Source organism: Myotis nattereri, assembly GCF_964212035.1.
Source record: "Myotis nattereri genome assembly, chromosome: 5".
Lineage (NCBI taxonomy): Eukaryota > Metazoa > Chordata > Mammalia > Chiroptera > Vespertilionidae > Myotis > Myotis nattereri.
In genome coordinates, this window is record NC_138080.1 from 10665026 (window position 1) to 10725973 (window position 60948).

The 60948-nt window shown below is 51.9% G+C and overlaps 5 protein-coding genes across 12 annotated transcripts in view; 3 read left to right on the forward strand and 2 right to left on the reverse strand.

Moving 5' to 3' along the window:
• Positions 1-1281, forward strand: part of LRRC8E (leucine rich repeat containing 8 VRAC subunit E) — a gene marked incomplete at both ends in the record, with an annotated part of 3912 nt that extends 2631 nt beyond the window's left edge. The window contains one exon of the mRNA XM_081091068.1: positions 1-1281. This exon is cut by the window's left edge and continues 963 nt beyond it. Coding sequence (XP_080947194.1) covers positions 1-1281 — 1281 coding nt within the window.
• Positions 1282-3539: 2258 nt separating this feature from the next.
• Positions 3540-17969, forward strand: MAP2K7 (mitogen-activated protein kinase kinase 7). 5 transcript variants are annotated; one of them, XR_013996106.1, is made up of 17 exons: positions 3540-3751; positions 9430-9571; positions 9746-9812; positions 9922-10035; positions 10133-10252; positions 10407-10514; positions 10591-10770; positions 10872-10952; positions 11064-11206; positions 11762-11807; positions 11925-12055; positions 15555-15691; positions 15771-16061; positions 16701-16821; positions 16923-17081; positions 17211-17361; positions 17771-17967. XR_013996106.1 is itself a non-coding variant. In XM_081093296.1 (14 exons), the coding sequence occupies exons 1-13, from the start codon at positions 3628-3630 to the stop codon at positions 17326-17328; spliced, it is 1422 nt and encodes a 473-aa protein (XP_080949422.1). In that variant the 5' UTR covers positions 3562-3627; the 3' UTR covers positions 17329-17361; positions 17771-17969. The 5 variants fall into 5 exon arrangements, 4 of the variants coding, with proteins under 4 accessions (XP_080949423.1, XP_080949425.1, XP_080949422.1 ...); XM_081093296.1 differs by lacking the exons at positions 15555-15691; positions 15771-16061; positions 16701-16821; positions 16923-17081 and adding an exon at positions 5542-5589 and having other exon boundaries at positions 3562-3751; positions 17771-17969; XM_081093297.1 differs by lacking the exons at positions 15555-15691; positions 15771-16061; positions 16701-16821; positions 16923-17081 and having other exon boundaries at positions 17771-17969.
• A 254-nt stretch (positions 17970-18223) lies between these two features.
• Positions 18224-21119, forward strand: SNAPC2 (small nuclear RNA activating complex polypeptide 2). Of its 2 annotated transcripts, XM_081093300.1 has the most exons (5): positions 18224-19031; positions 19500-19619; positions 19755-19823; positions 20119-20377; positions 20469-21119. In XM_081093300.1, exons 1-5 carry the CDS (start codon positions 18654-18656, stop codon positions 20798-20800), a joined length of 1158 nt encoding a protein of 385 aa, XP_080949426.1. In that variant the 5' UTR covers positions 18224-18653; the 3' UTR covers positions 20801-21119. The 2 variants fall into 2 exon arrangements, with proteins under 2 accessions (XP_080949426.1, XP_080949427.1); XM_081093301.1 differs by lacking the exon at positions 19755-19823 and having other exon boundaries at positions 18613-19031.
• A 2261-nt stretch (positions 21120-23380) lies between these two features.
• Positions 23381-24909, reverse strand: CTXN1 (cortexin 1). The gene is made up of 2 exons (XM_081093308.1): positions 24715-24909; positions 23381-24384 (listed from the first exon to the last, which is right to left on the reverse strand). Exon 2 carries the CDS (start codon positions 24362-24364, stop codon positions 24116-24118), a length of 249 nt encoding a protein of 82 aa, XP_080949434.1. The 5' UTR covers positions 24365-24384; positions 24715-24909; the 3' UTR covers positions 23381-24115.
• A 376-nt stretch (positions 24910-25285) lies between these two features.
• Positions 25286-42269, reverse strand: TIMM44 (translocase of inner mitochondrial membrane 44). 3 transcript variants are annotated; one of them, XM_081093304.1, is made up of 13 exons: positions 42202-42264; positions 38321-38422; positions 35855-36025; positions 34823-34903; positions 33946-34074; positions 32284-32423; positions 31909-31994; positions 31137-31229; positions 30905-31029; positions 29441-29491; positions 27108-27197; positions 26203-26313; positions 25286-25870 (listed from the first exon to the last, which is right to left on the reverse strand). In XM_081093304.1, exons 1-13 carry the CDS (start codon positions 42244-42246, stop codon positions 25643-25645), a joined length of 1452 nt encoding a protein of 483 aa, XP_080949430.1. In that variant the 5' UTR covers positions 42247-42264; the 3' UTR covers positions 25286-25642. The 3 variants fall into 3 exon arrangements, with proteins under 3 accessions (XP_080949430.1, XP_080949431.1, XP_080949432.1); XM_081093305.1 differs by having other exon boundaries at positions 25291-25844; positions 42202-42269; XM_081093306.1 differs by lacking the exon at positions 42202-42264 and adding an exon at positions 40928-41603 and having other exon boundaries at positions 25291-25844.
• Positions 42270-60948: the final 18679 nt, after the last annotated feature.

Genomic DNA, 60948 nt, shown 5'->3' on the forward strand with positions numbered 1-60948 from the left:
GACCAGTATGACCCCCTGTACTCCAAGCGCTTCGCTGTCTTCCTCTCCGAGGTCAGCGAGAGCCGCCTGAAGCAGCTCAACCTCAACCATGAGTGGACACCTGAGAAACTTCGGCAGAAGCTGCAGCACAACACCAAGGGCCGGCTGGAGCTGGCGCTCTGCATGCTCCCAGGACTGCCTGATACCGTCTTTGAGCTCCGTGAGGTCGAGGCACTCCGCCTGGAGGCCATCTCTGATATCACTTTCCCCCCAGGCCTGTCACAGCTGGTGCACCTGCAGGAACTCAGCCTGATCCACTCTCCTGCCAGGCTACCCTTTTCCTTGCAGATCTTTCTGCGGGACCGCCTGAAGGTCATCCGTATCAAGTGTGAGGAGCTCCGCGAGGTGCCTCTCTGGGTGTTTGGGCTGCGTGGCCTGGAAGAGCTGCACCTTGAGGGGCTCTTTCCCCCAGAGCTGGCTCAGGCAGCTACCCTTGAGAGCCTCCGAGAGCTGAAGCAGCTCAAGGTGCTATCTCTTTGGAGCAATGCCGGCAAGGTCCCAGCCAGCGTGACTGATGTGGCTGGTCACCTGCAGCGGCTTAGCCTGCACAATGATGGGGCCCGCCTGCTGGCCCTTAATAGCCTCAAGAAGCTGACGGTGCTACGGGAGCTGGAGCTAGTGGCCTGCGGGCTGGAGCGCATCCCCCATGCAGTCTTTAGCCTAGGCGCACTGCAGGAACTTGACCTTAAGGACAACCACCTGCGGTCCATTGAGGAGATCCTCAGCTTCCAGCACTGTCGCAAGCTGATCACGCTCAGGCTATGGCACAACCAGATCGCCTACGTCCCCGAACATGTACGTAAGCTGCGGGTCCTTGAGCAGCTCTACCTCAGCCACAACAAGCTGGAGGCCCTGCCCACCCAACTGGGCATGTGCTCTGGCCTCTGCCTGCTGGATGTTACCCACAATGGGTTACACTCCCTGCCACCTGAGCTGGGTCTCCTGCAGAACCTGCAACACCTGGCTCTCTCCTACAATGCCCTGGAGACCCTGCCTGATGAGCTCTTCTTCTGCTGTAAGCTTCGGACGTTACTCCTGGGCTACAATCAGCTGACTCAGCTGTCTCCCCAGGTGGGGGCCCTCAGGTCCCTCATCCGCCTGGAGCTCAAGGGCAACAGGTTGGAGGCTCTGCCAGAAGAACTGGGCAACTGTAGAGGGCTTAAGAAGGCTGGGCTTCTGGTGGAGAACAGCCTTTATGAGGGCCTGCCAGCAGAGGTTCGAGAGAAGATGGAAGAGGAGTAAAGCCAGGGAGGGGCAGGTTGCAGTAGAGGCTTTCTGGATGCTTCCATCCCAAAATCTCTACCACTGTCTTTGCCACTGAGGTGGCCAGGTGAGCCCAGGCCAGGAGAGGAGAGAAGGAGCAGACATGTCAGCCCATGGGGCCCAGGCAAGATCTTGGGACTGGTTTATCTGGGGAGATGGGAAGTTGTGGATTTGGGGTGGAATGGCATGGAGAGATTAACTCAGTCATAGATTCTCAGAACAAAACCACATCTGTGTCTTGGCTGGCTGGCCTGCCTCAGCCCTGGGCCAGAACTTCTGCCCTCCCCCTGGATATTCTAGCTCAGTCAGTGCCACAAAAGGGGGTAAGGACACAACCCGATAGGATTTCAATCTTCTCCCCCCTACCAAAGCTTACATCTGGGGTTCTCTCCCAAGGTGTCACAGACACAAGGGACCAGCACACACTGCCCTGACTTGATGTTATTTCTCTTATTTGGCAATGCATCAAAATCAACATTCCCAGAAAACATCACAGGTCCCACCCCTGAAAGTCTGACTCAGGAGCTTTGTCTCGAGGCCAGGAACTTGCCTGTCAATAAGTGCTCCAGGTAACCCTGATGCCTGTGGTCCTAGACATTTACGTTGGGAAATGCTGACCTACAGAGGAGGTATCTAGAGCAGGAATTCTGAACCCTTTTTAGGTCCCTAGACCCTTTGAGAATCTGATGAAAGCTGGGCACCTCTTTCCTCAAGAAAATGCCTGTGTACACAGACATACACAATTCTGTAAACAATTTCAGGCAGTCAACTCCCCAAGGACTATTCATGGGTGTCCTAAGGATTGCAGACCCCAGGTTAAGAACACCTGCTGTGGAGGGTACATTTTTAAAAATAAATAATACTAATTATCAGAACTATCATTCTGATTTCCTGTGTCCACCCCTCTTGTCTAAGCCATTTCATGAGAACAATTATAGGCAGGTAGCCACAGTGCCACAATAAAGGGTATGTGTCTCTGTCCTGGAGACCTCAGGTAATCAGGAGAAATTAGGTGGCATCTCCTGATTAGCTTTTTTCTTAGAAAACCCATCTTCTTATATCTTCCCTGTTATTCTCCTGACTCTATACTTTTTTAAAATTTTTATTTATTGATTTAAGAAAGAGAAACATCACTTTTGCTGTTTCACCCTTTTATGCATCCATTGGTTGCTTCTTGTATGTGCCCTGACTAGAGATCGAACCCACAACCTTGGTGTATCAGGAAGATGCTCTAACCAACTGAGCTACTCCGCCAGGGCTGACTCTATACTTTTGTATCTGCTTCACCTGTCAGTCATCACCAGAGGGGTCCCCTTGGCTGGACCAGCAGGGCACTTGGCTCAGCCTGCCTGACCCTGACCTCCTGGGCTCCACCACCTCCTAGGTGTCTGCTAAATGCAATTTTCCTCCTGGCTCCTAGAACAAAGGCAAGCTACTCTCCAGGGACCCATAATTTCAGATGGGGACATTTTCCCAGCACCTTCAGACGAGTTAAAGGAATTTTTAGGCAGCAAGGACACCAGGCAGAGGCATCTAACCCCAGGGCCAGTCTTCTGCATTGTCAAGGAGTAGGGCTCACATTCTGGGGGCCGGACAGATGGGGGGAAGTCTTAAAACGTCCCAGGCTAGTCTGACCTGGCACTCTAGCCTTGACCTTGGCCCCATCGCTGAGGTCAGGGGTCACGCCGCTGGGTTCCCAGGGCCCCCATCTCTTCCTACCCCCGCCTCTTCCTCCTGCCCTGGGCTTGCTGAAATGGAAGGGGCTTCCCACGGCTGCCTAATTATGAGGAGGCAGCAATTATGCATAACGGATCATAATGAAATCTGCCCGAAGTGAGAACAGAGTTCTGAGAGGGCATGGGTGCCCGAAATGGCCCAGCCAGAAACAGCGTAGACTAAGGACAGCCGTGGTGACCACCCACGACAGCGCCAGAGCCAGAGCCTACACAGCAGACCTCGTCTCCCCTGGTGTGCGCTCGCGCGTCTCCCCCGGACCTCCCCCGCCCCCCCATTCGCTCTTGCAGAATGCGGAATGTCGTTTCCATACAGCGCAGCTCACCAGGGCGCTCGGAATCCGCACCAGAGCTTCTTGGCGGGAGGTTTGCACATTGCCAGCCTCAAGCTCTAGGTGGCGTCATCTCTTTGGCTGCGACGCCGCACGCACGCACGCGCGGAGCTCCGCACCAGGGAACCGCGGGCATGCGCTAAGCGGGAGGAGACGGCGGCTCGGCGGGGTCACCCAGACGCAGGCGCAGTGCGGTGTTTGTCTGCCGGGCTGTCGGGCGGCCGGGCGGCCGGCGGTGCGCGGCGGCGGCGGCGGGGAAGATGGCGGCGTCCTCCCTGGAGCAGAAGTTGTCCCGCCTGGAAGCAAAACTGAAGCAGGAGAACCGCGAGGCCCGTCGGAGGATCGACCTCAACCTGGATATCAGCCCCCAGCGGCCCAGGCCCAGTAAGCACGGCGGCGTGGGGGAGGGGGCGGGCGGGGGCGGGGCGCGCTCTGCGGGAGGCCCCGCCCACGTCTCTAGGCCCCGCCTCCTCTTTCCGAAGCGCGCTCGCTTCTCCTCACTGCCTCCGCCAGCTGTCTGCTCGCGTGGAGCGGGTCACGGTGACCCCGCGCCTAGGGGCTGGCGGGCTCCCGGACGGTCCTCCCCGAGCCTGGGGAATGCACCTCTATGGGGCCTGAGAGGCTAGGTACCCGGCTCCAGGTGATGTTACCCCACCGGATGACCTGCCCCCATCACCGTGATCTGCGGAGCCTCTGTCACCTGCTGAGAGCCGTGCTTCCTCTACCCCATGCGACTGTGACGACATCCAGGTCCCCAGCAAACTCGCACTCGTCCCTTCTGACCAGATGGTTCCACTCCCTCCATCTCAGTGACTGTTCAGAGAACCCTACCCCCACGCCACTCCTGGGTCCTTGTCATCAGCTTAAAGGGGTGATCCACTCACATACTCACACCTGGCCTGGGGACACCTGAGGTCACTTGATCACAGATAACCCCCCTTTTTCCTCTGACCTGATGGTTCTCCCACTCCCTCCCTGTGACTGGGGATCCCTTCTCCCCAGTCGGACTTTGTCATTGGGCTCAGCAGCCCCCTTCCACACTATACACATACACCAGGCCCCTGCATACTCCTCTGACCAGTTTCACTACCACCATCTTGGTGACTGTGTCTAGCCCCCAAAATACACACCCAGCCTCCAGTCTGAGGACTTCGTCATTTGGGCTCAATGACTTCTTCCCCACACACCAATACTGACGTGGCCTGGGGACACCTGAGGCCAGTGTGGTCATATCTAGCATCCCAGCACTCATATACCTCTACTCTGATCCCACCATCTCAGTGCCTACCTTCCTGGCATCTTGTCATCTGGAATCAAGAGTTGTCCCTCTAATACCCCCACCTGCCCTGGGATCACCATGGTTACATTTAGTCTTGTTATGTCCCACAGAACCCCTCCTCAAATCCTCTCGCAGCTGGAGGGCATCAGATTTCCCTCTTCACACAGACCTAATGAACAGCACCCCACAACGCTTTCTGTGTCTTTCTTGTCGTCTTTAATGTCCTCTCTGATATGACCCTTGTAGCTTATGTAGCTCCCATGTCATCATCCTGACAGAAAGAGGAAGACACCCTATATCCGGGTACTCCCAGCTACCCGCTACTCACCCAGCCTGACCTTCACAGCCTGAAACCCACCCCAGTCCCTGTGTAGGGCCCACTCCCCATCCCTCCCTTCCTGGGTCAGCTTGGGTTCCTCCATGAGAAAGTCTCCTGGGGGCCCAGAGAAAGCCTTGAAGCGGCCATGCTGGCATTAGACACTCCTGGCGTGGGGCAGGAAGCCCAGCCAGGACTGGAGGGTCCATGCTGGGCTCTGCAGTGCTGCACGGTCCCCTCCCCCACCCCCCCCTCCGACCCCTCAGCATGAACAAGACAGAGTTGGGTATGGGGCCTGAGGTGCCTTATGGGGGTGGCTATCCAGTTGCAGAATGACGCACAGCGAGGCCCAAGGCGGGCAGGCCCTTGAGGAGCCTCACTCTAGGCATCTGTGTCTGTGTCAGCTCCATCCCATCCTTCCAGTCCGCCCATCTGTCAGTTTCCACCCATCTCTGCAGTTTGGTGCCTTGCACCTCCCCCTCCTCCTCATTATGATTTGATTTCTTTTCTTTTGGACAAATCGGTTGTTTCTGTTGTGATTTATCGTCGTGTTTTTTTTTCTTCCTTCTCCCCATCCAGTTATTGTGATCACTCTAAGCCCTGCTCCTGCCCCGTCCCAACGAGCAGGTACCAGCCTTTTTATCATCGCTGCTTGGACATCTGCACCATTGACTTAACTGCTGCCCCAGCTGCAGAATCCCGTCCCTCATCCCCCCATGCCGTGTGTGTGTGCGCGTGTGTGTGTACGTGTGTGTGTGCGTGTGTGTGTGTGTGTACATGTGTGTGTGTGCACGCACATACTAGCACACACCTTCTTGAACTCTCTCATTCTCAGTCCTCCTCCCTCCATGAGATCCACATCAGGCCCATTCCACCCCTTCCTATGTGTTCTCTCACCTGCCTCCCCCACTTCCCTTTCTCTCAGAGGCAGGTTTGAACTCCCTGGGGAGGAACTGGGCTCCCTCACCGACGAAGTATATCACTTGTGAGGGAGTCACACGTGTGTGTGCAAGTGTGTGTGTATCAGTGAAAAGGAGAGGAAGTGAGACCAATGGGTCAGCTGTGCCTATGTATCTACTTCAACAATTCAGGGAACATGTTTTGGCCCCTGTGTGCTATGTCTCTTCTAGGTTCCAGGAGCACAGCAGTTAATAAAATGGACCAAGTCCCTCTCCTTGTGCAGCTGATACTCCACTAGAGATGGGGTGGAGTATGAACAATGAGCAAACTCTTAGGGAGAGCAGGAGAAAGCTATGAACCGTGGAGAAAAGGCAGAGTAGAGTAGGGAGGAGGGTTCTGCAGCAGGGTGGTTGAGGAAAGCCTCTGGAAAAGGTAGGATTTTTTTAACAATTAAAAAACACACACCTGTATTATAAGTTCAAAGCATGCTCGCCCTGGCAGGTGTGGCTCAGCTGGTTGGGCATCGTCCCATGCACCAGGAGGTTGCTGGTTCCATTCCTAGTCAAGGGCACATGCCTGAGTTGTGGACTGCATCCTGGTAGAGAGCATGCAGGAAGCAGCTGATCGATGTGCTCTCACATAAATGTTCCTCTCCCTCTCCCTCCCTTTCTCTCTAAAATTAACAAATTTTTAAATATATTTTATTGATTTTTTACAGAGAGGAAGGAGAGGGATAGAGAGTTAGAAACATCGATGAGAGAGAAACATCGATCAGCTGCCTCCTGCACACCTCCTACTGGGGATGTGCCCGAAACCAAGGTACATGCCCTTGACCAGAATCGAACCCGAGACCCTTCAGTCCGCAGGCTGACACTCCATCCACTGAGCCAAACCAGTTAGGGCAATAACAATTTTTTTTTTTTAAATGATCAGAAAAGTAAGTTCCACCAGCACAGGATTATAGATGACAAGCCCCACCATGTCATGGAGGATTTCTCTGTTCCTGGATACATGATGATAAACAAAACCACTTCTATTTTACTCAATGAAAATACATGGAGAGCCTCAGGTTATACCTTGGTGGCGAGCTGTCCATTATTTTTGGTGTCTTGTGCATGGTTCCAACTGCCCGTCACTTGGGGAGACTGTAAAATGATTTGTTCTGGAAACAAAGTCTTGTGGGAGGTGGGGGGAGCAGCCAAATGGAGGTAGAATGGCTCTGCCAAGGCCTTAGTGTAGGTGCCAGTGGGTCTGGGACTGGATGTGGATAGCACACGCCCGGTGTGGGTGTGGGTGTGGGTGTGGGTGAGAGACCAGGCTGGCGGCCTGTCCTGTTGGCCCTTGTGAGTAAGTGGGACTAGGTTAGGCAGTTGTATGTGTACCACCTCGTGTGTGTGTGTGTGTGTGTGTGTGTTGGAGTCTCTGTTGCATTGTCTGCTTGTCTGCATGTGTGTGTGGGTTTGTGCCATGCCGTGTGTGTGTGTGTGTGTGTGTGTGTGTACACGCGCGTGCGTGAGCACTGGCTGACAGCCTGGTACATCTATGATTCCTGACAGCCGCATGCCCCCATGGTCTCTTATTCTCTCTAATTCATTCATGTCTCTCACTTTCTCTCTCTCTCTCTCTCTCTCTCTCTCTCACTTTCATGATCTCCCTCTGTCCTCCGGACCTGCTTCATGGCTCAGCACCACTCCGAGCTCACTGGCCACTCTGGGACTTTATGTAGCTCCCCTCCCACCACCACTTCAGGTCCTCCTGTGCTTCCGTTTGCAGGGCTGGTGGAAGCCTGTTTCCTGAGGCTCTGGGGCAGCTCAGAGACCCAGTGGCCTGTGTGAGGGAGGGGACTCATGGGGCACCAAAAAAGTGGAGAGGGCAGAGATGTGGTCCTCTCCGCAGAGAGCTGACAGTGCAGGGCAGAAAAAGGATCCAGGTACTTCTCCGGGGTTGAAAACCTGACACTGTCTCGGGAGACTCCATGTGCAGGGGGAGTGCAAAGCGAGGTTGTTGAGCCATAGAGGGAAGGCTTACGACCCTGGTTCAGGCCATGGCAGAGCAGAGGTATAAGGATGCTACAAAGCTGGGGCAGGATGGGGGGCATGGAAGTCGAGGGTTCTGGGCTTGACTCTGTCTCCGGAGTCTCCAGAACTCTATCTCTATTCCTGCCGGGGCCTAGCAGGACCTGTACCCCTTCTAGAACTGCAGGCCAGGGTCACATACTTGTTCCCTCACTCTGGCTCCCTCACAGCAGGGTCCTGGGTCAACAGGGCAAGGAAAGTGCTCAGACACCAGCAACTCAAACATATCCATTGGTCACTGGGCCCGGGTTACTAGATGCTCACAGAACTGTGGGAAGAAAAAGTGGGCTTCAGTAGGAGGTGTGGAGAGACGAGGGACATCAGCTGGAAGCAGATCCCATGGGAAGGTGAACCTGGGAGGATGCTTGTAGCCAGTGCCCTCCCAAGCCAAGGAGCCCCTTCCAGAGTGCCAGGGCCTCTCAGGTATAAGGGTTCAATGGAGGATTGTGTGTCTCTTCTGGGGGCCACAAAACAGCCTCTGCTCCTCCAACCTGTTGCCAACCCAGCCAGGGGAGGCTCCCACCCCCTCAGCGAACCTACTCTCCTGTCCAGGCCCCTCTCTGGCCTGTCTCTGCAGCACCCCAACTCTTGGGTAGCTGGGCTCCAGTCTTGGCTCCCGTCTGTCTCCTGCCCTCCCATCCCCTAACGCTGTCCTGGGCTGTCCGCTGCCTGTCCACTGCCTGCCTGCCTGCAGCATGTTCAAAGCCATCTGCATGCAGGCTGCTGGAAAGAACCAAACCCCTGCCTGGCCTAGCACCCCCTCCAAATCCCACCAGTCCTGTAGGGGCTGTGCCAGCCGGAACCCCTCATCAGCAGGACACAGGCCCAGCTGGGGTCCTGCCCCTGCCACTGTCCCTGTTGGCCCCAGCTGTGCAAGCCAGGCTGGGAGGCTCACAGATGAGCCTGCTGGCCAGAGGGTGGCTTTTCCTTACTCTGGAACAGAACACGGGGTGGGGGAACCCTGGGTCCCTCGCCCACTGTCTCCCCAGCATGGTCTGCCTCACTCTTGTTAGACCAAGTTCATTGCAGCCCACAGGACCAGAGCGCAGGCTGATCCTGGCTGGCAGTCCTTCTGAACATGGTCCTGAGCATGGGTGCTGTGGCCCTGGGCCTGCTTCCTGGGTAGACGTGGGGAGGAAAGGGACATGCCAGGCAGGACGCCTGTCTGAGGGATGCCATCAGCCTCCAGGACTCATTTTTCTGACAGCATTGACTTGGGGATGAACCGTTGGCCTCTGGGGACCACGATTCCCAGCCAGCCCTCTCCATCTCCTTCCAGGGGAGGGAGATGGGAGAGGTACCCTGAAAGTGGTTCCACGGGTGAGGCGCCAGCTCCTCCCACCCAGCAGGTCAGGCAGCTGTGCTAGCCTATGTGAGGATTCCTGGGAGGGGAAATCATTGTCCCTAGCCCCCAGATGCCAGCATTGGAGGTGGGACCAGCTGCATGCCAACCCTCTCCATGCCCCTGCCTCTCACCCCCCCCTCCTCCCAGCCCTCCAGCTCCCACTGGCCAACGATGGCGGTAGCCGTTCACCATCTTCTGAGAGTTCCCCGCAGCAACCCACGCCCCCTGCCCGGCCCCGTCACATGCTGGGGCTCCCATCCACCTTGTTCATACCCCGGAGCATGGAGAGGTGAGCCTTCAGAATGGGGCCCCTGACCTTTGGGAGGTCAGCTTGGAGGGCTGCTGGGCTAGCCCCAGGGAGGAGGTGGTGAAATATGTGGGAAACGCCTGTGTGTTGGGAGCTGGGGTGGTCTCAGGTTGGTCAGGACCCCCCTCCACTCACACCCTCACCCTGTTCCTCCAGTATCGAGATTGACCAGAAGCTGCAGGAAATCATGAAGCAGACAGGCTACCTGACTATTGGGGGCCAGGTACTACCCTTCCCCCAGCCCCTGGGCGGTGGGGGAGGACACAGGGGGGCTGGGTCTACATGATAGGGCAGAGGCCGTGCAGATCCTCAGTCCTGATTCTCTTCACCAGCGCTACCAGGCCGAAATCAATGACCTGGAGAATCTGGGGGAGATGGGCAGTGGCACTTGCGGCCAGGTATGGAAGATGCGCTTCCGGAAGACAGGCCACGTTATCGCTGTCAAGGTGAGCACCTGCCCCGCCCAGGTGTGTCCCATGCCTCTCAGCTCTGGTGCTAAGGATCTCCTCTCCTCTCCTCTCCTCCCCGCACTATCCTGTGCAGCAAATGCGACGCTCGGGGAACAAGGAAGAGAATAAGCGGATCCTCATGGACCTGGATGTGGTACTCAAGAGTCATGACTGCCCCTACATCGTGCAGTGCTTCGGGACCTTCATCACCAATGTGAGCCTGACCGCCTAGCCCCTTCTTTTCTGCCCACTCCCTTGAGTCTCTCTTGCCGCTCTCTGAGTGTGCCTCCCAGCCCCTCTTTTCTTTCCCTGATTGGGGTGGGCAAGAGGGTACGGCCGCCCCCAAGCCATGCCTGCTGCCCTTGCAGACGGATGTCTTCATTGCCATGGAGCTCATGGGCACCTGTGCTGAGAAGCTGAAGAAGCGGATGCAGGGTCCCATCCCTGAGCGGATCCTGGGCAAGATGACGGTAGCGGTGAGTGGCCAGGCTGGGGCAAAAGGCCCAGGCCCATCTCCCCCCTGCCAGTCACAGTGCTCCTCTTTCCTCGCAGATTGTGAAGGCACTCTACTACCTGAAGGAGAAGCATGGTGTGATCCACCGGGACGTCAAACCCTCCAACATCCTGCTGGACGAGCGGGGCCAGATCAAGCTCTGCGACTTCGGCATCAGTGGCCGCCTTGTCGACTCCAAGGCCAAAACACGGAGCGCTGGCTGCGCTGCCTACATGGCAGTAAGTGGGGGCCCGGGTGGCCTGGGCAGTGAGCCTGCTCCAGCCACAAGGGTCCATTCTCCCCTTTCCCTGTCTACTCTTCCCCCACCTCTTCCCTACAGCCTGAGCGCATTGACCCCCCGGACCCCACAAAGCCAGACTATGATATCCGGGCTGACGTGTGGAGCCTGGGTATCTCTCTGGTGAGTTGGGGCCCCTCCTCCTGAGGGCTGGGGTGACCCATTTCTGGGGTATGGGAGGACAGCAGGAGGACAGGGGTCTGTTTTCAACCACTCCAGCCCATGTCTTCTCAGGTGGAACTGGCAACAGGACAGTTTCCCTACAAGAACTGTAAGACGGACTTTGAGGTCCTCACCAAGGTCCTGCAGGAAGAGCCCCCGCTCCTGCCCAGTCACATGGACTTCTCGGGGGACTTTCAGTCATTCGTCAAAGACTGGTGAGGAGCCCCTACCCAGGTATTCCAGGAGGGGGGCAGATCAGGTGTGGCCCCAAGCTCAAGGCAGCCAGGGACGTTTGGGGTGGGAGGATGGAAAGCCTGCCCTCATGGGGGTGGGACAGCTGTGTGTCAGAAGGGGCTCAGGGAGGAGTCAGAGCCTTGGAGCCATGACTTGGGTTTGGACTGGGCCGGAGGTGACAGCTGGCCCCAGGGCATTTGGCTGGGTGGCCTGGGGCTTCACCTCAGGAAGTTTTAAACAAGCAGAGGGGAGAGGGCTATGAGCATCCTGCACCAACAAGCAGAATTATGCAGGCAGGATGTTTATGTTGGATTCTCCCTCAGGAAAACCCCTCCTACTGGCGCCTTACAACATGGTTCAGGCCCCTGTCCTACGTGGGTGCAGGCCTTGCGTCCTCTGAGGTATCCCAGTTGGTGACACAGGGCAGGGAAGATGCAGTAGCTCTTCCCCACAGGTTTTGCAGACCGCTGGCTGAGCAGGTATACCAGCGGAGCCCCTCCAGGCTCTCACTTCCCTTTCCTCCCTTCTTCCTCCAGCCTTACTAAAGATCACAGGAAGAGACCAAAGTATAATAAGCTACTTGTGAGTACCTGAGGCCCTCCCTACCCACACACCCTACCGCCTACTCGTCTGGACACCCAGGGCCTGGGTGAGGCCAGCAGCTGCCCATGTTCTAAGCTCCCCCCTCCGGCCCTGCAGGAACACAGCTTCATTAAGCATTACGAGACGCTGGAGGTGGACGTGGCGTCCTGGTTCAAGGATGTCATGGCGAAGACCGAGTCACCGAGGACTAGTGGAGTCCCAAGCCAACACCACCTGCCCTTCTTCAGGTAGCTGCGTGGCGGTGGCCAGCCCCACTCGGGGGGGGGGCCAGAGAAGTGGCCACAGGTCCCCTCTTCCCTACTCAGCCACCCAGCTGCCCACCACGGGAGACCTGGGAACTGGATGGCCGCCGAGGGCTGAGGACAGAAAGTAGGGGATGCCAACCCAACCCTGACTCCCTACCCAGCTGCCATGGACAGATGGGCCCACCAGGCCCTAGCCCTTCCAGTCCTGGGGTCAGCCGGCTGTACAAGTCCCCCCAGCAGACACTGTGAACAGAAGACAGCAGCAGGCCATGAGCAGACTCGCTATTTATTCAGTTGTAACCCCTGGGCTGGGGTGGCCACCAGGGGCCAGGAGAGAGTCACCCTTCTTGTATCCTCCCCATGCTGTCCCTTCCACCTTTGTAGTACACATGCTCCCTGTCTCTACCTGCCTCTGTCACCTCCCTTGATGCCTCTCTGGTTTTCCCTGTCTCCCTTCCTGTATCTGCCTCTCTCCTGGCCCAAGCCCAGGCTCTGTTACCCACAGCAGGACTCCTCGGTCCACTTAGGTCTGTGGTGAGCAGTGAGTCCTTTGGCTGGCATCCTCGTCCCAGGAAGGCAGGCTGGGCATTATAACTGCAGCTGACCAGGCTGTGGGGGCTCTGGCGCTTGTGTGCGCGGCTCTCTCTCTCTCTCTCTCTCTCTCTCTCTCTCTCTCTCTCTCTCTCTCTCTCTCTCTCTCTCTCTCTTGATCTCAGGGGGTCCTTTTTGGAACTTATTGTATTTTATTGTACTCGGTGGGGTGTTTGGGGGATGGGGGAGGAAGAAGAGCTTGTTCTCATGGGATTGGTCAGTACCTTCAGAAACTTTTACCAAAGTCATGTTTAGCTGCTGTGGTATAGCCCTCAACCTCCTGTGGGCATTGGGGGGTTGGAGCCAGGTAGGGGCCTGGGCCACTGTGCCTTGTCAGCCTGTTCTGGAGAGACTATTCCCAAAGGTGGGGGCTGGGGGTGGGACTCCTCCCTTGGGGCTGGAGACTGGCCACAGCTTGGGGTGAATTGAGGACCCCAGGCTGTGTGGAGGAGCCCACAGGGCTGTGGCCACACAGGGTGGCCTTCAGGGAAGGTGGGTATGGGGCATGGTGGGAGGCAGTAAATGCTGCTATGGCAGGAGAAGGGAGTGAATGACAGTAGTGGGGGTCATAAGGCCCAAGGAGGCAGGGATTGTGTGTATAGGGAATGGATGTGGGGGTTCGAGGATGTGTGATAGGGACAGAAGTGGAGCGGGCCTAGGGCTGGGCTGGGGGTGTGAAGGCAGTCATGCCCTCACAGTGCCCCTGAGCATCCCTCAACTTCCCCAGAGCTGGCCAGTCCCCAGCCCACCTTGAGGATAGGCCATGGGGCCCCTCTCCCCCCCCCACACCCCTCAGCAGCAGTCAGAGCAGGAAGGGGGGTGTTTCTTTTTTTGTTGGTGATGCATGCAAATCAGTGGACAAACACACACACCAACCAACCAACGCCAAAGGTGATGAACTCCCTGGATGTAGCTGGAGCAATGTAGACTCAGCATAGGCATCACTGTAACCTCTCTCTATCCTATTGACTCTTGTTACTCTTAACATAGTCACAAAAGGCCGCATGTTTAAAAAGTACTCTTTGTCTTCTCTCTGCTCCCCCCAGGGGGTTGGGGTGACCACCTTTCTTGCCCAAATCCCCCTTGTGACTGGATGGGGCAAGGTAGAGGTAGGTGGGCAATAGGCCTGGCTCCACCCTCGGGGGGGTCCCAGGCACGGGGGCTTTTGCCCATAACCAGAAGGTCAAGTGGCTCGTTCCAGGGCCAGCAAAGGTCAGAGGCCGGCTGCCCGGTTTATTTTATTTAACTTAATTTTGTTTATGAGTGTGTGTCTGCCTGTCCCTCCCCTTCAGTGTTAAGTGGGAGCCCTGAGGGAGCCTCTCCTCCCCCCACCCGCCTCTCCCTGTTTCCTCCCTCTATCTCCAGTCACCAGCCGTCCTTCTGGACCAGGCAGAGGGTTGAGTGGGCAGGCAGGAGCCTGGGGCGACTTGGCCCAGCCCACCAGCCCATGACCCCTTCTCAGGCCACCAGTATTGCCCCTTCCCTTTTTAAAATGAAACACCCTTGTTTGTAAATCCTTAGATGCTTGAGAATAAAACCCCTCCCTTTTCTTCCACTGAGTCTGTGGTGTGACCTGAGCCTTGGCAGGATATGGCATGAGATGTGGGAAGGGTCTGTAAGCCCTGACCTTGTGGTTGGAGGGCTGGGAAGTGGTGAATTCTGGTGGATAAGGTCTCTGCATCAAAAGGGAAACTGAGGCAGGGCTGTAGCTGGGAAGGTGGTCTTTGTAGTGATTTGCCCAACATCAAGCAGGCAGTATGGAGGGACACCCGACCCCCAATAGCCAGAGCTCCTGCTGGAGAAGAGCTCTTAATCCCTGGCAGGCCTTGGGGAAGGGCTCTGGTGTCAGCCCGTCAGTCTGCCACCCCCGCTCTTTGCTTCCCGGAGTGGCTGCCCAGCCAAGGACAGGGACACCTGATTACCTGCTGGGCCTGGGTGCTGCCTGGACTGGTGCCTCTGCCTCTGGCCCCCACACACTTACCGCAGCCAGTCCAGCATGCTGGGTACCATGGTCCTACTGCTGGCCCTGCTCCCAGGGATCTCCACCTTGCCCAGCGGGCCACCTGGTATGTAGGGATTGGGAAATATATATGCCTTCATGCTCCCATTCCTCCGCCACCCTTTCTGAACCTCCATCTATATTGCCTTGGGAAATGTGTGGGTGGGCAGTGGGGTCTACCCCTGTCCCCCATTTCCAGGTTCTCTGGGGTCCCCAACTTCAAAGTTCCCAGCAGCCACGTGAGGCCAAGTACTGTGGGAGGGGAGGGGTCTGGGCAGATACTTTTAGGGAATGTGTATGTGGGCCATCATGAAGCAGACATGTATGCACTGCATGTGCATGTCCTCACTGATTAGGAGACCCCTGTTGGTGTTCCTGGTGCCTCTACCTTTACTGCGATGCCCTCAACCTGAGAGGAGTCTGGACAAACGGAAAGCCTGGTGGCCTGGCTGGGCTTGGGCTGTGCCAGAAGGGCTCTGGGAGAGCACCCCTCTTTCCTTTCCCCCTTTCCTTTGATGACAGCACCTGTCTCCTCTTAGAAAGGGAAGGGTGGGGGCCCCACACTCCTGGCCCTGCTGCAGCTCCTGGGCTCCTCAGCCCCTTTCCAGTCTGGAATTCCCTCGCTCATGTGGGGAAGGAAAGCAAAGCCAGGAAGGGGAGTCCCTCAACCAGGGGCACACAGCTTTGTGCACAGCCTCGCTGCTGGGCTGTGATGCCCCATGGGTCTCCAGGGAATACATCATAGCTGGTGTCCCACGTGCCTGAACGATTAGCCTAGCGTGAGTGAATTCACGCCACATTTTCCAGAGGAGGCTAGGAGATTGAATCATTTGCTTGAGGGCCTAAGGGGGAGCCCACACTCCCTCTGTGCCACCCTTTCTGCCCCGCCAGCGCCCCCCTTTCCAGTGGCGCCCGGGTCGTGGCTGCGTCGACCCGTTTTCAGTCTAGAGCTGTCAGACGCACAGGACGCGTTCCACCGCCGCGCAGGGCCGCTCGAGGTCCCAGCGGACAGCCGCGTGTTCGTGCAGGTGCGGACAGACATGGGGCAAGCCGGGCCGGCGGGCAGGTGGGCGCAGCTGGATCCTGAAGGCGACACTCCACCCCCAGGCGGCCCTGGCCCGGTCCTCCCCGCGCTGGAGCCTGGCCCTGCACCGCTGCTGGGTGACGCCCTCCTCACGTCCGGCCCCAGGACCCACCCTGGCGCTACTGCGAGGGGGCTGCCCCGCCGATTCCTCGGTCACCTTCCCGCCACCACGCCCTGGGGCCGCCCGCTTCAGCTTCCGTCTGCGCCCGGTCTTCAATGCCTCTGTGCAGTTCTTGCACTGCCAGCTGAGCCGCTGCCGCCTCCGGGGAGCCCACCGGACTCCTGACCCTCTGACGCTGCCGCCCCAGTCGCCGGTGTGCGGGCGCAGAACAGGGAGTCTGGGCTCCTGAGGCCGGTGTGGGGTGGGCAGGATCACCTCCAGCATTGGAAGGAGGAGCCCCTTGGGTTTGGGGAATCTTGGGGTCAGGGCGCTTTGGAGCCTGGGGCACGGGTCCTTTGGAGCTGGGGGTAGGTACTGGGTCTCTCCCAGGCCAGGCACAGGGGCCTTGAGGGGCCCCAGGGGCTCCGCACAAGGGTTCCTCAGTGAACAGGGAGTGTAGGCACTGAATTCCTTCATGCCCATAGCACCAGAACCCCCTTGGGTGGGCCTCTGCGGTCCCTCCAAGGATGGGTGGTTGGATAAAAGGCACTAAGGGGCCAAATCTCTGGGTGCCTAAAGTTAGAATCCACGATTAGGTGCTCAGAGAGCCGGGTCCTGTGACTTCCTTGAGGGGCTGAAATTTGGAGTCTGGGAGCTGTGGGGCTGGCTGCTTGTATATCTAATGGGCTGGGCTTGGGGACCCCCAAGGGGTCGGATTCGCAGGGATCTGGTGGTGGGACTCCTGGTTGCAAAGAGATCTCTCGGGAGCCCTGGGGAGGAGCTCCTGGATCCCGGGCCCTCACATCCCTGTCCCTTCCCTCTCCCCCCCACCCCCACCCCCACCCCGCTGCAGTGTCTGCCTCAGGAAGAGGCGTGCGCCAGCAGTGGCGGCGGCGAGAGTCTGGGTGCCAACGGCCCCCACCTGCACACACTGACGCAGCCCATCGTGGTCACGGTGCCACGGCCGCCCCTCAGTGAGCGCGAAAGTCCTCTGCGGGGGGTCCCTGGGGCAGGAAAATTGGGGTGGGAGGACTTCTGGGGCCTGGGCCTAGTCTCCGCGTTGTGCTCCCCACAGGGCCACCTAAGGGCGTCCCCGGCATAGCCGTACGCCCTGAGCCTCCTGCGCCGGCCCCGGTGGCCCTGGAGCCCGCACCGTTGGTGGCGCTGGTGGTGGCCGCCTTCTTGTTGGGCGCCGCGCTGGTCGCCGGGCTCGGCCTCGTGTGCGCGCATTCAGGTACCAAGCTTGGCCCGCTCAGATCTTCGCTTCGCCCCCAGAATATTCCAGTGCCTTGGGGTCGGGGTCACTGCGTTCCCAGCTTGCGTAGCCTGACCATCCTTAGACCTGCCCCCGTTATGCCCGTAGCAGCCCCCAGGGGGCGCCCTTGCACCGGGCCAGCGTTCAGCAACCCCTACTGCTCCGGAGCCTGCCTCTCACTTCCAGCGCCCCCATCTCCCAGCCCACCCCCGAGAGCCTTGCCTAGCGATCCGCAGCCCAGGAGACCCCAGTGAGGCAGGTAAGTGTGTGTGTGTGTGTGTGTGTGTGTGTGTGTGTGTGTGTGTGTGTGTAACATAGGGCCCATAGGAGAGCTGGAGGAGGGAGGTAATGATAATGACTCTTCATAGAGCTCTCTGTGCCAGGCAGCCTTCTGAATGTTTGCTAATTTAATTCTCATAAAAACCTTTTGGTAGATACTATTAAAATCCCCATTTTAGAGAAGAGAAAAGTGAGGCACTCTCTGAAGTTAAGTAATTTATCAAAGGTCACAAAATTTGGTGGAGCTGGGATTCAAACTCAGGCAGTGGGTCACCCCTGATAGCCTGCGGGCTCTGTGTCTGACGGCACCATCCTCACCCCCTCACACAGACTGAGGGAAGCCATCATCAGCTGAGAGGGAGGTAGCTTTCCTGGTGTCCTCTCCCTAGGGTGGCATGGGTCGCCCCTTCAAGGGATGGCGCACCCCCAGCAGAGTCCAGGGACGCACCCGCCAGACTTATGTCGGAGCAGACTCACCAGTCTGGACCGCAGCCTTCAACCTCGGACCCCACGGGACCACGATCCCTGCACCCCGCCCCCTCACTCCTCCCACCTGGACTCTAAATAAACATCTGGTCTGACATGCAGAGCTCTGAAGTATGCTGTGCGCAGGGTTGGGGGTGTGGAGCAGGAAGCGAAGGCTTGGTATCTGGACTTGGGAGGGCTCTGGGCTGGCAGAGGCCCAGACTGGAGAGGTAGAGCTTGGGGGCGGGCTCATACACCCATATGCTTGAGTGCAGAAAAGGGTCAGGGGAGACCCAAGGGCGTTTTGTCCCAGACAGAAAGGGGCACCCGACCCCCACAGGTTAAGTTTTAAATCCCGCTTTCTTCCTCCACCCCAGCACCGGACCACCTGCCTCTTTAGCTCTTCCCAGATCCAGGCCTTCTCCGCTCTCCACTCGCACCGCCCGGACCCTGCCCTCGCTAGGACCCCGACCTCCGGCCTCTGCTCCTGTCTCCTCTCCCTTCTGGTCTAGAGCTCCCTAAATCCTTCCTGCCCGAGCTTCGAGCTCCCCTGGGCATTGACAAGTGCGAAACGACTAGCTCCATTTTACAGATGAGGAAACGGAGGCTGGGTACAGCTAAATCAGTTGCTCAAGGTCCCCAGGGTTGGGCGACCCCACAGCCCAGGGTCTTGGCTACGACTGGGCGGGCAGCTGCCCTTCCGGCCTCTTCGAGAAGCAAATCACACCGCAGGAGTTTCACAAGACTTGGTCCAGAAATGGCGGGAGGGCACGAGACCTAAGTGGCTCCAGTGTACAAATGGGATAAATGCGGACCGGGGCCGCGTTCGCCACCGCCAGTTCGAATGCTGGCCTCCCTCATTTCGCAGCCACACCCCGCCCTCTACCGCCCAGCGCAGACCACGCCCCCGTCGGCGTCCGCTTCCGCGCGTGCTTTGCGGCCCCAGCGGCCTCCGTAACCCCGCCCCCAGGGGCGGGGCCCGCCACCTCCGCCGTCGCCGGCATGAAGCCTCCACCGAGGCGACGAGCTGCCCCGGCGCGCTATCGGGGCGAGGTGGCCGGCGGCGCCGTCTGGAGCGCCCTCGAGAAGCGGCAGCTGCTCCGACTCCTGCAGGCGCGGCGGGGCCAGCCGGAGCCGGACGTCGCCGAGCTGGCCGGGGAGCTGCCGGGCCGGAGCGAGGCCGAGGTGACGGGATCCCGGAAGGGAGAAGGCTGGACGCGGACCTGAGATGTGTCCGGGGAGAGGGGGCACCGCGAGTAGGACTAGTGGCGTGACGTGGGCAGGGGCCAGCGCGAGCCTGGGGGCGGGGCGGGGACGGGGCGGAGGCAAAATCGAGGGACGGGACGCACTGCGAGTGGACTGAACGGAGACCCAGACTGGGCGCACGTGGCCCACTGTGCAGCGGCGCTAGGCGGGAATGAGGTTGAAATAAGAATCAGGAAATGGGGTGCAGTGGACGAAACGGAGGTGAATAGGGTAGGACTGCAGGGAGGAGCTAGATGGGCCTGGACTTTACATTTTTATGAGGTCACCCCTGGGTCTGGGCTCCAGACCCCAGGCAGAGTCGCTGTAACCCTTAACGTTGGGCTTTGGCCTCTCCACCCAAGCCTTGGGTTTGTAGAAAGCCCATTTGGTCTCCTTTCTCTTCCCCAGATTCGGGATTTCCTCCAGCAGCTCAAGAACCGGGTGGCCCGGGAAGCCATTCAGAAGGTGCATCCAGGTGGCCTAAAGGGTCAAAGGCGTCGGGAAACACAGCCCCCAGCTCCCATCGAGGTGAGGCAGGGCCAGGCTCCCTGGAAGATGGGTGCGAGTTGGGAGGATAACTTGGTCAGAGGATCCTCAGTAAGCGGGGGACTCCTAAGAGTTGATCCCTAGGCTGACCATGTACTTTCTGGTTGCCCTACAAAGGTGTGGATGGATCTGGCTAAGAAGATAACAGGCCCACTGGAGGAAGCTCTGACTGTGGCTTTCTCACAGGTACAACCATCCCCTAGGGAGGCCAAGGGTGTCCCTAGGGAGGAGTCATACACACACACACACACACACACAGCGTAAGTAAGGTATGGATGGATCTGTGTCCTGGGCCCTTCCTCTTGCTAGCTCTGGCCAATCACTGGACACCTTGAGCCTCAGTACCCCTCCTCTGAGGCCATCTTCTGTATGTGACACCTTCCTTGGGTGAGCGGGTGGAGAGCTCAGCAGTTAGCAGGGCGGGGGTGGTGACTGAAGGGAGGACTTATGCTTTCCCCTTCCTGATCTGTCTGCCTGTCAGGCGCTCACCATCATGGCCGTGGAGCCCGTCAGCCTCCTGTACTCCAAGCCGTCCAAGCCTACGCAGGCACATGGAAAACTACTGCCCCTTAACACCCCTAGCAGACAAGAGAACCCGAGCCCTGAGGCTGCTGGCCCCACCCCTGAAGCAGCTGCTGGCCCCTCTGCTGAGGGAGACCTCGAAGTGGATTTTGAAAAGATCTACAAGTACCTGTCATCCATCTCCCACAGCTGCCATGGCCCTGAGCTTTCCCCCGCTGGTGAGAAGAAAGGGGGAGGGAGCTATGGTGGTGGGGTCCAGGCAGCAAGTCCTGACCTCCTCTTACCCTTCCCCTCGTCATCCACCACCAGAGTCAGCTGTGGTCCTTGACCTGCTCATGTCACTTCCTGAGGAGCTGTCTCACCTGCCCTGTGCAGCTCTGGTTGAGCATATGATGGATACATACCTACATCTGATGGCCCCCCAGTCTGACCCCAGCGGTGGGAACCTGGGACCAGGAGCTGAGGTTTGTGGGACTGGCTCTAGGGGGCAAGAGGAGTCCAGTCAGGCCACCCCCCAGGCCCCTGAGAATGCCAGGCCTAGCAAACCGAGATCTGCCTGGCAAGTAGTTGGCGTTTGCCCCCTGAACCCATTTCTGGTGCCCCTGGAGCTTCTGGGCCAGGTAGCTACCCCTGCAAAGTGAGGGTCCCAGCAGACAGAGCACACACCAGACATCTGTGAGCTCCTGGCCTTCAATTCTGCTTGGGCTGGCACTGGGTATTCATGAGGATCTGGTCCTGGTGGAAAGCCCCTCACTCAGTGTGCAGTGCCAAGTGGCCTTTAGGACAGTCCAAACAGCAGGGGTTTCAGAAATTGAAGCCCATTTGTACACGAGTTCAGCCACAGACCTTAAGTGGGGGCAGCCAGATGGCTGGGATAAAACCACCATCAAGTACTGCCTCTCCTCCTCTCCTGCATTCTGTTGCTTATGCCCTATAACTGAATAAAGTTGTCAATCTGTCTCTTTTTTTTTAAGTTGATTTTAGATAGGGAGAGAAACATCGATTTGTTGTTCCACTTATTTATGCATTCATTGGTTGATTCTTGTATGTTCCCTGACTGGGGATCGAACCCGCAATCTTGGCATATTGGGATGACACTCTAACCAACTGAGCTACCCAGCAAGGGTTGTCTCACTCTTTTTTCTGTGACGTAAAGGTAGCAGAGCCCTGGCTGGTGTTCTCAGTGGTTAGAGTGTCGACCCATGCATCTAAGAGTCATGGGTTTGATTTCTGGTCAAGAGTGCATATCTGGGTTGCAGGTTCGATCCCATGCCCTGGTTGGGGCACGTGCAGGAGGCAACCAATTAATGTCTCTTTCCCTTTCTCCCTTCCACTCTCTAAAAGTCAATAGATAAAATATCCTCAGGTGAGTATTAATAGCAACAAAAAAGTGGCAGTGGTGGCTCAGAGTACAGAGGGAGATGTTGGAGGTAGGAGAGAGCTTAGGGTCCTGGGGACCGAGGGGCATGCCAAGGAGAAGGGTGCAATCACCAAATGCTACCACTGCCAGGCTTGCTCCAAAGCTGCTTGGAGTGACCTCAGTTTGACTGAGGGGACCCGTGGTGATTATATAGAAGGTCAAGACAAGCCTTAGCTTGACAGGTGTCAGGGGAAGGTTTTCTGAGCAGGGTGACCTTATATCATACAGATGGAAGGCGGGGAGGGCACCAGCAGAGTGAGGTGAGGGTGTGTTAGGCAAAATGAATCTTTGTACTTAACCCAAACAGTCACCAGGACCACCAGTTCACCCCAGAAGGGGTGGGCCCATATCACCTGAAAGGAATGTTCTTGCATCACAAGTGGGTCTGTTGCCACTTGGCTATCTATATCACACTTCCCTCCCCTGCTGGTGTGAGCCACTTCTGTCCATAAGTTCCCTTATAAACTCTTTAAAAAATATATATTGATTTCAGAGAGGAAGGGAGGAGAAATAGAAACATCATAAGCATAATCAATGGATATAGACACCAGGGGGGTGAGGGCATAAACGGGAGTGGGGTGGGGTGCAATGGGGGGATAAGGACACATATGTAATACCTTAAATCAATAAAAAAAATAACAATAATTGCTGGGCCTCGGCCGGGCCGGTGTGGCTCAGTGGTTGAGCATTGACCCAGGAACCCAGAAGTCACCCGTTCGATTTCCTCATCAGGGCACATGCCCGGGTTGTGGGCTTGGTCCCCAGTAGGGGGTGTGCAGGAGGCAGCTGATCGATGATGTTTCTCTCTCATTGACGTTTCTGTATCTCTATCCCTCTCCCTCTAAATCAATAAAAACATTAAAAAAACACATCAATGATGAGAATCATTGATCAGCTGCCTCCTGCACACCCACTACTGGGGATGAAGCCTGCAACCAGGCATGTGCCTCTGACCGGAGTCCTTCAGTCCACATGCCAACGCTGTGTCCCCTGAGCCAAACCAGCTAGGCCCTTAGTAAATTCGTGATGTTGCCCAAGGCTGAGGGACCCCAGGGTTAGGGTGTGCTCTCCCATGTTGCAGGTTAGAGAGAGGGTCTTCTGAGGTCGCCTTGGGGAAGCAAAGGGAGGAGGAGCAGAGCTGGGTAGAGTAGGGAGCTGGAGTCCCACCTGTTGTCAAAGGCCCCACATTCCTGGAGGTGCTTTTGGGTTTCCTTGCAAGGGGGTCCCCCCTCTACAGCCTCCAAGGGTGTGGGTTCAGGGGAGGGCAGGACAGGAACCAGTGTCCTTCCATGGAATGGCATTCCCCCAGGCTTAACTAGTCCTCTGAGAGCCCAAAATTTTCTGTTCCAAGAGTCTGTGCATTCACTCAGCCTTCCTTTTATAGAAACCCTCACTTCTCCCCACACACATTGCACACGGCTCTCCTGGGACACACAGCACATTTCCTAGGTGGGTTGTGGAATCAGCCCACTCCATGATCAGGACCCCCCCCTCCCCCCCCCCCCACCAGACCCACGGGTTCCCAAGGGCACATGATGATCGGAAGGAGGGACCAATATCAGAGGGGTTTGGAGCTGAAGATGTAATCATCGCAGCAGGAGGCCATGTCAGTTCTTGTAGGGCTGGCTGAGGGCACCCCATCCCTACTGCACTCAGCTAAGTCCATTCCCCAGTCTCCCTAAGTCAAGGGAAAGAGGAGGGTGTCTTGGCTGTGCCTGGAGCCAGGGGTATTGAGGTGGTAACACACCAGTCCCCCAAAGTATGGGTCTAAATGTCTGCAGCACTGGGCAGGAATGCTAACTCAGCTTTCTGCTTGGCTCAAGTAAGCACTCAACAATAGCTTTTATTATCACCATCTACTCAGAGACAGGAAGAGGAAGAAGGCATGAGGAGGGCATTGTGGGGGAGAGGGCAGGGAGATGGTGTGGGGCATGGCAGGAGGGATCAGGGGTAGGTGTCAGTATTGCCAGTGACTGGCATACGGAGGTGGTGACCGAGGGAGGGGTGTGCAGATTACTAACAGGCCTGGGCGGGGGGTAGAAGTGAGTCTGCCGGGCTTTGCCCCCACGGAAGGTGCCAAACATCCTGGACACAGCAGCCATTGTTGCTCTTCAGGCTCGGTGTCAGGGCAGGCAGCACTGGGCATATTCTACCCCAAGGAGGGGTTCAACATGGGGGAGGAGCGGGGGATGGAGTAGTGGGATGGCCAGACGACATGGGAGGGGAGAGAGGGGTCCCCGCATCCAGGAACGCACATACCATTTATGCTGGAGGCTGGAAAACAGCAAAGCCACCTACACGCTAGGCGGGGTGGTGGGTGGGTGTCAGTGAGTTTTGGGGCGAGGACAGGGTGGGATAAAGGCACCAAGTGGGGCTCGGGCTTGTCCGGGAGGGATGATGGGAGAGGCCTGCGAGTATGGAAGGTGTCTGGGCAGGGAGGGGCGGGACTTCTCATGCACTCCTCCTTTGGCTGGGCTCTGGGGTGGGATTCCGAGCGCGGTCAGGCCGACAAAGGGCCACCCAAGGGTGCCGTGGCTCAGACCAGCGCGTAGTCGAATTGGCCACGCTCGAGCGCCTCCTTGTGGTCGGTCCAGGACGAGGCGGGCATGCGGCTGTAGGGGTCGAGTAGGATGCGCACGCAGCGCACCATCAGCAGCACCAGCACCACGAGCAGGCAGAGCACGAAGGCGAACACTGTGCGCTGCTCAGCGTCCAGGCCCACGCCCGCCGGGGGCCCCGTCGACGGCGGCAGCGGCTCGGGGGACAGCGTCCAGGTCGTGCTCATGGCTCACATCCCCGCGAGTCCTGCGGACAAGAAGTCGGCCCTGGGCGCGGGGATGAGGCTGTGCCTTCCCACATCGCCCTCCTCCACCCACCTTGCCCGTCGCCCCTCTCCGGTCTCCAGGCAATGCCCATGCCCCACCAGTAGACATATCACCACGCGGGGACCCAACTCCGCACAGGTTGGGGAGCTGAGAGCGGAGACGGAGCCCCGACCTGGCCAGCCAGCACACAACAGGTGCAATCGCGCAGCCCCGGACGCGGCATGGGATCCTTCCCCGTGCCCTGCTCGCTGTCATTGTTCTCGGCAGCCCGGGGACTCCGTTGCCCCACCACCCCTGCCGTTCCCCTCACCCTGGCCTCGACCGCAATGGGGACCGAGCGCCTGGCAGCCGTGTTCTCCTCCGGGACCCGCGCCGACTCTGCTCTCGGCCTCTCCCAGGCGGTGGTGACGGCAGTGGCGGTCGGGACTCAGCCCACCCCACCCGCTCCAGAAGCGGCAGAGACCGAGGCGGGCGAGGCGCGAGTGAGCCTGGCGCCGCTGCTGTTTCCATAGCGACGGGGGCGGAGGCTGCGCAGGGAGCGGCGCACGGCAGCGACCCCGCCCCGGCCTCAGGATCACTTCTCAGGCCCTGCTCAGCTGCAGGCATCCAGGATCCCCACCCCTACAAGTACCCCAGATGCTCCGCCCAGATCTTAGCCCCTGCACTCCCTCAGCCCTAGGGACCCCAACCCCCAGACAGTTAGTTCATGGAAAAACTCCCTCGCTTTTCTTCTCACTGGTCCCCCCACCCCCACCCCCAGGAGTGCAGGGTCCTAACCAGACAAGGTCCTTCTAGGTCCACAGTTTCTTCAGTGACCTTGACTGCTTCCCGTGACCATCTTGCCCACTCAGCCACACCAGTGACAGACATCTCAGACCACTCAAGTTGCTCTCCTGCACTTTGGTGTTTTATTATCACTTCCAAACGTCAGTCATACAGGTTAATAAGGGCACTGTTAAATTTTTATTTTTTTAAATGAAGCTAAAACGGCCTCGATGATATGGCCAGTGGGCCCCACCACCTGTCCCCAGGAGTCCCTGAGCCAGAGCCTCTTCCTCTTGGCATTGTCTGGCCAGTGCGCCGTGTTGACTCCCTGCCAGCAGCCCGAGCAGCAGAGGGGGTCAGGGGCTGACACTGTGGGGTGCAGCCCTCTACAGCTGCTGGCCATTCCCGGTCCAGCTGGTTCTACAACCACCCTAGCAGAGAGCAGTCCAGAGCTGACAGTCGTCCCCAGAGGTCTACTGCCACAGGTGGACATTCCCACCCTGTGCAGCTGCCCTGCGATGTACAGCCTGGAACCTCCGGTCGTGGCTGCCAAGCTCAGAGGACCTGCTCTGTACTGGAAGCGGAGATGTCCAGGAGCCGCCAGGCCGCATAAGGGTTGAGCTCATCCTGGTCCCGGCACAGTGCCCACACGTACAGCATGCGTAACACCTTGTCCTGCAGGAGTGGGAATGGGTATGGGCCTGGAGGCAGAGAGCAGCACAGCAGAATGAAGCTGCCAGGTCAGGACACGGGGGACCAGGGAGAGGTGTTGGAGTGTGGGTCTGGGGTCCAGAACAGAGTCTGGGACAGAGGCTAAAACTCAGAACTTGGTAAAACTGGACAAGTCAGTCGCCTTCTGACCTCTACCAGACCCAAAACAGGCCCTGGGACTTCTCAAGGTGCCATCCTGCTGTCCCCTCCCAGCCACAGAACTTCCTGGCTCTGAACTGCCACCTGTGTAGGTGGCTGGCCACTGCCATCCAACGGGTCCTGGGCTGGCTGTCTGCCCTGTCTAGCCCCCTCCCTCACTCACCGGGTTGCCCTCGACCACCTCGCCTTTGGCGTTCTTGATCACCATCACCAGCTGGGCGTGGAAGGTGACAATCAGCACGGGGCCCTGCTCCATCATCTTGCCCATGGCCAGCTGTGGGGGGAGCCAATGGGGTGGATGGGTATCACTGAACAGTCCCCCACCAATTCCCTGTTGCTCCCCTTGATATGGAGACCCCCGTGTCCTGGGATGCTGCCAGGAGGAGCAGGGCACCTCAACATCTCAACTCATCACCCTGGCGGTACTCCGAGGAGCCACCCCAATCAGTACTCCAAGCCTGTCACCTCCTGCTGGCCTGTTTCTGTGTAGGCATTTCCCAGGAAACCCTTCCCATGGACAAATCCAAACCCTCTACTGTGAGATGGAGTCTGAACTTCTGAGAACCCATGAGGGCTCCCAACACCCTGGCAGCCTCTTGGTCCCCAGACTGGGGCTGTGCCGGGTGGGGGGTGGGAGGGCAGCACACGCAAAAGGACCTCAGAGTTGGGTACCTCATACACGGGTCGGGGGAGGGAGGTTGGCGCTGGCATGCTTTTAGCCCAGAACAGGGAGGAAATGGGGGTGATTGTGGCAGAGCAGGTCTTTGGCAGCTGAGAAGTCCTGACAAAGCCCCCACCCTTCCTAGAAGGTGCAGGCAGACCATCACCTTGGGAGACTCTGGGACCCTGATATCTGGGCAGCAGCAGCCCTTATGCCTACCACTTTCCTGAGAATATTCCAACCATAGGACCATGTAAAACTTTCACTGCAAGGGACCCTTGAGATCATTTAATCAAAGTGCCCACCTGTGATGGAACTCCTCCAGGGATGGGGAGCTCACTCCTCATGCTGATCAGTATGCCTTCCCAATCCCAGGGGACACCCAGCCCACCTGGAAAGTCACTTACGTCGACATTGTCAATGTCCAAGATACGGGAGTGGAACTGGAGGCCCAGCGCCTTGGCCTGCTGGATTGGGTGAGCCAGCTGGCTGTAGGTCTGCAACAAGAGGCCAACGTGCCCATCTGAGGACCACCCAAGACCAAGCCACACCAAGGCGCCACACCACAAGAGAGGGCTGGTGCACCGCTAATGCCTGCCCACCTTGGGCAGGTGCCAGCATCCCAGAACATGCTTCCTGCAGGCGGCTCACGAACAGAATTTCCTGATTTCAGCTCTTGCACCTTCCAGAAATGGCCACAGTACCTGGGTGTGCTACGCCAGGAGCAGCAGATGCCAGGAGCATGGGTCCAAGTACAGAGGCTGGAGCCACCCATTGCTGGCCCAAGTCACACACTTCCTTCTTATTATAAAGACAGAGCTGTCAGGACCACCAAATGAAAGTGGTATTAATCAGCGCAGTAGGTAACTCCTCTGGAAAGCCACCTGAAATGCACTCCAGGGTTAAGTAGAGGCCTGCTTGGCTGATCTTAAATGCTCCCACATTTATCTCACTCCAAGTCTTGGCCTGGAATCAAACGCTTCTAGGATTTGCCCTAACCCATGGGTGGCTTTGAAACTAACTGCCTTGTTCTCACTGACCAGCCCTTTGTAGGTAGCTGACCATCGCAGGCAGCCTGTTCTCCCTACGGGGACAGTGGCGCCCGAAGTGACACTCTTAATCCCCTCGTGCCTATTCCCACACCCAAAACACAGCCTCTGGGACATGTGCAGCCTCATATCACAACAGGCAACCACAACAGAAGACATTCCAATAGAGAGAAAAATATGGGGTTCTTAAAGATGACATTTAAAAAACACCTCTGTGAGCAGCTATAATCTCAGCTGTGTTCCAAGGGGCACCAGCAGCTCTCGGGCAAAGAGAATCCGCCATGCCATAATGGTTCCCAAGCAAAAACAAAAAACAAACAAATAAACAAACAAAAAAAACACCTTGTACTGACTACTGGATTAGTCACCATGCAGGGGTGTGTTTAAAAAGAAAATCTAACAATTTCTCTGCTTTTTCCAAGTTGTTTTTGAGTTGGCACAGAACAGAATCGAACAAAAAAAGCCTCTGGATTGGTTAATACAAAGAAAATGGAAGCAAACACCCCATGAAGACACAGGTCAGGAAGTGAGCAGGGTAAGGCAAGGTGGCGGGAGAAGATGGAAACCCTGAGGAGATGAGGCGGTTGCCAGGAACAGGGCAGACAGTGTAACACCTGACCCACCTCCTCATAGCCTAGCACTGCCTGTGGCCCTGGGACCCCATCAGGACCCATGGCTCCTCCCCAGGCAAGAAATTTTATCAATGTCTATTTTGATCTGTGTTCTGGGATCTTGAAGCAAGAATAGCTAATGAACTCATCTGGTGCTTTGTGTACCCTGGAACACTGCTTCTGTGTTCAAGCTGTACCCCATGGAACAGGGACAATGGTGTGACTCTGGCTCAGGAAAGGAGGTGACAGAGGCCATTGGGGCCTCCAAATGCTCTTTCTCCAGCACACACTGGCTCCGGGGGAACATCTAATGCAGCTCAGAGTTATTCATTGTCATTTTCCACCTAAACCCTGGGCCCCCAGCCTATACCCCAGGCCATCCTGGCCATGAGACCTTGCTTCCTGTCACTTAGGGCCACCTAAAACAGGGCAGATAGGCCACACTGAAAACTCACCTTACTCAGATGCTTCTCTTATCATCACCTTTCTCTCCTATGAGCCTTCTTAAACCAGAATTAGGATGGAGGAAGCGTTCTGGATGACAAGGCAGGAGGACTGCCCTAGTCCGAGGCCATCCTTTAGGCCAAGTAAGGGAAGAAAGAGCAAGCTGGAAGGACCACTCCTGACTAGTTTACTCTAGAGCAGTGGTTCTCAACCTTCTGGCCCTTTAAATACAGTTCCTCATGTTGTGACCCCACCATAAAATTATTTTCGTTGCTACTTCATAACTGTAATGTTGCTACTGCTATGAATCGTAATGTAAATATCTGATCTGCAGGCTGGTCTTAGGCGGCCCCTGTGAAAGGGTTGTTCTACCGCCAAAGGGGTCGCGACCCACAGGTTGAGAACCGCTGCCCTAGAAGGACCAGCCACCAGGCCCTCGGTGAGTCTTCAGGTTATGTGGTATGATGTGCATAAGGGACAGAAGGGTCTGTGCCTCTGAGCATGTCAGACATAAGAACCTCCCTTTAGCCAGGACACCAGGCCCTGTCATGCCTTTTCCAGACCAGCTGCTTAGCAGATCTCCTCCAAACTGTGATTTCTGTTTAGGCCTAAATAGAGAAAAAGAAAAGTACTCACAGCTTCATAGCACCAGTCTTTGAGAATGTCAAGCTCTCCAGAAATCATGGCCTAAAAAGGAAAAGGCAAAAAAAAAAGTAAGAGAATGAGAGTGGGCTTTTGAGGCAGGAGAATACTGAAGGATGTTCTCCAATGAGATCCTTTCCTCAGCAGACCCCTTGTGGTGGGGTCTGGTTGAGGAAGGATAGGGGAAGTTGAGTCAGGCTGCAGCAAGGAGTGCCATCTCCCGAGGCCCTTGGGAGCAGAGCCTCTGCATGTGGCCCAGGGTGGGTCTCCAAAGACCTGGTAGAAGGAAGAGGAAGGTGGTAGTATGCCAGGCTCTCACCCTGGCAGGGAAATTGAACCAAGGAGGTGAGAAGCTGCTTTCTGCTTCCCCTGGGGATAAAGCTTTGGATGGTGAGGCTCATATAGGGAGGGGGGAGTAGGGGCTGCTTCCACAAAAACCTGGAGGAGCCCAGAAAAGGAAGGGGGGGGGGCAGGTGCCTGTGGGAAACTGTAGGTAGGCCGAGTGCTGAGCCACCCTTACCGTGGAAGAAGCTGCCTGAGCTTGGACTGCTGCTTTCAGGAATCACCCCACTCCCATCTCTGCCAAGCCCAGCCCAGCCCAGCCCAAAGTGGCATGAGGGACCTGGGCAATCAGAGGAGGGAGAGGGGACCACATGGAGGCTGGTGGGAGGAGGTGACAGGCAGAGAGGACAGGCATCCACATGAAGTGAGGGCTTTTCTTTCATCCTACTAGGGACCTCCCAAAGGCCTGGTTTGGCTGGGCTAGAGGTTGGGGGCTGTAAATAGGTAGAGAAAAGGCAGCTGACAGGGACAGGGGCCTCATGGAGGGTGGGACTTTGAGCAAGCCACCCCATCCTCACTTCTGAGGCAAAAGGAGGTGCAAGGGGAGCAGAAAATGGGATTCAGGATTCCTAGGGAGACCTACAGGAAGAGGGAAGAGAGCCCCCTGCTGCCACAGTAGCCCTGGTCTGGCCTCCATGTCTTGAGGATCTGGTTGGAGCTCACATGCATCCCCCCAAGCCCTCCTCATGGCTCACCCCAAGAGCCAGCAGCCAGCTTCTCCCTGACTCCTGAAAGGCCTCTAGCATCTGGAAGACAAACACCTGACCCCTGACAGCCATAAGGGAATAGCTTCAGGCAGAGAACATGAGGGAAATGAAATGGAAAGGGAGACTGAGTCCTGGAGGCAGACACACACCGTGGGTCAGGGCCACCACCACTAGGACCAGAGGGGGCTCTGGGCAACAGATGCCTTCTCAGCGGTATTTGATGGACAAGGCCTGGGAGTGGGGTGCTCAGGCTCTGAAGACTGAAGCCTCATCTCTGCTGAGAAAACACTCTCCTTAGCTAAACATCCCTGGGGGAACTTTCTGATCTGGTCTCAGGTTGGTGGTACACCAAAGGCAGGGCAGTGAGGACAGGACACCTGAGCACCGGCCTTCAGGGTTGGGCACCCACCTCCAGGACGTTGGGGATGATGTCATTCTCGCACTGCTGCAGGAACCGCTCCTTGTCAAAGGCCGGATCCACACGTAAGATCTCCGTGAGCACCTCGGACATCTCTGTCTTCGAAAACAGACCTCCTGGGGGCAGCCAAGCCTGAAGTAAGTAGGGGTGCTGGGAACCCCTCCCTGCTGTCAGCCCTGCGGTGTGAGGATGGGGCAAGATGGTCCTGAAGCCACCCACTCACCCAGCAAGTCTGTGACCTTATCTGTCAGTGCACGGGAGGCCCGGATGAGTGTGTTGTCACTCTCGTCATACCTCATCTTCATCTCGAAGAACCCTGAGGAGATGGGTCAGGGGTCAAGGGTCAGGGCTCCCTTCCAGAAACATGCCTCGGCCTGACTTCTGGGAGCTCCTCGTGGTCTGTGTGACTGCTCCAGGCACAGGCAGGGTAAATGAGAAGACCACTCTGAGCTTGCTTCCTCAGCTATGCAGCCTGGGCAGCCAACCTACCTCAGGGGCTGCAGAGACCACTCAGCTGTGGGCCTGGGGGTGGGGGTGGCGGATGCAAACAAGGAAACACGGCCTCTAGGATGGTGTGGCCCCACTATGTCAGCATCTGGGAAGCTCCATGCGCCAGCAAGAGCAGATAACTCCAGAGCCCCGAGTAGGCTTGGGCTCTATCTGCACCAGGGTCCCTGGCCTTCTGGCCTTCCTAATGATGAAGTGTCTCTCAGTATCCACAGCTACATCATCAGGGAGGACATTGTGCCTAGTCACCTTGCTCTGACAATGGCCAAAAGGGTGACCCAGCCCTAATGGCGATGTCCCTGCCCACTGGCCACCTCGAGGCCAGTGCCCCACTGCTCATTCACTGAGTAACCCTGCAGAAATCAGTGGTCCTCTCTGACTCCAGTCTCCTCCTCTGTAAAATGGGGGTCAGCTGTGCCAAGCCTGAGGAGTGCTGTCCCCTGTGACAGCCTTGCTGTCAGCCATGTGTTGGTGACATGAACACTCACGGTTGAACACCACATTGTTGTCCCTGAAGTCCTTCCACTGCTGATACCACTTGGAGTCCTTGTGCAGCACGACTCCCAGGGCATCCCTGGAGAAGATGGGGTGGTTGGTGAGCAGTTGCTGGGGAGTCACTGGGCCCAGGCCCACTGCTGTGGGGAGGAGGGCCCAAGCTCAGGGGCTTTGGTGACCCCATCCTCATCCCTCAGCTTCCTGTCTTCTCCATTCCCCTTCCCACCTCCTACCCTCCCACAAATTCTCTCAAGGGAGCCAGAGAACCTGGAGTAGAAAACAACTCAATAACTGACTCGTGTGGAACTTTTGTGAGCCTGAAGGGGAGGCAGTGAGGAGAATCCCGGGCCAGGCGGCCTGGTACCTACTCATTGGGCTCAAACACTTTCTCTTCCTTGAACTTCTCTCCAGCAAACTCCTTCCTTTTCCTGAGCCGTTCGGGCCTGCGGTAGGGCCCGGTCTGGCCCAGGACACTTTCATCGATCTCCTTTTTCACTGACTCCACCCCCTGGAGGAGAGTAAAGCTTGGGGTGGGTACTGGGGACCTTCCTGACACCCACAGATCAGTCTCAGTCGGTGCACAGTTGTGTCTAAAGTCAGGGAGTATATGCTGTGAACCCCAACCTCAGGCCCGATGGTACCCTGGGGCCTCCCCTTCCCCAGGTCTTTTGGTCACCTGGCCCACATCATCCACCTGGCCTAACAACAACACGCCTGAGACTCCAAGAGCTGACTTCTGCCCCCTCCCCTTCCAGGAGCAGCAGACACGCCTTCCCCCGCACCCAGATGACCCTCAGATTCTGAGACCCATACCCCACTCTCCCTGGAACCAGGCGGGCATCCTAAGTTCTGCCTCTGCCCCACTCTCCCGATTCAAGCAGACCCAAAGTCTGTGGGTCCACCTCCCCAAATCTCTCGAACCCATTTCCCCTCCCTCCACCCTAAGGGCAGCTCCATCAAGGCCTCCCAAGACGCTCTCAGGACTCCTCTGTACCGGTACCAGAGTCCAGACTGGAAAGCTGTGCCTCTTCCACACCCAATAGTCATACTTCAGTTTACTGCACTTCACACATATTGTTTTTTTATAAATTAAAGGTAAGACCCTCTACCAGTAAAAAGATTACAACTTGCTGAAGGCTCAGATAATGGTATTTCTTTTAGCAATAAAAAATGAAGGTCTATACATTGTGATTTGAGACACAATGCTATAGCTCATGTAACAGATTACAGCACAGTGTAACGTAACTTTTGAATGCGCTGGGAAACCACACCACTTCTGTGGCTGGCTTTATTGGGACATTCACTTTAGTCAATGGTCTAGAACCAACCCTACACTATCTGTGAGGTCTACCTAGATCCTTCTCTGGTTCCTTGTCACTTTCTGGAGAAAATCTCAAGTCCTCTGGGTGGCCTGCAGGCCCGTCCCAATGGTCTCTGCTTTCCCTTGGCCTCCCTCTGAGACCCCTGCATTTGCTCTGACTATGCCAGGTGGCGAGGGATATACCAAGCAGACTGTACTTGCACCCCTCCACAGGACCTGCTCCCTCTGTCTACAACCTTCCCTGTGTGTTTCTCTGTCACATGTCACTCAGGAACTGCCTGTCCCCTTTTCTGTCCCCCCAAACCCTTCGAGAGTCGGAACTCGGACTTTGTCTTCTGTGGCTCCCGTGGCCAGCAGAGGCCCTGGCATGTGGTTCAATAACTGTTACTGGAATGAATTCAGGACCTCAGTCACCCCCAGTGCAACAGAACTCTGGGTTATGGACATTGCTTAGGGTGTTAGCAGCTGAGAGTATGCGAGAGGCTCTCTCACTGCATTAACCTGCAGCTCCATAGGGGCTGTGACTTGCCGAAGGTCACCCAGCCAGGAGGCAGCAGGGCCTAAAACCTCAAGTGGGCTCTCCTCACCAATCCCACTGCACTCCCTTCAGTGCAGCCAGCCTTTTCTGGGGTTGAGCTCTGAGGTGGGAACCCTGGCTCTCAGCTTCAGAGAGGGCCAGAGCCCACGCAGGCCCCAGCATCTAACTCACCTGGGAGAGGGCTTTGAAGGCCCCACCCTTGGACACCGACTCAGCAGACTGCTTGGCAGTCTTGGCTGCTTCCTCCACACCCTCCTTGATTTTCCGGCCAAGGTCACTTTTACTGACTTCGTCAAGACTCTACTGAGACAGAAAAGGGAGAGGGTGTCAGCGCAGTACCCTTGGAGACCCACAGGGGTGCCCCTGGAACCAAGGCCAGTCCTTAACCTCCAAAGGGTGGGTGGGAACAGGCACTCTGAACTCATCTGGCTCCTCAGCACCAAGACTTAGATACACACATCTGAGAACACTGCCTACAATTCCCGGGGTGCTGTTCCCTTGGGTCACCTGGCCTTTTCCCAGAATGGGAAGGAGCCCCAAGTCTTCATAGAATGCCACAAGAGCAGCAGTCCAGGGAGAGGGAGTGAGAAAGAAAGTGAGGGTGTGCCCAGTATTGGGCCTAGAACCTGCCTCCCCTATCCTGCCCACAACAGAACCAGTAAGAAGAAAGACCCCACACCGTGGGGGGGGGGGGGGGGGGGGGAGGCAGGGAATCTCAACCTGGTATCTACTCTCCCCTGGAGGCGAACTATCCCCTCCCCTTCTGTTTTTAGGCAGGCAGAATAAAACCTTTATTTTACCCTCATGTCCTAGCTGGTGGACCATTCACTTCTAACTTAAGTAGTAAACTGCCTGGCAGGTGGGAAAGTGTGACTTCCCTTCCTTCCTGAGGGGTGTTGTGTATTTGAACTCTGGAAGCCACCATGCCAGGCTGGCTCTCCCCTTGTTAGCTGCCCAGCTCCCGAGTCATGTCTGCATGACCCCATGGTGAGGCATAGATGGGCCATGGGGGCTATGGCAGGAAACTGAGGGACCCAGAGGCCATTACCTCCTTCACAGTGCCGGTGATAGCCCCCAACTTCTTCTTGATCACCTCACTTGTCCGCACGGTTTCGGATTCAATGGTTTTCTATAGAAAGGATGTTGGTTCCTTTTGTTACGATATAGCAGTTACCAGAGAGCCAAAAGACCAAAGAAACATTTTCTCAGCAGCCCCCACCTTCCCCAAACTTCACCTCTCCATCCGCCTCTAACCCACCCCACTGCCTGGTCCGTGGGTCTCAGCAGCTGAAGGCCAACTGGGACCCTCATGAGCACAGGAGGCCTTGGTCATGAATCTTTCTCTGGGTGGCAGGGGCTGGTCTTGCCTGTCAGCTTGTCAGCATTCTCCTTCCCCACTTTGCCCCCCCACCCAGTCACCAGTCACTGCAGCATTTCCCACACCCCAGCCACCCCACCCAACCTTAGCCTGCTCTGCCCCCAAAGGACTCCTCAGCCCAACCCCGACTTTAATGAAAAGGGTGTTCTTCCCTTGGGTTGAGTCCCCACACAGGTAGTCACATCTATTTGCGAGATTTGGGGGGACACTCAGAGGAAACAGGGCTTGTACATGACCTGGGAGGGGGCCTGGGGCAGTGCACCCCCACTCAGTGCAGCTACTTGTTAAGAGGTGGAAATGGTAATTAGTAATTATACAAGCACCCTGAGGCACATTCTATCCATTTCACTCAGAGGACGTATGATCAGGAGGCTCTTAGGAGCAGCACACCTCAAACCCAGTGCTTGAGGGGTCACAGGGGTCTTTGGAGCTGGAGATTCTAACCCAGCAGGTAGAGAGGGCCCTGCATTTCTCACCAGCTCCCAGAAGCCAATGCTGTACTATGTCACTACAGAACTGGAAAGCTGGATGATCCATTCTTGTCCCCTAGGCAGCTATCATCACTGAGGTGAACTCAGCTCCACAAAAGCTGCTCTTCCCCCAATCACACCTGCACTGAGCTCCATGCACTGTCTGGGACCAGGAAAATCCTGGCTCTGAAAGTAAGTGCCCACTGAGGGAGACACAAGCAAAGGGACTCACATATTTCCTTCTGGCTTCCTGGAGCGCATCTGACTCTTCCAACTTCCGGGCCTCATCTCGGAATTTTTTTATACTTTCTTTCATTTCTTTGTTTTTGGCTAACTCTTGTTTGATATTATCTAGCAAGCCGGAGAGAAAGCCTTTTCGGTTTCCAGAAGAATAGGATTTGAACTGGAAAGATGTAAAAGGAATAAAGGATTTTTAATTTTCTCCTTTTTGTTTATGCAGGTTTAACAATACAAGACAAATTTAAAAAGTCCAGACATCCAGACAACAAAGTATTATCCTATATAATAAAAGCCTAGTATGCAAATCGAACAGCAGAATGACTGGCAGAACGACCGGTCACTATGACACGCACTGACCACCAAGGGGCAGATGCTCAATGCAGGAGCTGCCCCCAGCCTGCTGGCCCCGACTAGCCATGGTGGTGTGGGCAGGCCAGGCCAGCCAAGGGGGGTGCCAGGGGGGACTCTACCCATGCACGAATTTCATGCACCAGGCCTCTAGTTTAGCAACAAAAGGAAGTGAGCTATGAAGCCATAAAAAGACCTAAAGGAAACAAAAGCATGTTATTAAATTAAAGAAGCCAGTCTGATTCCAACTCTATGAAATTCTGGAAAAGGCAAAACTTTGGGTTTGGGATAAACAGACAGGACACAGGATTATTAGGGCAGTAGAAATTATTATGTATAATACTATAATGATGAATACAAATGATTATATTTGCCAAAACTCATAGAATGTAAAACACAGAGTGATCCTAATGTAATCTATAGACTTCAGTTAATAATAATGTATCCATATCAGCTCACCAGTTGTAACAAATGTCCCACCCTGATACAAGATGTGAATAACAGGGAAACTGTGCAGAGTGGGAGAGGAGGTATATGTGAACTCTCTGTACTTCCTGCTCAATTTTTCTGTGAATCTAAAACTGTTTAAAATAAAACATAATGCCAGGCTCCTTCTCCAACAGAGGAAACACTGGAAAAGAAAAAGGAGCAGCTTGGAATCCTCCTGGGGATTCAAACATGCTCACCCAAGGCCAAGGTCAACACCAAAGGGGCTCATGACCCAAAACTGAATTTGAAGAATTCTGTGGCCCCTAGTCTCAAAGGGGGCTGGCACAGGGCCCTGCTCTCTGGGCTTTTGGGGCCACTCCCAAGTTCCCATTTGGGACTTACATGTCACCCAAAGGCCTGCACACTGGTCCAAATCTCCCTCTCTTGGCCCACAGGATCACAGTCACCGAGAGCTCAAGCTCAAAATTCTCCTCCACCCAACACACCCAGAGGCCAGACTCTAAAAGAGGCCCTGCTCCAGGAACAAGCCACAGTGTTGTACACTGCTTAAGACACAGGGTCAGACAGAACCAGGTTTAGATCCCTGCTTTGGCACTTATGTAACTAAGAGCACGCTCAGAAAAGAGAATGCTTAAAGAATGATTGTGAGAGAGTCAAGTCATAGTGAAGTGGCTGAGCGTGCTCAGCTGCTCCTACCACTTCCACAATGTGTTGGGTATGCTGCCATGGTTGGGGCTCACTTTACCGATTTCAAGAGCAACTGCCTCCCCGGCCCATCAAGCCCCAGGGAAAGTTTTGACAAGCTCAGGGCTACTCCACAGGAAAGGCGGCCTGGCCTTGTCTAGATGTACCCTGGCAGGCTGCTGTCTTGTCTAGATGCACCCTGACCAGCCTTTCTCTCCACAGGACTCCAAGTTCTAAAAACATCAGGGACTATGCCACCTTGCAGCAGCCCTGACCCTCGCTCAGGGGCTACAAACTGCAGTTGGGATTGGACAAGTAAAGGGAAGGGCCACAGGGGTCCCATGCCTGTCACAGCACCAGGAGAGGATCAGGGAGATAAAGCCTGAGCAAGGCAGACGCAGGAAACAAGCTGTCTGTATGGAAACAGCTGAGATGAGCCTGGAAAGCAGAATGGGCTGCCCAATGCAGACTGGGGTAGAATGTCAGGTTTGGGGCTTTGCTCCCTGGCCGTGAGGCACCAAGAGAAGCGTGGTTGAAGGGGAGTGACAGGGAGGGCAAAGCTCTAGAAAATGCCAATGTGAAGAACAACATAAAGGATGGGGGAGATGTAGCCTGGAGAAACTAAGCCCCAGGGTATGATGGTTGACACTCTGGATTTGCTCAAATGCTTATAAGGCTGTCACCTAGAATCGGAATAGCCTTGCGCAGTGAAGGACCCACTGGTAGAAACCACAAAGGACGCCTTTCTAGCCATCAGTTGACACATTGTGCTACTTTGTGAGGCAGGGTTCTAGCCCTGACAATGTTGAGCACTTCTAGGGATATGGAGAAGACTAGGCATTTAGGCTCTGTAACTCCCAAGGCTTTAGATATGGAATGCCTGGCAATATGGGCAACATCCTGGAGCCCTCTTTGTTGTCAACTAGCTCTGATTTTTCAGGCCTCCCCCTCTGTCTGCTTGATCTGAGTTACTCACCAGGGGCAGCTCTCCATTTGGCCTGTGTATCTGATAGGTACCACGGGGTAGTGGCACTAGATTGTGGCTGGACAGAAACTGGACACCACTGCCGAGGCATCTCTAATTGGGGGAGAAAAGAGAAAGATCCATTCAGATAAGAGGGTAACTAGGAAGTAAATAGGCCACACTAAAAAAGCAGGAGTTGCCTGAGACTCATTTGCCAATTTTTTAAAAAATATGTATTTTTATTGATTTCAGAAAGGAAGAGAAACATCAATAATGAAAATCACCAATCAGCCACCTCCTGCACGCCCCCCAGTGGGGGTCGAGCCCGCAATCCAGGCATATGCCCTTGACCGGAATCAAACCAGGGACCCTTCAGTCTGCAGGATAATGCTCTAGCCACTGAGCTAAACCAGCTAGGGCTCGTTCTCCAATTTTTATCCCATGACTGCCTCTTGCTAAACGCTCCACAATCTTCCCAAATTCTGAGAAGCCAGTGGAATCTGTTGGGAAGAGAAAACACTGGATCTCCATCACCAGGGGCCATATCTACCTTCCCACCTCTGAACCTAGGGGAAACCAGATTGGTCCTAGGACAGCCGTGGGCAAACTACGGCCCGTGGGCCGGATCTGGCCCGTTTGAAATTAATAAAACTAAAAAAAAAAAGACCGTACCCTTTTATGTAATGATGTTTACTTTGAATTTATATTAGTTCACACAAACACTCCATCCATGCTTTTGTTCCGGCCCTTCGGTCCAGTTTAAGAACCCACTGTGGCCCTCGAGTCAAAAAGTTTGCCCACCCCTGTCCTAGGAAATGCCAATTTATGGTGGAACAGGGCTAAATCCCCAACTTAATCCCTTAGTCTGACAATAAGCAGGCTGAGTCTCAATGCTGATGGCAAGCAGTCTTTTCTCACAAGCCCACCCACTTCTGCTGGCCTTGTAAGACCAGAGACCTGGGCATTAAGAGGTAAACACTGATAGCCCTGGCTAAGTAGCTCAGGTGGTTAGAAGAACATTGTCCCAATATGCCAGAGTTGTAGGTTTGATCCCTAGTCAGGGCATATACAAGAATCAACCAATGAATGCATAAAATAAGTGGAACAACAAATAGATGTTTCTCTCTCTAAAATAAATTTTAAAAAGAGCTAAACACTGATAACTTACTGTACCAGGCACAACCCTGGAATAAACCTACCATGTCCTGGTCCAGGATCAGGCTATAAGCAGGGCAACTTAGGGAGTCACTTTGGCAAAGATGCTGCTAACCTAAGGGCTTATGCAGGTCCTGTTCAGTGTTGTATCCCAGAACCCAGCATGGAGCCGGGCACATTGATATCAATAGCCCGATGGAACCAAACTTTCTTCTTTGTTGTTTTTTTTAAAAATAAATCTTTATTGTTGAAAGTATTACTTATGTTCCCTTTTCCCCCCATTGCCCCCCTCCAGCCCACCCCTGTCCCCAACCCCAGGCCTTCACCACCCTATTATCTGTGTCCATGGGTTATGCATATATATGCAAACAAGGTCTTTGGTTGATTACCTCCCACCCACCCATCTCCTGCCTTCCCTCCAAGATTCCGCATTCTGTTCCATACTTCCATGTCTCTGAATCCACTCCATTCATCAGTTTATTTTATTAATCAGACTCCACATGAGTGAGATCATGTGATAGTTATCTTTCTCTGACTGACTTATTTCACTTAGTACAATACTCTCCAGGGCCACTGCTCCATACCCTGATTCAAAAGACAAAGCCAATGAAAAAAATCAGTCCAAGACAACTTCTTTCTCCGGCACTCAGATTCCAATGGAATATTTTCCTTCCTCCAAAATCTGGCTCTGGAGTCAGAATGACCTCGGCTTTATGTTATAGCATAGTAAAAGCTAGAAAAATTCCAGGAGAAGCAGAATAGGGAAACTGAGACAGTTAAACAGCAGTTTGTGTCCATCTAGTACAGTGGTTCTCAACCTTCCTAATGCTGCGACCCTTTAATACAGTTCCTCACGTTGTGGTGACCCCCCAACCATAAAATTACTTTCGTTGCTACTTCATAACTGTAATTTTGCTACTGTTATGAATCGTAATGTAAATATCTGATATGCAGGATGTGTTTTCATTGTTACAAATTGAACATAACTAAAGCATAGTGATTAATCACAAAAACAATATGTAATTATATATGTTTTCCGATGGTCTTAGGCGACCCCTGTGAGAGGGTCGTTCGATCCCCAAAGGGGTTGCGACCCACAGGTTGAGAACCACTGATCTAGTAAATCCTATCTCCTAAAACTAGGACACGTAAGAGTAAACAGTTTACACTTCTCTTCCCCAACCAGAGGGTAAATAGCTTAAATCACCTTACTAGAAATCCAATTAAGTGCCATTTGCCAACCACACCCAAGGACAGATAAATTAAGAGAATAAATCTCATTTTGGTATATCAGCAAAAGCTGATGAATATTTTACTGATCTACCTCTAAAACCTCCCCTAAAGGCCCAGCCTTTAAAACCCCTGCAAATGAAAGTCCAGGAAGCACCCCAGTGCCACTCATTCCCTTCCCCTTCCCCTTCCCCTTCAGCACCCCTCACACACCCCGCTCATGTATCCCCTCACCTCTAAGGGCCTTCATGGGCTGCGGTGGCTCCTCCGCGGCGCCCTCTGCCCCTCTTTTCTCTGACTTCCCGGGGAGCCAGAGCAGCCCAGCCTCGGCTCTCCTGTTACTTCTGTACCCTTCCCTGTTGCACACTCGTAAGAATATTTTTGCTGCGGTCAATAAACTTTCGCTTGCTTTTCTATACTTTGTCTCATTTTGTTTTGTTTTTTAATCCTCACCCGAGGATATTTTTCCATTGATTTTTAGAGAGTGGAAGAGAGAGGGAAAGACAGAGAGAAACATCCATGGGAGAGAAACACATCGATCGGTTGCCTCCTGCACTACCAGCAACTGAGGTCTGAGCCCTGGACCGGAACAGACCGCCGGCCCTGGGGGCGGGGGCTCTACCCACTGGGCCAAACCCGCTGGGGCTCTACACTTTGTTTCTTGACGGAAACCTTTCCCTCAAGAAGAACAGAGGGCTCCTCTCCTCATCTGCCCGGTAACATCTTTTTGGTTTAAACCACATAACCCAGGAGTTCGGGGCCATTGTCTCTCTCAGCTGGCTGGCTCCTCACTGCTCTCTTGGAGTGTATCTTCAAGAAATCCCACTGGGCTTTACTTTCATTTTTGTTGACCTTAAAATCTTTTCTGCGTGGACGGAAGGACGAGAACCGCGGTCCCACCGGGAAGCCCAATCGGTAGCACTTGGACGGGGTCAGCCCCCCTAGCTCAGACTGAGGGCAGGTTGCCCCCAGGGTCCTAACCCGTAAAACAGCGAGAAGCAACAGCATCATCAAGTTCTATTTTCTGAGTGGATTTTACACGCGCTGACCCCACCGCAACTCCTGGGACAAAGTTCTTAGCAAGGCCAAGCTCCTCCTCGCACTCGGACGGCCAGGCGGCACTGCAGGAGGTGCCCTCGGTGGAGGCCCTGGCATGTAAACGTGAGGCACACAGCCGCGGGCTTTTGCCTTCTCGCTGCTTCTCTCCTAGGCGCCAACCCCGGGGGGGCTGACCAGGAGGCGAGGACGGTGATCCGCTCCCGCCCCAGCCCCGCGCAGCGCCGTTCCCGCCCGGCACGCTCGGCGCCCGCACTCAGGCCCAGCTCCGGGTCCCCTGCCCCGGCCTCAGCTGACCCACGATCCAACCCCACGCCTCTCGCGGACACCAGGGAAAGGCCGAGGCGGCCAAAGGCCCAAAGAGAAGGGGACCCTAGAGGTCGTGGGCCGGGAGCTTCCTAAGATCAGCCATCCTCCAGCTCCCTCTCCCCAGGCCCCACAGGTCTGCTCACCCGCGGGCAGCGGCACCAGCCTCTCCGCAGCGTCGCCGCCGCCATATTGGAGGACCCCGTGTGACCTTCTCTCCGCGCGGCTTGATAGTGTCATCCGTCGCGTCAGCCTGGAACGCCTAGGGCCTGGGACAAGCGGCCCTGAGAGCGATGTTGAGGCGAGAAAATGACTCTGATTGGATAGAACGCCAGGGAGGCGGGCCTTGGAGGTAGGTCTCCGATAGGGGCGAGGCCTAACGGGGGCGGGGAATTCCTGAAGAGTGAGGCCTCTGTTAGGACAGGATTTCGGAAGAGCGGGGCCTGCCGCTGGGTGTGGTCCGGGGGCGGGAGCTCCTGGGAGGCCAAGACCTAGCGGTGGGTAAGACGACGAAGGGGCGGAGCCTGAGGCTGGGATTCTGTCCGGCGCAGGTTCCCCCTGAACTCGCGGGGTTCCAGCGGCCGGCAGGACACAGGGGCCGAATGACCTACTACAAGCACAGATTCAGTTGGAATCTGACTGATTGGCCAGCGAACCAGCCAGATAGGGATTGACTGGCTCTCACTGATAATGACTGGTTGACTGACAGTGACGCCAGATGGGCAATTGAGTTGCTCCAAGAGCAAGAGCGAATGAGCCCACTTTTGTATAGCACTTTGGGAAGGCTCCTGGTGATTTTGGCCCAGAACAGACGAGACCAGGCTGGTGTGGGTCACCCCTCCATCGATTCAGTGTGAACTGAGACACCTTGCCCTGAAGAAGCTCAAGCCAGCTGCTATTTCCCATTTAGAGAATGCCGCCACCAAGCTATTTGAGGCTGGGGAGGGAGAGGCAGGGAGGGTGTATTGGGGAGTTAATGTATGCTGCGTTTGTCCTATTTGAAGCTTTTTGCATAATTAAATAGTGATAAGGTGTATGGAACTTGAAAGAGCGCACATACACTCCCTGCTTCAGGGTTGGACTGACCTGTATTGGCTGTCCCTCAGGAGCCCCACCCAGCGGTGGGAGCAAGAGATACGTGTGCGCCACTCTGGCTTTGAAATGTTTTCATTCCAAGAGGAGCAGACTAGCTAAGAAGAAGGTTTGCGCTTTTAGCTGGATTTGGGACCATGGAGCCGGACAAGGGCACACAAGGAGAATGTGTCAAACAGGCATATCCAAGGCCTAAAGGTAAAATGAAGGAAGAAGAGTCCTTATAGGAGACAGGGCAGGACTGCTCAACAGGTAGGAAGAGAACCTGGAGGGCCTTGGAGAAGGCAGATGGGGTAAGCAGTAGTGAATGCTGCAGAGAATGCAGGCAAAGCAGACCAGGCCAGAACTCTATCCATCATCCTTTAACTTTTACAATATGGAGGTCCTTGGTGAATTGAGCAAGAGGGTTTTGGTTAAATGGTGGCTGTGGAAACCAGAGTTCAGTGGGTTGAGTTTTTTGTTGTTGTTGTTTTTTACAGGGGTGTGCTGAAGCCAGTGTGTACTGGCTGGTGAGAGCCAACTGTCACATTTTTAGAAATTTTGGCTCAGCTTGTGTGGCTCAGTGGTTGAGTATCAATCCAGGAACCAAGAGGTCACTGGTTTGATTCCTGGTCAGAGCACATGCCCCGCTTGTGGGCTTGATCCCCAGTGGGGGGTGTCCAGGAGACAGCCAATCGATGATGTTTCTCTCATCGATATTTCTATCTCTCTATCCCTCTCCCTTCCTCTAAAAATCAATAAAGGAAAAAAAATTTGGAGCCAATTGCTAAACACAGCCATTATTTTTAAATTGAATATGTAAACTTATGATCAAATGGGTTATATTAAGACAAAGATAAGAAATATTCAAAACTCAACACTTCCTAATTATTTTACTACATGTTACTATCTGTGCTGCTGAGGTTATTTACATATATCACATCTGCGTGCTGGAAACACTATGCGATGTGTGCTGCTGCACTGCTTACCAATTCTGTGTCTAATGACACCACATTAGTAGTTTGAAATTGGCCATGGTGGGAGTATTTACACCATAGGAATTAACAGAGACTACAGATCAGAAACCTTTTGGTTTGTTTGCAGGGCCAGTTATTAAACATTTAATCAGCATATGGAGTGTGCATATACTCCTTTGAGGAATCTTTGCTGTGAGTAGAAGATTAAATGATGACAGCTTGAGAAACATATATGGAGGCATGAGAGTGGTTTGTTTTTCCCACCTTTTTATTTTGAAAAGTTTATAAGCTACAAAAAAGTTGCAAGAATAATATAATACACATTCATATATCTTCACCTAGATTCATTTAACCACGCGTGCTTTAGCATTCTTTATTATACATATATATACAAATAGATATATTTATAGAAATATATACAGACAGTTCCTGACTTATGATGGTTCAACTTACAATTTTTTGACTTTATGATGGCGCAAAAGCGATATGCATACTTTGAAAAAAATTTTTCTTACATACTTTGAATTTTGAATTTGATCTTGTCCCGGGCTAATGATATTCTCCCGTGGTGCTGGGCAGTGGCAGCGAGAGGATCTTGCCCACCAGAGGCTAATGTAAGTGTTCTGAGCATGGTCACAGTGGGCTGGGCTAAGCGGTGATGTTAGGTATGTTAGGTTATATTAAGTTCATTTTTGACTTATGATATTTTTAATTTATGATGGATTTACCAGAACATTAACCCCATCATAAATCGAGGAACATCTATACAAAAAATGTTTGTTTTGCTAAACCATTTGGAAGAGAGTTGTGGACATTATAATTCTTCCCCTCCAATATTTAAGCATGTATCACCTAAGGGAATCCTCTACAAGACCACAATGCCATTATCACCCCAAGACAGTTATTATCATTAATTAAATAATTCACATTCAATCAGATAAAACCGTTATCCATTCCCCAATTTTCTCTTTATAACTTTTTAAAACAAAATATAGACTTCAATCAAGCTTTACTTGTTACATTTGGTTATCATCTCTCTTTCAGTTTACTTTACTCTAGAAAAGTCTCCTTTCTTTTTATTGGGAGAATGGGTAGTCTTGCAAGACTGATGATTTTGAAGTCCTGTTGTCTTGTAAAACTATCCCGCATTCTGAAGTTGACTGATTGGTAGAGCATAATTAGTTTCAAATTTTGCCAAAAATGTTCCATAAGTGATGTTCAATAGGCATAAGTTTCAGATATGCAAGATGAATCAGTTCTAGAGCTCTGTTGTGCAACATAGTGCCCATAGTTAACAACACTGCATTGTGCACTTGGATATGGTTAAGAGGGTAGATCTTCTGTTAGGTCTTCTTTACCCCTCCTTACCGCCCCCCGCAAAAAATCCAAGAAACAAAGGGATAGGAGGAAATTTTGGAGGTGATATGTTTATTACCTTGATTATGGCATATGTCCAAATTCATCAAATTGTATATGTTTAAATATACACATTAAATTGTATACAATAGTATACATTAAATATGCATACAAATGTATTAAATGCAGTTTTTGTATATCAATTATACCTCAATAAACCACACATGGTGGAAGAGGCAAGGGATCTCTTTGGGGCACTTGGAGCACTTTTGTAAGTAGCATCCAGGCTTGGCCTGTGTGGCTCCATGGTTGAGCGTCGACTTATGAACCAGGAGGTCAGAGTTTGATTCCTGGTCAGGGCACATGCTCAGGTTGTGAGCTTGATCCCCAGTAGGGGGTATGCAGGAGGCTGCCCATCAATGATTCTCATCATTGATGTTTTGATCTCTTTCTCCTCCCTTCCTCTCTGAAATATATATATATATATATATATATATATATATATATATATATATGTATGTATGTATATATATATATCTTTTAAAAAGTATCCAGAAAACATAATCGTTTAAAATAAGTATGTGTGTTCTCCTACTTTCTGTGTGTCAGGAATCTGGGTGCCATCCAGCTGGTCCTCTGGTTCATGGTGTCCTACAAGTTTGCAATCAAGGTGTCAAGTGAGGTTGTAATTTTCTCAAGGTCCAACTGGGGGAGGTTCTGTTCCATGATCACTCACTTGACCATTACAGTATTCAGTTCCTTGCTGGTTGTTGCACGAAGGCCTCATTTTCTCATTGACTGTTAGCCAGTGGCCCTCCTCAGTCTTTGCCACACGGGCATCCAGCAGCTTCCAACATGGCAGCTGGCTTCCATTAGGGGTGCAAGAGGCGGCCAGAAAGACAGTCAGTCTTCTGTAATCTAATCTCAGATGTGACAACCTATCACAATGGTCATATTTTGTTAGTTAAAATGGACTCACTAGGTGTGTTTGTGTGTGTGTGTGTGTGTGTGTGTGTGTGTGTGTGTGTGTGTGTAAAATTGATTTTGGAGCAAAAGGCAAAGGAAGAGAGAGAGATAGAAACATCAGTGATGAGAGAGAATCATTAATGGGCTGTCTCCTACACACCCCACACTGGGTATGAAGCCTGCAACCTGGGCATGTGCCCTGACCAGGAATTGAACCCTGACCTCCTGGTTCATAGGTCTACACTCAATTACTGAGCCATGCTGGCAGGGCTGGACTCACTAGGCCTTGACTACACTCAAGAATACAGGATCAGACAAGAGCATGAATATAGGAGTGGGGGCTGATCCCCACTCATACTCTTTTGTTGTTGTTGTTGTTAATCCTCATCCAAGGATATTTTTTCCATTGATTTTTAGAGAGAGTGGAAGAGAGGGGGAGAGACAGAAAAAAGAAAAACATCAACGTGAGAGGGACACATCAACTGGTTGCTCCCCGTCCGGGATCAAGCCTGCAACTGAGGTATATGCCCTTGACCAGGATCAAACCCAGGACCCTTCAGTCCTCAGGCCAATGCGCTGTTCACTGAGCTAAACCTGCCAGGGTCCCCCTCACACTCTTCATACGTGTTAGAGTGATTTGATTATATGGTCCAGGGCTTGTGAAACTCGGGACTCAGAGATAACTCCAGGTGTATTTATTACTAGAGGCCCGGTGCACAAATTTGTGCACCAGTGGGGTCCCGAGGCCTGGCTGGTGATTGGGACTGATCAGGGCCATCTCACCCAGTCCTGATTAGGGCCGACTGGGGCTGGCTGGCTGGGGGCAGGGATTGCAGGAGGTTGGCCAGTGAGGTTTGCTGTGGGAGCGCACTGATCACCAGAGGGCAGCTCCTGCGTTGAACATCTGCCCCCTGGTGGTCAGTGCGCATCATAGTGATGGGTTGACTGGTCAGTCAGTCACTTAAGCATCTACTTATATAAAAACCCTGGGTGTAACATCACGGCCAGAAGCGCGACCAAGTGGAAGGAAGTCAGTCCTGCAGGGGTTGTCTTGGAAACGGCTGCGCCCTCCCCTGAGCTGTTTCCTGTAAGGGTGGGGTTTGAGGCAGGAACCTGCCCTCGGAGCGTGGAAGCATATCTTTATAAAGTGTGCCTTGCCAGCACGACCAAGGGTGAACCTGAGTGGGGGCAGCTGAAAGGCTTAGAAAAGACAGACAAGAGAATGAAATCTGGGTCTCGGTGGGACACTGCTTCTCTAAGAGACAGCGACCACCCCCACAGCCATGCCTTTATTTTATAGAAGATGCTAAGAGGCAAAGTAAGGGCATGACCAAGATGTTTACAACATTCTCCTGGGTTTCAATCCTACTCAACTACATGAACCTGAACTCTATCAAGCCCACATCACTCAGGCACATGGGGCCACGTGTTCCGACCATAGGTTCAAACTTACAACTATAGCTGTTGGCTATAATTGTGCTGGGAGGGCCCTGCCCTCCAAACTGGGACTTACACGTGGCAATGAGAGGACTGTGCCCTCTCATCAGTCCAAGGCTTGAACCTGTCCAAAACACTATAGCAGCTCCCCACAATAAAGTTTTAATACATTATATTAGAGGTTGTGGTGGTACTGTTTTACCCACAGCATCTACAGGAATTGCTGCAAATTTACTTCTCGGTGGAAGAACCTTTCATTCCCAATATAAATGACCAATTCCATTAAATGAAACTTCAATTTCTAGACTCGATATAAACATTGAAGTTGCTAAAACTATTAAAAAGGCCCAACTTCTCATTGATGAATGCATCCAGTCATGCTATAAATGCCATAGACAGATTACTAAGAGAAATTATGAATTTGAATGTTGTATTTGGTGGGAAAGTTCTCCTTCTTGGAGAGGATTTTCGACAATGTCTCAGTATTGTACCGCATGCTATGGGATCGGCCATAGTGCAAACGAGTTTAAAGTACTGTAATGTTTGGGGATGTTTCAATAAATTGTCTCTTAAAACAAATATGAGATCAGAGGATTCTGCTTATAGTGAATAGTTAGTAAAAGTTGGAGATGGCAAACTTGATAGCAGTTTTCATTTAGGAATGGATATTATTGAAATCCCCTGTGAAATGATTTGTAATGGATCTATTATTGAAGCTACCTTTGGAAATAGTATATCTATAGATAATATTAAAAATATATCTAACATATGTAATACCCTTTGTAATACTTTAAGCAATAAAAGAAAAAAAATATATCTAAACATGAAATTCTTTGTCCAAAAAAAAATGAGCACGTTCAAAAATTAAATGAAGACATTTTGGATATACTCGATGGAGATTTTCACACATATTTGAGTGATGATACCATTGATTCCACAGATGATGCTGAAAAGGAAAATTTTGCCATCGAATTTCTTAATATTATTACTCCTTCAGGAATGCTGTGTCATAAATTAAAATTGAAAGTGGTGCAATCATCATGCTATTGAGAAATATTAATAGTAAATGGGGTCTTCGTAATGGTACCAGATTTATTATCAAAAGATTACGACCTAACATGTTTGTAATTTTTCTGTAAATCTAACTGCTCTAAAATAAAAAGTTTATTTATTTTTTAAAATGTTTTTATTGATTTTAGAGAGGAAGGAGAGAGAGAGAGAGAGAGAGAGAGAGAGAGAGAGAGAGAGAGAGAAACATCCTTCTGAGAGAGAAATACCAGCTGCTTAGGGATCAAGCTGCAAGCCAGGCATGTGCCTGATGGGAATCAAACTGGTGACCCCTTGGTACATGAGTTGATATTCAACCAACTGAGCCACACTGGCCAGGCAAAAGTTTATTTTTTAAAAGACCTACTTATTATTTGTAAGGTATAACTTTTGGTATACAAATTAATCATTTCATTAATGATAACATTTACATCTTTGTGTCATCATTTTTTATGAATAGACTAGAGGCCTGGTGAATGAAATTCGTGCGTGGGTAGGGTCCCTAGGCTTGGCCAGTGATCAGGGCTGATCTGTGGGGCAACTGGCAGGGTGATCAGGGCCCCTGCTTGCACCTGCCTTGGCCTGGCACCGCCCACTCACTGGCTCCGTCCCCCACTGCCACCGCTGGTCGCTGTCTGTGGGGCGACCAGCGGGGTAATCAGGGCCCATGCTCACACCCACCTTGGCCTGGCGCTGCCCGCTCATCAGCCCCGCTCCCCGCTGCTGGTTGCCTTCTGTGGGCGACCAGCGGGGCCATCAGGGCCTCTGCTTGAACCTGCCTTGGCCTGGCACTGCCCGCTCACCTGCTCCACCATCCCACTGCGGTCCTGTTCTCATCGGTGCCCAACGGGCCGGCAGTGCCTCCACTGCCGCCTGCTGCCATCGTTGCATCGCTGACACCTGCCATGTTTCGCACCACCCCCTGGTGGTCAGTGCACATCTAACTCCTGGTCAGTCAAACTCCCACTCATGGGGACAATTTGCTTATTAGCCTTTTATTATATAGGATGCATAAATTTAATGTATTCATCTTACTAAACAGTTTTGGATTCTCAATATAGGCATTAATGTAAAAAGCAATTAGTGACTATTCTTTTTTTAATATAAAAGTTTATTTTTTAGAAAAGTTTTAGGTTCACAGTAGTAAAGTACAGAGATTTCTGATATGTCCCTTGCCCCTTCCCCGCTAGCCTCCCCCACTATCAACAGCGCCAGTGTGGTACATTTGTTATAATGAGGGAACCTAAGTTGACATGTCATTATCAGCCCAAGTCCATAGTTTACACTAGGGGTCAACCTTGAGGTTGCACATTCTATGGGGTTTGACTAATGTTTAATGACATGCCCATCATACAGAGTAGTTTTACTGCCCTAAAAATTCTCTGAGCTTTACCTGTTCATCCTTCTCTATCATCCAGTCCCTGGCAACCACTGATATTTTCACTGTCTTCATTATTTTGCCTTTTCCAGAATGTCAGAGATAGAGTTGGAATCATCCTATGCTAATAAAAGACAAACATGCAAATTGACCGTACTATCGCTATGCCTTGAGCCACTCCCACCAGCCAATCAGAGCGACTACATGCAAATTAACCCAACCAAGATGGCGGCTGGCAGCCACGGAGCTAGAGCGAGCAGGAGGCTTGCTTGCTCCAGTGATGGAGGAAGCCAAGGTTCCCTGCCTGCCGCGGCCCGGCTCTGAGCTCCACTGAAAGCAACAAAGTTTCAATATAGAAGGTAAATAAACCCCAGATACCTGCTTTCAGCCAGCTGTGGCCACGGATCTGGAGCGAGCAGGAGTGGGTTGCCCCTGGCGATGGAGGAAGCCAAGCTTTCCGCAGGCCTCCGCTAAAGGCAACAAAGTTTCAATTATAGAAGGTAAATAAATCCCAGAATAAAAAAAGAAAAAGAAAAAAAGGAGAGGCTGGGAGCTTATGTCACCAGGGTGCTTGGCCAGTCTGAAAACAGCCCTCAGCCCCTCACCCAGACTGGCCAGGCACCCCAGTGGGGACCCCCCCACCCTAAAGGGGGTGTTGCCAGCCTGAAAACAGCCATCAGCCCTCACCCAGGCTGGCCAAACCTCCAAGGGGTGAGGGTCCCCACTGGGGTGGACATCCTCCGAGGGGTCCCACACTGCAAGAGGGCATAGGCCGGACTGAGGGACCCCCGAGTGCACAAATTTTTGTGCACTGGGCCTCTAGTATAATATGATTTTCAGATTGGCTTCTTTCACTTAGTAATGTCATTTAAGTTTCTTCTATGTCTTTTCATGGCTGACAGCTAATTTCTTTTTTGCACTAAATGATATTTCATTGTTTGGATGTTCCACAGTTTATTTATCCACTCAACTGTTGAAGAATATTTTGGTTGCTTCCAAGTTTTGGTAATTATGAATAAAGCTTGTATAAGCATCCATGTGCAGGTTTTTTGTGTAAGTTTTCACTTCATTTAAGTACCAAGTACCAAGAAGTGTGATTGCTGGATCAATTATTTCTTTTTTATGCACTCAGTATGCTATAGGATAACATTCAATTCTTAGTGTAATTACGTTTCTGTCAATTTGATATGTTCCAAAATTTTTTCATTTGGTTATTAAATTTTTTAAAAATATATTTTATTGATTTTTCACAGAGAGGAAGGGAGAGGGATAGAGAGTCAGAAACATCGATGAGAGAGAAACATCGATCAGCTGCCTCCTGCACACCCCCTACTGGGGATGTGCCCACAAGCAAGGTACATGCCCTAGACCGGAATCGAACCTGGGACCCTTCAGTCCGCAGGCCAATGCTCTATCCACTGAGCCAAACCAGTTAGGGCTGGTTATTAAATTTTATGAAGCATATAGGTTTAATCAAGCCACATCAAATTTTATTGTAATGTTTATCATTATATAATCAGGTTCCTCTTCTGTTTGGCCAAAATTATATATTTTTTCTAGTATTAATATTGCCAACCAAATAATCTTGTTTTATTTTGTTAATCCTCACCTGAGGATATTTTTTCTCTTGATTTTTAGAGACTGGAAGCAGGAGGAAGGAGGAGGAGAGAGAGAGAGAGAGAAACATCAATGTGAGAGAGACACATCCATCGGTTGGTTGCCTCCAGCACATGCCCAATGCAGGTACATGCTCTTAATCGGGAATCGAACACATGACTTTTCGGTACATAGGCCGATGCTCTAACCACTGGGAACACCAGCCAGGGCCAACCAAATACTCTTTTTTAAAAATTTTTTTAATTTTTTTATTGATTTCAGAGAGGAAGGGAGAGGGAGAGAGAATTAGAAACATCAGTGATGAGAGAGAATCATTGATCGGCTGTCTCCTGCACACCCCCTACTGGGGATTGATCCTGCAACCGGGGCATGTGCCCTTGACTGGAATCAAAACTGGGACCCTTGAGTCTACAGGCTAACACTCTATCCACTGAGCCAAACCAGCTAGGGCCCAAATACTTTTTATAACAATAATAGCTACAATTTATTTAGCTTTTACTAGGCCAGGCAGTGTGCCAAGTGCTTCACATACTGGTTTAGTTAGGCCCTTTGTAACAGCTATAAAAAAAAAACCTGAATGACAGAGATGGGCATCTAACTTTGCAGCTAGGCCTCATGGGCAGAACGGGATGGTCCCTCCAGCCTCATGGAGACTGGATCAAGACACAGCTACATCTTTAGCAAAAGAAGTCTGTTGCGCCCTAGCCAGTGTGGCTCAATTGGTTGAGCATTGTCTGTGCACTGGAGGGCCACTGGTTTGATTTCCCTCCAGGGCACATGCCTGGGTTGCGGGCTAGATGTCCGGTGTAGGAGGCCACCAATCAATGTTTCTCTCTCTCTCTTTCTCACTCTCTCCCTCTTCCTCTTCTCTCCCTCTCCCTCTCACCCCCTCTCTCTCTCCCTTCCTCTCTCTCTAAAATCAATAAAAACATTTTTTTTAAAAAGAAGTCTGTTGCCTCCAGTGTAATGCTCTTCCTGCTCCCCTTTTTCCAAGGCCACCCTCAATAGCTGAATGGTGTCTCCCTAAATTCATGTGTTGAAGCCCTAACCCCCAGCACCTCAGAATGTGACTGTATTTGGAGATAGGGTATTTAAAGAGATAATCAAGTTAATAAGATCAGGGTAATCCAGTCTGACTGGTGTCCTTATAAGAAGAGGAGATTGAGTGCACCAAGGAAGCATAACAAAATGCGGAGACAAAGAAACAGGACAAAATTGTCAATGGAAGATATAGAGTTCAGAACCACACTTTTAAGGTCTCTCAAGAACTGTTTAGAAGCCGCCGATAAACTTAATGAGATCTACAAGAAAACTAATGAGACCCTCGATCTTATATTGGGGAACCACCTAGAAATTAAGCATACACGGACTGAAATAACGAATATTATACAGACTCCCGACAGCAGACCAGAGGAGCGCAAGAATCAAGTCAATGATTTGAAATGTGAGGAAGCAAAAAACACCCAACCGGAAAAGCAAAATGAAAAAAGAATCCAAAAATGCAAGGATAGCGTAAGGAGTCTCTGGGACAGCTTCAAGCGTACCAACATCAGAATTATAGGGGTGCCAGAAGATGAGAGAGAGCAAGATATTGAAAACCTATTTGAAGAAATAATGACAGAAAACTTCCCCCACCTGGTGAAAGAAATGGACTTACAGGTCCAAGAAGCGCGAAGAACCCCAAACAAAAGGAATCCAAAGAGGACCACACCAAGACACATCATAATTAAAATGCCAAGAGCAAAAGATAAAGAGAGAATCTTAAAAACAGCAAGAGAAAGAAACTCAGTTACCTACAAGGGAATACCCATACGACTGTCAGCTGATTTCTCAACAGAAACTTTGCAGGCCAGAAGGGAGTGGCAAGAAATATTCAAAGTGATGAATACCAAGAACCTACAACCAAGATTACTTTATCCAGCAAAGCTATCATTCAGAATTGAAGGTCAGATAAAGTGCTTCACAGATAAGGAAAAGCTAAAGGAGTTCATCACCACCAAACCAGGATTATATGAAATGCTGAAAGGTATCCTTTAAGAAGAGGAAGAGGAAGAAAAAGGTAAAGATACAAATTATGAACAACAAATATGCATCTATCAACAAGTGAATCTAAGAATCAAGTGAATAAATAATCTGATGAACAGAATGAACTGTTGATTATAATAGAATCAGGGACATAGAAAGGGGATGGACTGACTATTCTTGGGGGGGAAACGGGTGTGGGAGATGCGGGAAGAGACTGGACAAAAATCGTGCACCTATGGATGAGAACAGTGGGTGGGGAGTGAGGGCGGAGGGTGGGGCGGGAACTGGGAGGAGGGGAGTTATGGGGGGGGGGAAAAGGGGAACAAATGTAATAATCTGAACAATAAAGATTTAATTAAAAGAAAAAAAAAAAGAAGAGGAGATTAAGACACAGACACACAGAGGGAAGACCATGTGAGGACACGGGGAGAAGATGGCCATCCACAAGCCAAGGAGAGAGGCCTCAGAAGAAACCATCCTGCCAACACCTTGATCTTATACTTCTAGCCTCCAGAGCTGTGAAAGAATCCATATCCATTGTGTAAGCTGCCCAGTCAGTTAGAGCAGCCCCTGCAAACTCATATCACAGGTCCTCTGCCTCTCCCCGCAGGTTCAGAGGCCCTGTCCACTCCAGCTTCTGTTGCCCATAGGCCTCGCCATCTGTCTGCCTTCTGTGTGGCTTCCCACTCTGCTCCCTCTTCTCCTGGTTGTCTCTCCTCCATCTTCTGCTCTCCCTCTGGAGGTATAATAATACCGGCTAGCACTAGTGTTAACACCTCCTCTGTTCCAGACTGGAGCTCTCGGGGCCCAGGAAGCGGTATGTTATTTAGCACCATGCCACACGCCTTTGAGGTGGATGCTATTATTAGCCTCATACAGAGATGCACCCAGAGCTGGCAGAGCGGAAGGAAATTGTTCACAACCACACAGCTAGTGACAAAAAGAGAATCTGGGTGGCCCTGGCTAGGGCAGAACCTTGGTCCCAGGTGATAGCACAGACCCCTGGCCTATAGGCTGTGTGTGGGCAGGATGGTATGGAAGCAGAGGTTATACATATGGCAGGCATGGGATTCTTAAAATCTGTGAAGTCAGCAGCATTATTCTCCATTTTCTAGGCAAGGAGGTGAGGGCCTCCAAGGGCTAAGCCATTCAAATGCTGCAATGGGGGAAATCAAAGTGTCTGAGACACTCTAAGGGCAGCTAGACTCTCCAAGGCTTTATGCAGGAAGGAAGAGCTCAAACAGGGTGAGCGGGAGGAATGTTCTTGTGCTTACAGGCTCTTAAGACAATCTGAACTTTCAAGGAACCATGATATAACAGAATGAAATGCTTCCTCTCTCTAATGGCCTGCAGGCTAATCACTCCTGTTGTAGATATGTAATTAACTAGAGCAAGCATGTCAAACTCGGGGCCCGAGGGCCGCATGTGACCCACAAAGAATATTTTTGTGGCCCAGCCAATATAACGGTATGTAAGAAATGTTTTAATTAAAATTTTGTAACTTAATTTTTACAATATCCTGTTATACATAGTTATTAATAACAAACTACAACATTCACTAATGACTGATTACTATAATCGTGTTGCATTCATTTCCCTTACGCACAGGTACACCATTTCTCTCCACTAATACTAGCAGTGAATATTTTAGTAGCTGATTGCCACGTCATTAGTCTTGTACTGACTTGTTTGGTGTGCGCAACAGGAAATATTTCACTTTTGGAGAACAAGAAAAATAGGTTTATTTGCATTAAATTTATTAATTTGTGTAGTTATTCAGTGTCTGGTAAGTTAATGTTCAAGAAAAAATATTAATTTTTATTAAAATGTTCTATTATTTTACATTAACGATTACTCATTTATTTCAGCCCTTTGTATTCAGCATGTCTCTATAGAAATAAACCTACATTTCTATGAAAATTGAACCTTTTGTTTTTTTGTGGCCACATAAACTTAAACCTTGTTTATTTGGCCTATGTTACCATTTGACTTTGACATGCTTGAACTAGAGGAATTCTGTTTGTGGCTTGAGCAGCCCCTTTGTAAGCAAAGAGGTGGGGGACTGCCTACAAAGTAATGACTGTTTCTCAGAGATTCACAGTAGTCTCCATAACTGGACACAGATCACCAGGGGTCAGCAGACCAACCAGGAGGGAACAAAGGGATTGAGAAAGTTCACACTCCTCTTTGGATCCCTTTCAAAACCTACCTGTCTATGGCCAGCACCCACCTTTTGCCTTGACCCTCCTCCCTTCCCTTAAATAAAAGATACCTGGATTCCAGACTCTTTTAAGATGAATTTGATTAGTCCTTCTGTTAGGTAGAATAGATAGCTACTAGGGAAGGGGGAAAGAAGGTGGAGTTTATTTCACCCACTTAACAAAGAAGTCAACCATCTTAAGACTTGCCAAACAAGATGACCTGATGCATGAACAAACATTCCAAGATAAGCCACAACAATGTAGAAGGGGATTTTGAAACCTAGTCTGCTAGCTAAGATATCTGGCAGAGGACCTTAAAACCTAAAGGGGGAAAGTATATAAAACACCTTGAACCCCCACTAGGTGGGGGCACTCAGACTAGCTGAGTTTTCCATTTGTGCTTTACACCACGTACACTTTTTAAATTTTTTTATTATTTAATTTAAATCTTCATTGTTGAAAGTGTTACATATGTCTCCTTTTCCCCCCATTGACCTCTCCCTGACCAATCCCGCCCCCAGCACATGCCCTCACCCCCCTACTCTCTGTGCCAAGTACACTCTTAATAAATTCTTGCTTTCCTTCCTTAATAAATATTTGCTTGCATTGTTTCAACACTGTTCTGTCATTCGTCTGAATTCCTTCTCACAATATTTTTAAAATGTATTTTTATTGTTGATAGTATTACAGATGTCTCCCATTCCCCCCCTTCACCTCCCTATCACCTGTATCCATGGGCTATGCATATCTATATATGTAAAAGCCAAGCGGCCAGCCCTAACCGGTTTGGCTCAGTGGATAGAGCATCAGCCTGCAGACTGAAAGGTCCCAGGTTTGATTCCGGTCAAGGGCATGTACCTTGGTTGTGGGCACATCCCCAGTAGGGGGTGTGCAGGAAGCAGCTGATTGATGTTTCTAACTCTCTATCCCCTCTCCCTTCCTCTCTGTAAAAAATCAATAAAACATATATTTTTAAAAATCTAAAAAAAAAAAAAAGCCAAGTGACCAGAACGACGGAACAACTGGTCACTAAGACGTGCACTGCAGTGGCCAACGGGCCCAATAGGGGCCCCGATCGGCGCCCCCCCCCAACCTCCTGCGGCCCCCCCTGCTGGCCCCGCCCCCTTTGGATCCCTTTGGATCCCATCAGAGTGGGGGCTGGCCAACCTCCTGCAGCCCCTCCCCCTGGCTGGCCCAGCCCCCATTGGCCCCCATCGGCCCCCATTAGGGTGGGCCTGCTGGACCCTACCTGTGCACGAATTCGTGCACCGGGCCTCTAGTAAGTATATAAGTTCTTTGGTTTACCTCTTCTTGACTCCCCAACCCCACATCAAAGTATGTCAGTCTGTTCCATGCCCCCTGCTTCAGATCTTATTTTGTTGGTCAATTCGTTTTGTTCATTAGATTCCACAAATAAATGAGATCTTGTGATATTTGTCTTTCTCAGCTTGTCTTATTTCACTTAGCATAATATTTTCCAAGTCTATTCCATGCTGTCTCAAAGGGTAAGAGATCCCCCCCCCTTTTTTTTTTTTTTACAGCTGCATAGTATTCCATAGCGTAAATGTCCCACAGCTTTTTTATCTATTCCTTTACTGATGGGCACTTGGGCTGTTTCCAAATCTTAGGTATTAAAAATAATACTGCTATGAACACAAGGGTGCATATATTCTTTCTGATTGATGTTTTGGGATTTTTCAGGATAAATTCCCAGAAGTGGGATCACTGGGTCAAACGGAAGTTCCATTTTGAGTAAACTCCGTACTGTTTTCCATAGTGGCTGCATCAGTGAACTAGTATTCCCTTTACTCCACATCCTTGCCAGCACTTGTTGTTTGTTGATTTTTTTTATAATAGCCATTCTGACAGGTGTGAGGTGATATCTCATTGTGATTTTAATTTGCATTTTGCTGATTATTAGTGACTTTGAGCATTTTTTTATATGTCTCTTGGCCATTCGTATGTCCTCTTTGGAGAAATGTCTATTTAGGTCTTCTGCCCATTTTTTTAATTGGATTTTTTGTCGAGTTGAATGAGTACTTTATATATTTTGGATATTAATCCCTTATCATATGTATCATTGGCAAATATGTTCTCCCATACAGTGGGTTCTATTTTCATTATGATGGTGGTTTCTTTTACTATGCAGAAGCTTTTTATTTTGATGTAGTCTAGTTTGTTTATTTTCTTCTTAGTTTCCTTTTTCCTAGGAGATGTATCCATAAACATATTGCTACATGAGATGTCTGAGATTTTACTGCCTATGTTCTCCTCTAAGATTTTTATGGTCTCATGCCTTACATTTATGTCTTTTATCCACCTTGAGTTTATTCTTGTGTATGGTGTAAGTTGGTGGTCTAGTTTCATCTTTTTGCTTGTATCTGTCCAGTTTTCCCAGCACCATTTGTTGAAAAGACTGTCTTTACTCTATTTTATGTTCTTGCCTCCTTTGTTAAATATTAATTGAGCATAATGGCTTGGGTTGATTTCTGGGGTCTCTGTTCTGATCCAATGGTCTATATGCCTGTTCTTGTGCCAGTACCAGGCTGTTTTGATTATAATGGCTTTGTAGTATAATTTGATATCTGGTATTTTGATCCTTCCTACTTCATTCTTCTTTCTCAACATTGCTGCGTCTATTCAGGGTCTGTTATGGTTCCATATAAGTTTTTGGAGTATTTGTTCTAGCTCTGTGAAGTATGCCATTGGAATTTTAATAGGGATTTTGTTGAACCTGTAGATTGTTTTGGGTAGAATAGACATTTTAATGATCTTCCTTCTTCTAATCCATGAACATGGTATACACTTTCACTTGTTTGTATCTTCCTCTAATTCTTTTACCAATGTCCTATAGTTTTCCAAGTACAGGTCTTTTACCATCTTGGTTAAGTTTATTCCTAGGTATCTTTCTGTTGTTGTTGCAATGTAAATGGAATTGCTTTTTTTGTTTCTCTTTTTGAGAGTTCATTATTGGTATATAAAAATGCCATCGAGCCCTGGCCAGTTTGGCTCAGTGGATAGAGCGTCAGCCTGTGAACTGAAGGGTCCGAGGTTCGATTCGGGTCAGGGGCATGTACCTTGGTTGCGGGCACATCCCCAGTAGGGAGTTTGCAGGAGGCAGCTGATCGATGTTTCTCTCTCATTGATGTTTCTAGTTCTCTCTCCCTCTCCCTTCCTCTCTGTAAAAAATCAACAAAATATATTTGTAAAAAATGCCGATTTGTGGATGTTGATTTTGTGTCCTGCTACCTTGCCAAATTCATTATTAAGTCTAGTAGTTTCCTGGTGGCGTATTTAGGGTTTTCTATGAACAATATCATGTCATCTTCAAATAACGACAGTTTTACTTCCTCCTTTCCAATTTGGATGCCTCTTATTTCTTCTTTTTGTCTGACTGCATTGGCTAGGATTTCCAGTACTAGTGGCAAAAGTGGACATCCTTGTCTTGTTCCTGTTCTTAAGGGAAATGCTTTTAGTTTTGTGTTGGCTGTAGATTTGTCATATATGGCCTTTATCATTTTGAGATATGCTCCCTCTATTCCAACTTTGCTTTTTATCAAAAACTAGAGGCCCAGTGCATGAAAATTCATGCATTGGAGGGAGGGTCCCTCAGCCCAGCCTGCCCACTCTCACAGTCTGGGAGCCCTCAGGGGCAGGTGGGGAACCTGCGATCAGGGGAAGGCGACGCCCCATCACACCTCTGCTGCTGCCACTGCTGGCAGCGCAAGCCTCGGCCGGCTCTGCTTACCTGAGCCTTGGGTGGCTGGGCAGCTGCCATCCGAGTCTTGCCTGTGCCTTGGGCTCACCCTGGGCAGTTGGGAGGCTGAGGAGACTGAGGGACTCCAGAGGCAGGTGTGCGGAGTGGCCGGTGTGCTCCAGGGGGCTGAGGGGACTGGGTGCTGCCATCTTGTGGCTGTGGGTGCTGCCATCTTTGAGGGCGGGACAGTCAATTAGCATATTCCCTCTTTATTGGCTGTGGGTGCCACCATCTTTGCACCAGTGTGAGGGTCAATTAGCATATTCCCTCTTTATTAGATAGGATGGGTGTTTTTTGTCAAATGTTTTCTTTGTAGTGTCTTTTTTTAAAAATTAAATCTTTGTGGTTCAGATTATTACAGTTGTTCCTCTTTTTCCCCCCATAGCACCCCTTCACCCGGTTCCCACCCCGCCCTCTGCCCTTACCCATCCCCACTGTCCTCATCCATAGGTGTATGATTTTTGTCCAGTCTCTTCCCACACCTCCCACACACCTTCCCTCCTGAGGATTGTCAGTCCACTCCCTTTCTATGCCCCTGATTCTATTATATTCACCAGTTTATTCTGTTCATCAAATTATTTATTCACTTGATTTTTAGATTCACTTTTTGATAGATATGTATTTGTTGTTCAATTTTTAAAAAATATATTTTATTGATTTTTTACAGAGAGGAAGGGAGAGGGATAGAGAGTCAGAAACATCGATGAGAGAGAAACATCGATCAGCTGCCTCCTGCACACCCCCCACTGGGGATGTGCCCGCAACCAAGGTACATGCCCTTGACTGGAATCTAACCTGGGACCTTTCAGCCCGCAGGCTAATGCTCTATCCACTGAGCCAAACCGGTTACGGCTGTTGTTCAATTTTTATCTTTACCCTTTTCTTCTTCCTCTTCTTAAAGGATACCTTTCAGCATTTCATATAATACTGGTTTGGTGGTGATGAACTCCTTTAGCTTTTTCTTGTCTGTGAAGCTCTTTATCTGACCTTCAATTCTGAATGATAGCTTTGCTGGATAAAGTAATCTTGGTTGTACGTTCTTGGTATTCATCACTTTGAAT

Coding starts and splice junctions, on each gene's coding strand:
- MAP2K7 (XM_081093296.1), top strand. CDS start 3,628: ATGGCGGCGTCCTCCCTGGAGCAGAAGTTGTCCCGCCTGGAAGCAAAA. Junction 5,590..9,429: donor TGCCCCGTCCCAACGAGCAG/GTACCAGCCTTT, acceptor CCCTCCTCCCAG/CCCTCCAGCTCCCACTGGCC. Junction 10,771..10,871: donor GCTGCGCTGCCTACATGGCA/GTAAGTGGGGGC, acceptor TCTTCCCTACAG/CCTGAGCGCATTGACCCCCC.
- SNAPC2 (XM_081093300.1), top strand. CDS start 18,654: ATGCGGACCGGGGCCGCGTTCGCCACCGCCAGTTCGAATGCTGGCCTC. Junction 19,032..19,499: donor CGGGCCGGAGCGAGGCCGAG/GTGACGGGATCC, acceptor TCTCTTCCCCAG/ATTCGGGATTTCCTCCAGCA. Junction 20,378..20,468: donor CCCTGAGCTTTCCCCCGCTG/GTGAGAAGAAAG, acceptor ATCCACCACCAG/AGTCAGCTGTGGTCCTTGAC.
- CTXN1 (XM_081093308.1), bottom strand. CDS start 24,364: ATGAGCACGACCTGGACGCTGTCCCCCGAGCCGCTGCCGCCGTCGACG.
- TIMM44 (XM_081093304.1), bottom strand. CDS start 42,246: ATGGCGGCGGCGACGCTGCGGAGAGGCTGGTGCCGCTGCCCGCGG. Junction 38,423..42,201: donor GCTGGTGCCGCTGCCCGCGG/GTGAGCAGACCT, acceptor TCCCCCAATTAG/AGATGCCTCGGCAGTGGTGT. Junction 25,871..26,202: donor AGGTGGTCGAGGGCAACCCG/GTGAGTGAGGGA, acceptor CTCTGCCTCCAG/GCCCATACCCATTCCCACTC.